Source organism: Lacerta agilis, chromosome 4, assembly GCF_009819535.1.
Source record: "Lacerta agilis isolate rLacAgi1 chromosome 4, rLacAgi1.pri, whole genome shotgun sequence".
In the NCBI taxonomy this organism is placed as follows: Eukaryota; Metazoa; Chordata; class Lepidosauria; order Squamata; family Lacertidae; genus Lacerta; species Lacerta agilis.
The window spans coordinates 25,121,177-25,182,124 of NC_046315.1; the positions used below are offsets into that span (position 1 = coordinate 25,121,177).

General features: G+C 42.9%; 3 protein-coding genes and 2 non-coding genes across 11 annotated transcripts; 1 reads left to right on the plus strand and 4 right to left on the minus strand.

The window, feature by feature from the left end:
- Nucleotides 1–7,805: 7,805 nt before the first annotated feature.
- HMGB1 (high mobility group box 1) lies at nucleotides 7,806–18,229 on the minus strand. The gene is made up of 5 exons (XM_033146435.1): nucleotides 18,073–18,229; nucleotides 12,031–12,192; nucleotides 11,710–11,855; nucleotides 11,324–11,498; nucleotides 7,806–9,707 (listed from the first exon to the last, which is right to left on the minus strand). The coding sequence occupies exons 2-5, from the start codon at nucleotides 12,178–12,180 to the stop codon at nucleotides 9,525–9,527; spliced, it is 654 nt and encodes a 217-aa protein (XP_033002326.1). The 5' UTR covers nucleotides 12,181–12,192; nucleotides 18,073–18,229; the 3' UTR covers nucleotides 7,806–9,524.
- Nucleotides 18,230–24,811: 6,582 nt separating this feature from the next.
- Nucleotides 24,812–35,457, minus strand: LOC117045423 (ras-related protein Rab-9B-like). Of its 4 annotated transcripts, XM_033146441.1 has the most exons (3): nucleotides 35,166–35,253; nucleotides 26,494–26,569; nucleotides 24,812–25,477 (listed from the first exon to the last, which is right to left on the minus strand). In XM_033146441.1, the coding sequence occupies exon 3, from the start codon at nucleotides 25,458–25,460 to the stop codon at nucleotides 24,855–24,857; it is 606 nt and encodes a 201-aa protein (XP_033002332.1). In that variant the 5' UTR covers nucleotides 25,461–25,477; nucleotides 26,494–26,569; nucleotides 35,166–35,253; the 3' UTR covers nucleotides 24,812–24,854. The 4 variants fall into 4 exon arrangements, 3 of the variants coding, with proteins under 3 accessions (XP_033002332.1, XP_033002333.1, XP_033002331.1); XM_033146442.1 differs by lacking the exon at nucleotides 26,494–26,569 and having other exon boundaries at nucleotides 35,166–35,240; XM_033146440.1 differs by lacking the exon at nucleotides 35,166–35,253 and having other exon boundaries at nucleotides 26,494–26,641.
- USPL1 (ubiquitin specific peptidase like 1) lies at nucleotides 34,814–54,662 on the plus strand. 4 transcript variants are annotated; one of them, XM_033146438.1, is made up of 9 exons: nucleotides 34,814–35,033; nucleotides 44,112–44,271; nucleotides 44,739–44,867; nucleotides 45,616–46,243; nucleotides 47,996–48,109; nucleotides 49,504–49,633; nucleotides 50,466–50,591; nucleotides 50,996–51,156; nucleotides 52,626–54,662. In XM_033146438.1, the coding sequence occupies exons 2-9, from the start codon at nucleotides 44,185–44,187 to the stop codon at nucleotides 54,482–54,484; spliced, it is 3,234 nt and encodes a 1,077-aa protein (XP_033002329.1). In that variant the 5' UTR covers nucleotides 34,814–35,033; nucleotides 44,112–44,184; the 3' UTR covers nucleotides 54,485–54,662. The 4 variants fall into 4 exon arrangements, with proteins under 4 accessions (XP_033002329.1, XP_033002330.1, XP_033002328.1 ...); XM_033146439.1 differs by lacking the exon at nucleotides 44,112–44,271 and having other exon boundaries at nucleotides 34,944–35,033; XM_033146437.1 differs by lacking the exon at nucleotides 34,814–35,033 and having other exon boundaries at nucleotides 44,019–44,271.
- Nucleotides 54,663–58,416: 3,754 nt separating this feature from the next.
- On the minus strand, nucleotides 58,417–58,489 carry TRNAV-AAC. The gene has a single exon. It is a non-coding gene; the product is annotated as a tRNA-Val (tRNA).
- A 622-nt stretch (nucleotides 58,490–59,111) lies between these two features.
- Nucleotides 59,112–59,185, minus strand: TRNAN-GUU. Its single transcript has one exon. It is a non-coding gene; the product is annotated as a tRNA-Asn (tRNA).
- Between the last annotated feature and the right edge of the window lie 1,763 nt (nucleotides 59,186–60,948).

A 60,948-nucleotide genomic window follows, 5' to 3' on the forward strand; every position in this document is an offset into this window, starting at 1 on the left:
GGACACCGGTTCTACCCGTAGGCTTTAACCGAAAAACCTGGCACCCGTAGGCTTTAGCCAGAAAACCTCCGCCCCCACCCGTGGGCTTCTACTAGGGGCTACCGGCCCTACCCGTAGGCTTTGACCGAAAAACCTGGCACCCGTAGGCTTTAGCCAGAAAACCTTTCCCTCCCACCCGTAGGCTTTTTCGGGAGACACCGGCCCTACCCGTAGGCTTTGACCGAAAACCCTGGCACCCGTAGGCTTTTGCCAGACCCTGGCACCCGTAGGCTTTTGCCAGAACCCTTCCCACCCGTAGGCTTTAGGGAAGACCTTACTCTGCCCGTAGGCTTACACTAAACTCCTTGCCGCTCTACCCGGGGACCCCTTGGGGCAAAATACACGCGCGCGACTTCTATTTACACTACTTTGGGCGAGCGGTGGATTCGCGCTACTGCAGCGAAATCCTGGATAAACCGGGCCGTTATACCTCACCTCTCAATGTCTGTTTCCGAGCCACTTCCGATATGTTGCCTTTAACCGGAGTCTTCGTGGAAGCGATTTTTGACTACGCTTTGCCTCAGAGAGGGCACCACTTGTCGGGGTTTGGTTGCTGGAGCTCCTCGTGCACGGCCTTAGACTGGTTATGCACGAGGTACCAGTTGCGGGGAAAGTGGCCAGCGTTCCGCGTGCTTTTGAGCACGGTCGCCGGCCAAGCCTCACAGTCTGAAGGATGATGAGTAAGCCAATTGAAGACTCTGGTGGAGTGTGAATTCCTAATTGCCTTCTTTAATGAACAGTTGCCTCGTGAAAATAAATATATACCCTGACTCTGAATATGCGGACCAAATTAAAGAAATTAAAATTTTTACTTTACTCCCCCCTTTAACCCCAAAGGAAGACAGACACCGGTTGTATCTTTAGTGGCCTCGGCAGAACCCGCATAGGCTCGTCCCCTAAGCTAAGTTCCCCTAAGCTTAAAGACCCTGCGCGCCTAATCTTCCGCGAGGCTATCTAAATAAACTGAAACCGAAATATCTTCCGCGGGCCTAACCCTAGGCTAACCTAAAAGAAAACCTAACTAAAACTAAAACCGAATGATCTTCCGCGATCTAACTCTAACTAAAGAAAAACCCATCCAACCCGTCCAGCCCGCTCCTAGTCCCTTAAACTAAACTTGACTTCAACTAAAACCCAACTAAAAGAACATAAGAAGAACGTGCGGTCTCGTGCTACTCCTCCTGCCTAAGCGGGGTGCCTCTGCCTTTTATTAGGGAACAAACGTGACATCATCATTAGTACTTTAACCAATAAAATCACTGTTGCTGCCCTCCAAAAAGGCGGGAAGCAAGTTTAACGCTCATTAACAACTTTGAACATGACCGGATCTACAAAATAAAGGCGGATTAATCTCATAAGTGAACCACACTATTCATTCATGCTTTCACTTTCGCTTTTACGCGCAATTATACCAAAAGTAGACCTCGAAAAACTTATAAAATAACCAAATAATTATGAATCCATGGCGGATCCGTGAAACGTATTCCGACACAAAATAAATAGCAAAAACAGACAGACCTCAGCATAACACTCAAAACGGAAGTGTAGCACTCAAATCAGAAGTGTAACAGTCAAAATGGACCACGTTCAGCTTCCGAAAAAAGTTCACAAACCGGAACACTTACTTCCAGGTTTGCACTGTTTGGGTTCCAAGTTGTTTGAGTACCAAAGCAATTGAGAACCAAGGTACCACTGTATAGGGAAGTTTTTTTAAAAAATATTTAATGTTTTGTTATGTTTTTATATATGTTGGGTGGGATATGTGGGTGGGATATAATAGTAAGCAACAGCAACAGGTAGGACGTCCCTATTTTCAACAGAGAAAAGTTGGATGGTATGTGATTCAGAGTAAGAACATGAAAAAGAATACATACTTCTTCACACTGCTTGTCTCTGGCTGTTAGTTTAAAATTAAAGGGACTATTTATGATGACTGAGCAGATGTAGAAGCCCAGCTGTGCCAAATTATTATTTTTTTAATGGTGTCTTTTCATTCCAGATTTTATTTCTGCTGAAATAAGTGGCATGGCAGCACAGACGCTCAAACAATGATGTGCTCTCCCAAGCTCACATTCCGAACATGTTCACAATCCTGTCTCAGCGAAGTCTGCATTGGTTTGTTCATGTCCAAAAGAATGGAAGAGATGGCAGGATCCCCAAGGATGTGCTCTACAGGGAGCTACCTAGCTTCAGGCACCAGGCCCATTGGCAGACCAACTTTGAGTTACAAAGATGTTGGCATGCATAACATGAAGGCTGGCAACATCTACCCTGCCGTGTGGGAATCCCTTGTGGATGACTGCAGTGCCTGGAGACTGTCAAGTCAGGTCGTGCATCCATAGCAGTGACCAGAGGAGGAATGGCCGCTGGGAGGAGCACAGAGAGAAGAAACACCACAGTGCACTTGCATCAGCCTTCCTCTGTCCTTTGTTGTTGTTGTTCAGTTGTTCAGTCGTGTCCGACTCTTCGTGACCCCATGGACCAGAGCACGCCAGGCACGCCTATCCTTTACTGCCTCCCGTAGTTTGGCCAAACTCATGTTAGTAGCTTCGAGAACACTGTCCAACCATCTCATCCTCTGTCATCCCCTTCTCCTTGTGCCCTCCATCTTTCCCAACATCAGGGTCTTTTCTAGGGAGTCTTCTCTTCTCATGAGGTGGCCAAAGTACTGGAGCCTCAACTACAGGATCTGTCCTTCTAGTGAGCACTCAGGGCCGATTTCCTTAAGAATGGATAGGTTTGATCTTCTTGCAGTCCATGGGACTTCTTGCAGTCCTCTGTCCTAGCTGCAACAAAACATGCCTCCCCTATATTGGTTTCTACAGCCACAGCAGGTGCTGTAACATTCCAACAGTTTGACTTCACCCCTAAAGGCACACTCCTCCACTATCTCGCAAGAGCTTGCTTTAGAAGAAACTGGAGTAAAGCATAAACTTAAAGTAGATTTCTTTGTTTTTACCCTTAACCCACTGTGACTATCTGGTGGCTGGAGGTTAGTTGATTTTACTCTATGTTTACCTGTCTCCACAGAAAATGTAATACTCAACTGAGTATGAAAGTTATTGCCTGATGATTTAATGATTGTGACACCTGATTGATTTAATGATTTAATGATTGTGACACCGGGAGCAGCAATACATCAAGAACTTAACAACTTTGCAACACTATCATGACTCCCATCATCCCTGACCCACTGGCCATGCTGGGCAGCACTGATGAGAGTTGGAATCAAACAACATCTAGAGGACCACGTTTTTCCCAGCCCTGGCTTATTGGGAGAATACAGGCAGCCCCCCATCTACGTGTGGGTTACGTTACAAGGCACCCTGTGCGCCAGTGAAATTGTGTAGACATTTGTACCTTAGATCCCGAATGCCTTGCTACTCAAACGCTTTGGCTCCTGAATGCCACAAACCCGGAAGTGAGTGTTCCGGTTTGCGAACGTTATTTGGAACATTAACGTCCAACAGGGCATCTGATTGGCTGCAGGACCTTCCTGCAGCCAATCAGAAGCCGCACTTTGGTTTCCGAACGTTTTGGAAGTTGAATGGACTTCCAGAATGGATTCCGTTCGACTTCCAAGGTACAACTGTAATTGAAAGCTTACTGGAAAAACCTGCAAACACCCCCGTTCTGCCCTCTCTGTGACGTCTTTATACATTTCTTGGGTTAGGCACAATGCACGTATACACAGCCATGCACATATTGAATATACGTAAACATAAACCACCCAGAACCCTTCCGAGGAAAGGGGTTCATCTTCCCACTGATCCCCAGTAATCTTGCAAGTGAACCACTCATGCTTTCAAAATGCCTAATTAAGTAATATTTGAAGCAATGAGATACATGGTCTGGGTTGACATTTTGCAGGTAAGCAGGGGTGCATATCACATTCATCCTAATCACTTGGCAGCCAAATTCAGAATGCACCTCCCATCTTGCAATCTTCCCTGCTTCTGCAAAAGGAAATAACAAAACTTTTTCAAGGATGAAGTAGCGTGGGGATTTTCTGTTGCATATTTGTGCACTGTTTACCCTTAGATTTTGTTCACTGTGCACGCAAATCGTTATCGTTTTATGTTGCCTTGCTTTTGGTAAAGGAAGTGACAGGAAGTTCAAACACGAGTAGGAGAATATACTTTCAAATCCATTCAATGCATTCAGGTGGCACAAGGTCACTATGCTTTGCTACTATTTCCTTGTGCCCTTTTCCTGGACAGCTTCCTGCAATTTATCTCTGCATCCTCCGTGACAACATTTTCCAGCATGGAACGCTCCTTTTGTGTGTGTGTGTGTGTGTGTGTGTGTGTGTGTGTGTGTGTGTGTGGCTTGGTGGTCAACCACATAATAACCACTTTTCCATTTTGAAAACAAGTTCATCCTCCCAAATCCCAGCAAAGAGACGATTGCAGCTGTTTAGCTATGGGTTTCAGCTGTTGTAAATGAAGTAATTATAATGGGAAGAACTTCTGCTTACTTGTGAAACTGTGCTAGTGAATATCATGATTTGATCAAAGATGGACAGTTGCTCCCAGGAATCCTGACAGTATCTAGCTCACAGCTCTTTCCTTGAAAACCCGGCCAGATTTTAATTTCTTACACGGAAAACTCTACCTTAGAATAGGCCTGGAATAGAATAATAATACCCTGCCCATCTGACTGGGTTGCCCCAGCCACTATGGGAGGCTATAAAAACATAAAACATTAAACTTTTTTTAAAAACTTCCCTATACAGGGCTGCCTTCAGGTGTCTTCTAAAGGTTGTATAGTTACTCAAATCCTTGACTCAGGGGTAACACAACTCCATACCCTCCAACACTTCTCTGGTGAAAATAGGAATGTCCTAAGGAAAAGCAGGAAATTCCGGGATAAAATCATAAACCAGGACGGCTTCTGTAAATCCAGGACTGTCCCTGCAAAATGGGGACACTGTGAGGGTCTGCTAGGCCCAAGCATCATGGGGCGTGGCAGCAGGTAACACAAATGTGAAATATAGTCTCTCTCAAAAAGAACCTAAGAGCCCTGCTGGATCAAGCCAAAGGCCCATCAAAGCCTACAAGCGGAATTTGGGTGTGAGAAACACTCCCCTCACTTGCGATTCCCAGAAACTGGCCTCAAGAGGCATACTGCTTCTGACCGTGGAGAAGGGAGCATAGCCAGTGTCTAGATAAGTCTTATTCTTCATGAATTATGGCCAGGGATGATGGGAGTTGTAGTCCTGTAACCTCTGAAGGCCACCAGGTTGGGGAAGGCTGCTGTAGATGGATCATGAAATAGAAGTGTTGACTTTAATAATGCTAAATTACACATTTCTGAAATTAAATCATTGACCACACAGACTTTGTTTCTGTCAGGGCCCCAGGATGAGGCCCGTTTCCCCACTCATGGTAATGGGGTTGCAGACGTCACCAGAATAGTGGTACTTCGGGTTACAGGCGCTTTAGGTTACAGACTCCGCTAACCCAGAAATATTACCTCAGGTTAAGAACTTTGCTTCAGGATGAGAACAGAAATCACGCAGCGGCGGCAGGAGGCCCCATTAGCTAAAGTGATGCTTCAGGTTAAGAACAGTTTCAGGTTAAGAACGAACCTCCAGAACGAATTAAGTTCTTAACCCGAGGTAAGCCTCACTAAAACTTACCCTTGTTCTTCGCCTTGCTTGGCACTGCATTTACTGGGAGTATCACCTTCTAGTCAATGGGGCTTACTTCATGATGGTCAACTGATGTCAACACGATGCCTGGTCACTCCATTTAAAAGAAAGGTTTGAAGTCGAATTCCCAATTCTTCCTTCGCTTGGCATTTGCTCTGGATTTTACCTTTTGGTCAATACTTGGAAGTTTCCCACACTCAAATGTCATCAGACCATGGAAAGGTTGGTGTGGTTTGCCCAAGAGAGCCTGAAAAATCATCTTTTAAGTCCCACAGGTTAGAAGTTCCCTGCTACTGCCATGTACGTGCATGTCGCCTGTTCTCTGTAGGCAATAAGCAAAAATTAAATTTGGGAGATGGATTAGGAGCTTGGGAAATATGAAGTCTGAGGCATTTCATAAATCTTGTGGTCCTCAAATTTTCGCTGGACACAGCAACAGACTTTGAGAGTCTTTTATAATGGGGCACCGTGAGAGGCCAAAATTTGGCGCCTCCAGAGGGATCTTTTCAATTATGGATCTTCTTAAAAACAAACACTGCTCTTTCCACTTTGTTAAGAATTACCTAAATCGGGCTACTGCTTGAAAGGGTATCTGCATGGAGTGCCTGTCTCACACATTACATTAGGTGTGTGGCATGGAGGACCGAGCACCTACCCCTCAATCAAGCAGATTATCGCTACTCAGGTGTCTGGGACTAAGGTTTCAGATAGCACACCTTACAGTTCTGAAACATTAAACAAATAAATCCATTATAAATGGGAGCATGTCATCATAAAATACTTGTACACTATTTTGATGCTTCTTAAGAAAAACAGCTGTTTTTGCTAGGTTGCCTTTGTAATCCCCATTTTTAAATGCCTAAAATCTCCAATTTTTTTCAAAACTTGGCCTCAAAATACTTTGGCAAGCAGGTCTGAATACCAGTTATAAAGGCTTGCTTTAGCATACACCAGGCCTGTCCAACAGGTCGATCGCGAGATCCTGATCCCTCCCCCCCCCAAAAGCTCAACAACTTTGGCTCATCCTCCCCACCAAAAGTTCAACAACTCTGGTCAATCCAATGGGTAGATCACTGCCATTTTTTTTATAGTGGGAGTAGATCACAGTCTCTTGGAAGTTGGACTGCCCTGGCATGCACAATGCAAGTCCTGAAGCAAACTAAGATGTGCAAACATTTCCAAGAGCAGTATCTGGCCTGAAGCATTTCAAAGTTATTTGGAGCTAAGCAACTCAGTAAATTCCAGAAGGTGGAAGTCCATCTTCAAAAACAGAGGACACCAGTATTTATCCTCGCCCTAAAAGTACTGTACTGTATTTGTCTTACCAGGATGCAGTTCTTGCTCCCTATCCTGTTGAGGAATAAAACTTTACTGCATGGACCTGTGCAGACATCAGCTATTCCCTCCTTTCATTTCAAGGATTTGTGGTATGAACTTTCGTGTGCACGCACACTTCTTCAGATACCAGGAATCTGAAGAAGTGTGCATGCACACGAAAGCTCATACCAAGAACAAACTTAGTTGGTTTCTAAGGTGCTACTGGAAGGAATTCTTTTATTTTTTATTTTATCACATTTACAGAAAGTCTAGATTTACCACTCATTTACACTGCTTTGCAGATTATGGGCCGTATCCAACCAAGTTGTCGCATTGGCACAATAACTTGGAACTGTCTCTTTTCTCCCCTGCACACTCCCTAAATCTGTTCTGGATATGGTTTGGAGGTCACGCAGAGGAAAAGGGAGGGCTGGTTGTACAGGTGAAAACATAGCTTTGCTGGAGAAAACCCCAGGTCTGCATTTGGCAAGCAAAACTGCTGCTAGTTACTGTGGCTTCAATTCTAATGTAAAGGAAGTTACAGTTCCTCACCTCTTGCTATCCCCAGCACTTCCCAAAAAGCCCCTGGAGTCTTGGGGAGGGGAGCATCCAAAACAATGTAGGATGGGGACAATGCCTAAAATTTGGCAAGGATCCTAAGTTAGCTTTGTATTTCAGCCCATATCCAATTACCTCCAAGTGCAATTTACTGAATTGCCATTACTTAACAACATATTTGAAGCATTTAACTGTAAAGAGAAATAATATTTAAAGTAAACTCATTTAACTAAATATATAAAACCTCTGTAATTATTATTTTATTAGTATCAACCAGGAAATCAGATGTTCAGTATTCTCCTGAGGTTATACATAAACAAATGCAAAATTGAAGAATCGTAAAAGTCAAAATCGTATAACAAAACAATACTCCATCAAAAAAGTGTGTAAAGTTACAAGAATGCTATCTTTAAACACTGGCACATGAGAATCATAATTTTTAACTACAGAATTGCCAATCAGTTCCCAAATTAGTCCGCAGGTAAATGTGAAGAGAGTTAATAATTGCCAGCACTTTTACTGAATGTGCACAAACTTTTAACTTTGGTTTTCAAAGCAACCTATACTTTATCAAATCAGAGGTCACTGGAATACCATGTTACATCTCACACCTATATGGGGAAAAAGTAATTTCCCTATACAGCTAATTTTAACTTACAAAATGGGCAAATATCAAGAATGCATTATAAAAAGACTAACAGAAAAAGATACATCTCATCTGACTTTTGAGACAATATAAAATTTTGAAAATGGGATAGTCTAGGACTACTATGATATGAAAGCATGAATTCATACAGATTGAACAATGGTACCACTTATAGAAAACATTAGCAAAGTAAAATATTTTCCTGTGGGATATTTACTACCAGGAGAGGTCATTGTATAAAGCCCACAACTATTACTTGACATGGTATCCTAAAAGGATTACAGTAATTTTAGCATTTGACATTACCTGCTTAGGTAGGGTACACTCACCTCTGTATTCAGGTATTTGCAAATACAACTCTCATTATGGCCAATGGAGTCACATATGTAAATTCCTCACAGCTCAAAATGAGAATATACTCTCAGTGGTCCTCCAAGGACACAAATTTGAAGTTATTTTCCCCTGAAATTAATCCATGCTACTGAATTCTATATTCCTCAGCCCTCAGAAACTGGTAAATTTACACAAATCAGTAGAATATTGTATGTAAGCAAAAGCTGAGCAAATACAGATTGGCTAAGAACAGGGTTCTCAAAAAAAAAGTGGCCTCTTATATGAAGGGAAAAAAACACACAATGCTTTGCATATGCTTGTATATATTTCCTACCCTATCATGATTATCTAGGGCGTAGATCAAAGCTCTTGTATCAGCTTATAGGAATGAAGAAACAAAAATGCCATTTTTATGTGATCCCCAAAGGGCATAACAGAGAATATGCTTTCCAGAAAGAAAGACTTTACAAGGGCATCTATTAAAAGGACAACAATACTAATTTAAAAAAAAATGTATTTACTTAGAAGCAATCAGAATGTCAACAGCTACATATTATTATTTTTTGCAATTACAGAGTGGTATTTAAGTTAACAGATCAACTATTATTTTTTTTGATGCAGACAACTGATGAAAATGAGTAACCAACTACATCTGCAAGTATAACTAATTTGTGCTGTGCACCAACAAGGAACCTGCTTTAAACTTTCATGCCAATTTACAACCCCCTCACTGTACTAGGCAAGGTTAGCGGCCACTGAGATACCACTGAAGGACAGGGCTACCCAAAGACACGTCCGGTAGTGTGTTAACTATACAAAAAAAGAGAGAGAGAAAGAAAGAAAAAAGAAGAGAGACACTGTACATTTTAAAAACAAATCTTACACAGTTTTATGTTTAATTTTTTTCTCTTTAAAAGGAGTGAGTTGTGTACAGGGGGGTTAAATGCTTTTATAGACAAGAACTGATCTAAAAGAGGGTTATTCATCATCATCCTCTTCTTCCTCATCCTCCTCCTCGTCCTCATCTTCATCCTCTTCATCATCATCCTCGTCGTCGTCATCGTCTTCCTCTTCCTTCTTTTTCTTGCTTTTCTCAGGCTTAGGTGGAGCTAGCTTTTTGGCTACCTCAGGCTTCCCCTTAGCTCTGTATGCAGCAACATCCTTAGGAGAAGCAGAGAAAGTTTTTAGCTACCTGACACAGAGGGAAGGGAATACCACTTAAATGAAAATGCACAGGAATCTATATTTGACAGAATTGTAATTCATAACATAGAACCTGCTCAGATGACTAAGATTTGTACTACTGCAGTTCAGTACAACAGTACACTCAGTCAAGAATTCTAATACTTTATTGATAAATTTCACGCACTTCAATTAATGAGTAGACAGTGCCACCTTCAGCATGCAATAAGTTTATCTTTTTAACTTGCACATAACACTTAATAAAGCAAGCCTCAATAAACTCAATGTCAAACCTACATTTAAAAAAATTAAGTACAGTATAGGGTTTCAAACAAATTTTTGTTCTCATTTCCCTAACTGTCCAAAATGATCAGGTTTTTTTTTTTACCCATCTTGCTGCTGTAAATCCATGGCTCATAGAGTTGTGCCATTAGCTAGATCTTCCTTAGTACCACACTGACAGAGTATCTACACCATGGCTTAATTAATTCTCTCAATTATGAGTGGCTTAATATATTATTATACTATGCTCTGTTACAAAGAACACCACAGCACAAAATGCAAACGATCAAGTGTAAAGGCTGTGCAAATTCAGTGGGTGCTCTTTTCAAAATCAGAAGCAGCAGCCTGATTTTGACTTGGTCACTATTTCTAAATATTTTATTAGATTAGCACCTGCAGAATCTTGCAGGCGTGTCCCCTTCACATTTGGTTTTGCAAGCTGGGTATCTTTCTTGTACATGGTCATCACTCTTCCAAGGCAAAGTAAGTATATGAAAGTGACCTGAGAGTCTGACCATCTTATTTCGTTCACAAGCTATGCTGAATTTGTCAAAAAACAAACAAACCACTTGTCTATTAATATTCCTCAACCATTAAAAATAAAGAAAGCAATGTACTGGCTACAATATTAGCCACTATTAGAAGTGATACACATTTCCCCCCCCAAACTATAGTAATTAATATACATGTTCCAAATAAAAGCATATTATTAGTGATTACTTTTAGTTCACATGGCTACAAGTTTATTTTCTTTTTAAATTAAGCAACACTTTCATCAGATCTTTTTAGTATTTTAGCTCCGAAAAACAGTTACTTGGAAATACAGTGGTACCTCGGGTTACATACGCTTCAGGTTACATACTCCGCTAACCAAGAAATAACGCTTCAGGTTAAGAACTTTGCTTCAGGATAAGAACAGAAATCGTGCTCTGGTGGCGCAGCGGCAGGTCCCATTAGCTAAAGTGGTGCTTCAGGTTAAGAACAGTTTCAGGTTAAGAACGGACCTCCAGAACGAATTAAGTTCATAACCAGAGGTACCACTGTATATTCCACAGATGGATGTTTTTGTTTACAATACCCAATATTCTTAGTTTCAATAGAGATTGCTGGTACCACTTAACATTCCAGAGAAAATGCAAGCATGCATATGGCTCCATCCCTTTTAACATTAATTTCCTGAGTGACACCCAATTTTAACCATACTCGAGTTCACTCAAATTTCAATGAGTCTACTATGACCAACAGTGTACATCACCCAATATATTTAATGACAACAAATATTTGAATGGCAAAATGGGCTATCTGGAGTTTACCTTTTCATACTTTTCCTTCAGTTTAGATGCCTTCTTTTCAAAGGGTTGCTTATCATTTGCGGAAGTATTATTCCACATCTCTCCGAGTTTCTTTGCAACATCCCCAATAGAGAGGCCAGGGTGTTCTCCTTTGATTTTTGGACGATACTCAGAGCAGAACAAGAAAAATGCTGAGCTGAAAATTAAATTATAAACATTTGAAACATAAAGGTTTCTGAACTATGTACAGCAAGGTGAGAACCTTTACTATAAATTGCAAAGCGATGTAACAGAACAGACCTATCCATATTTATAAAAAAAGTGAAATTTCTGCCTCCCCACCATTCATCTATCACTCTTCTGGATGTCTATCAGCGCAATGCATGTTAGCCATAAAAGCTACTCACGGAGGCCTCTTTGGTGCATTTGGGTCCTTGAATTTCTTTTTCGTCTCTCCTTTAGGTGGTATGTAACTTTCCATTTCTCTTTCATAACGAACTTTGTCAGCTCGTGCCATATCTTCAAACTTTCCTTTCTCTTTAGCAGACATAGTCTATAAAAATAATTCAGTATGCATCCTCAGCTCAAGATTATACCCAATTCCATTCTAAATTTGTAGACTTTATTAGTGAGTATGTTTTCTATTCCTAAGAAATAACTACATGCAAATTGCATTTATTTGGGTATTTAGAGTACTACTATTAACACAAAAAACAATAATAACTTACCTTCCACCGTTCTGAACATTTTTTTGAGAACTCTGAAAAGTTCACTGAAGCTTCTGGGTGTTTCTTCTTGTGCTCTTCTCGGCAAGTTTGCACAAAGTAGGCATATGAGGACATTTTACCTCTTGGCTTTTTAGGATCACCTTTGCCCATTTTGGATGATTTCTGAAAGACAAAGTAGAAACATTTGAGAACTATTGGGGCTTCCATACTGTACAGTGGACTAAGAAAAAGAAGACGATTAAAAACTGCTTAAACTACCATTTCTGCTACATTAAACTACCATAACTGCTACATTCTTGGACATCTAGGCAACCAAATAGTTGCACATCAGTGTCCCAGATAGCATGTCACTTTAAACCATTGCTTGCTCTTGACTTACCATTCATGATTTGCTAGGGGGAAATGAACCACAAACACTGATTTGCAAGGTTTATTTTTGGCTTACCACTCGTGGTTACTTTGGCTGTTTGTTCACTTTCAAGTTTAAAGGGATTTGCAAACCAGGCGACTGGTTACAAACCTGTATAATATGCAGAACGTGTTGTTATAAGATGACTTTTGATTATTATGCAGCCCTCCATCTCAACATCAGGCAAACTCCTGATGGAACTCCTGATCTAAGAAAAGGTATACTAGTACATCCCCTGAACATGCAATTTACCTTTACCCAACTGCTAGTCTTCCATACAAGCAACTATAAATTCTATGAAGTTCTGCTAGAATTGCAGAAAACTGAATTATAGGCAAAAATGTTTTCAATTACTGTTTTGAGAGAAAAGCACTAAATATTGTGAATCCTCTCAATTTGAATTACCTTTTTAAGCTATTTTTCAAAGCACAATTTGTTTAGTCTATAACCTCAATTAAAAAATTCTTGTATTCAGCAGTGGCTTATTTACGGCTACCTAAACTTAATGGTAGGCACAGTCTGCTTTGACAAGAACAACAACCTGTTTGGCAATGATAAAGAGACTTGATAACTAGTCTTCCCTAAGACAGAAGAGATCACTCCACTTGTGCATCAGGTACTACATCTGGGGTTCCAAACTTTGATTCGCCTGGCAGCTTTTTCTTTTTCTGTGGGGCTGCCTAGTCTCATAGTGGGGCGACAATATTTTTTAAAAGGCGCCTAGACATTTTGTTTTGGCACCCACAACATAGGTCCCAGGAGCCACATGGCTCCTAGCATTCCTATCCCAGTTTCCAGCACTGTGTACATGGGACGCAGTACCGAAAAGGAGATCTACGCACATTAAGCACTACACTAAGGTTATGCTTGCTAGACTGGGGTATTTAGCTACAAATACCAATATAGAGAGTACAAAAAAATTAAGGGAGTCTGCTTTATTATAGGACTAGCTGGCCCGGCCACACGTTGCTGTGGCTATGTGTGTGAAATTAGGAAGAAAGGATTAAGGTAGTTGATGTTTCAAAGTTTAATAATTTTCCAATACTTTGTAATCATCAGTAGTGTTGTAATGAAATGCAAGGAGAGTGTAATTGGGTAGTTGATGAGTAGGTTGTTGTTGCGGAATTAAGTCTCCTATTTGTTTTTGTCGTGTGACAGAGTTTCTATGTTTGGAACGTCATAGTTGTGAAGCTTGAAAACGCATTTGTTGTTTTCGCAACCTTTCATTTTCACGTCTGGCTGTACGTTGTTCTTCTGTAGAGCCTGGGCGAAGGCTGCCTCTCACGGCCTTGGCCTTTGACGGCGGGTGGGTCGGGCTGCCTGACAGCGTCGTCATCAGTGGCTGTGGTAAGCCCGGGCCTGCCATTCACGGCAGTGGCGGTGGCTAAGGGACCTGGGCAGCGGTTGGGCCTGTGGCGTGTGCGGCAGGGTTTGGCAAGAGTGTTGAGATTCGGCCTGTAGGAGGAGGAGGAATTGGTGGGGGCGACGGCGGAGTTCGGCAGGGGGAGCTTTTGTAGCTGCAGTACCAGTATAGCTGTCTCGAGGGCGATATTTCGTTACCTCTCCTGTTGGTTCTTTTCCCAGCATGCCCGGCAGGGTCTGCTGGCTGAGTTTTGAGGTCCAAAAAAGGGGGGTTTACCTTGCGTAGGTGTGACATTTGTATACCCCATGTAGCTAGGAACACTCCCATAGTGGCATGTGGCGTTTTGTCCAAATTTCATTGCTGTTGCTCAAGCGGTTTTGGTGAAAAGTGGAAGCCAACGGACATGGACAGTTAACATTTATATATATATAGATGAGCTTTCATGCACACTAGCTGCCTCATCATCTGATGTGGCTTGTGCCTTCAAAAGCACATATTGCAAAAGGGCATGAGTTTTGCAGAAGATGCTATGAGAACCAGCCATGGCCCAGTGACTTTTAGAACTGTGGACAGATTTGGTGGACACTGTATACTTCGGCTGCCAAAAAGCTTTTAACAAACTGCCTCATTAAAGGTTCCTGAGTAAACCTAGCCTTGGCATGAGAAGGGAGGTCCCTTTATGGATCAATAATTGGCTAACAAACCAGGAAGCAAAAAACTGGACATTTCCCACAATAGAGGGATGCAAAAAAGAGATCCCTCAAGAATCTGTACGGGAACCAGATACTTTTTAATTTGTTCAAAAATTATCTGGAATTAGCAAACTTGGCCATCACCCCTAACAGCACAAAATTATTGAGAGTGGAAAACCAAAATGGAACTGTGAAGATCTCAAAAAGACTCTCTCCAAATTGAGGAATGGGCAATGAAATAGCAAACGTGGTTCAGTGTAAGCATATGTAAAATGATGTACATTGGTGCATGTTATAATCATTAGGAAAAGGATTGAAAATAAAACTGCTACTATTGTAACGTCTTTTATGCAAATCTATGGTAAAACCACAATTGGAATGCTGTGTATGGTTGATCTCCATGGGGAAAGGTTACAACCTTTAGGGTTTTTTATTTAGGAAAAAAGCAACTAAGGGAGGCATGACAGAGGATCATGAAAATATGCAGTGTGGAGGAAGTGGAGACCAAAGTTTATAATACGGGTGGCAACCATTTTGTGCATATCCAATTGACACACGACTGATGCATGGGTCCTTTTGGACCCAGAAGAGGGCAGAATGGGGACGGGCTTATACATGCTCCATCTGGGGGGGCATGCAAAATGGTTGCCACCTGTACTACAAACTGGCGTCATTCAATACAGTCAAATGGTGGGTGATTTGGTGAAATAAAAGTACTTCTTCACAAAGCATATTGCTCAATTACGGAATCTGTGTCCACAAGATGTGCTGATGGCCCCCAATTCTGACAGCTTGACGAATGGAATTAGACGAATTCATGAAGGGTAAGACTATCAAGAGCTACTAATTATAACAGCTATTTATCTCACAGCAATAGAATCATATAATTGTAGAGTTGGAAGGGGCACTGAGGACCATCTAGTCCAACCCTCTACAATACAGGAATAAATATGCAGCTGTCCCATATGGGGATCAAACCTGCTTGCTGGCTCCAGAATGAGACGCAGCATGCCTCTGAATACCAGTTGCAGGAGAGGGCTACTGCCTTGATGTCCCACTTGTGGGCTGGCTACTGTGGGAAACAGTATGCTGAAGACAGGCCTTTGACCTGATCCAAAAGGGCTGTTCCCACGTTCTTACTTTTTCAGATTAAGTCCTAGTTTTCAGATATGTGCTGACACTTTCTTTCTGGGAAGTAACAATTCCTAGTACAGACCAGGCTTTTCTTGAAGTTCTTCATGACTGTCGAAGTACTTCTCTACTCCAGCTTGCACAACTTGACTGGGGAAATGTGCACAGCTAACTGGCATTGCCACAGAAAGGCATAATTTCCTATCAGTTTGGCATGCGGACAGAAAGAGATTTGTGTTCTCTGACTAAACATGTCCGGTCTAAAGTTTCTGTCAAGTAAACAACACTTAAAAGCCAAGAGTTGCTCATGTCTACAATGGAGGCAGAGTCTGAAAATGCACTCTCAGAATTAAGTAAAGACACGAGGCTGCTAGGGCTTAACTTAATAATTAAAACAGAAAAAGGAACTTGAGGGACTTATAGCTTTAAAGCGTGATATAAAATGTACCTTTGAATATCTAATTCACAAGTGTTACTTAAAATGCTCATTCCACTGCTGAACCCTTCCTGTCATTCCTACATTACAGGGTAATGTAAACAAACAAACAAACAAACTTAAACCTTAAGAATGGAATTTTATAAATATTTTAATTTACCCCCTTTCACATAGCTATGTATTAATTATGAAGGGGATAATTTGTGGAAGGGGAAAGAAAAGTTTTTCGTGAGGGGTAAAAAACAACCCCAAAACCTAAAGCGCACCCCACAGATATATAAAAAAAATGATCAAGGCGCAGCTTTTTCGAGCTCGCCGCGTTAAATTGCATTCCCCTCTTAGAAACTACAGTACGCTGCCACGAGCTTCGATGTGCTTAGGCTCCAAGGACGGCGCCCGGAAATAAATATAGCTGCAGCTGTAGAGCTTTGGGATTCTTCTCGGTGCGCCTTAATCTACACGAACGAGCCGGGAAAGCGAGAGAGAGATGGAGAGGGAGGGAAGTAGGGAGGGCTCATAAATGGCGCAGGCTGCTGCCTAAGAAGGTCACCACCGGCAGCAGCAGCGGCGGCAGATCTCCTTCCATTTTGTGCGAACGCCTTGCTGATGAGAGAAAGTCCCCTCGAAATGCGCGTGGCGGGCGCTCAGCCGAGGCGGGGAGGTCGCGCTTTCGTCGGGCGCGCGGGACCCGGGGTCTCCTCTCGCCCGCGCAGCGGCAATGGCAAGCAGCAAGCGCTCCTTTTGCAATGGGCTCCCACGGCAGCCGAGCAGGAAGCGAAGCCGCTTCTCGGAATGGCCGCTGTTCATAGAGAATATGGCTCCTTCCTTCCCTTTGTGTGTGTGTGTGGTGTGTGTGCGTGTGCCTGGTGCGCTCTGTACTCTGGCGCACACACTCAGCCATTACAGGCAATGAGGCGGCGGGGGGGGGAGCGTCTCGTTTCCACTGAGAGCTGCCAGAGGGCCCCCCTCCCGTTTTATTTTTCCAAAACCTCCCCCCCTTATTTTTTAAAAATATATATATATATATATTGAACCCGCGGCCAGCCGGACTCGGGCTTTTAAACGGTCGCCTGCGGAGCTCTCCCCTCTTCGTCGCCCAGGGATAAAAGGCGCCTTGGAAAAAGTTCCCCTGAACTGCGCCCCCGCCCGCCCGTGCGCGCCTCCCCCTGCCTGCCTTGTTTCCTCCCCCCTCCTCCTCCTCCTCCTCTCTCCCTCTGCCTCCACTTACACACGGCTCTCGTCAGCCATGTTACAGCAAGCGCAGCTCCCGAGGTGATTTATCGCCCCGAGGCCAACAACGCCCAGAGACACTCCCGGGGATTCGCGGGGCTCCCCACAATGAGGAAAAGGGGGTGGGGGGGAGCCAGGCAGAGAAAGAATGACACGACACCCCCGTTTCCCCCCCCCACACCCTTTCACACACACACACTCGAGCCCAGCCCCGCGATGCGAAGTCCGTCTCCCCACACGGCTCTCTCACACATTACATAGAGAAACGGCTCTGCTGCAATGGCTCTATCGCCGTGCTATGTAAGCAGCTTATTAGCACTCAGACCGCTTCCCTCCGCCGCCGCCGCCGCCCCCCCGCCTCAGCCGAGACCCCCGCCCCATTTCCACGGGTTTAAAGAGACGAGCCCGGCCGCGATTATCGCATGGCTTTCCGAGCAGGAGAGGAAAGGCGCTTTCCCGGCGTTTGTGGGTCCCCTTCAACCACTTCTCAAAACTCCCCACTTTGGTTGTGGATCTGGGGCTTTTTTTTCCCCGACCCCCCCCCCGCCTTTAAAAAAGCAGCTCGGTGTTTTCCTGCCCCCCCTCCTCCCCAGTGCTGAGGGAAGTGTGGTTTCCCAGCCTAAATCCCCCCTTTGTGTGTCTCGTGAGGGCTAATCCTGTCCCCCTCGCACCCCAAAAAGACTACGCCGTCCACCCCCCCAACCCCCACAGAGGCTCGGGAGTTTCGGCCTCCCCACCAGCCAGCCGGCGACCCCCCCCCCACCCCCCGCAGGATACTCACCCCGTGACAAGGATCTCAGTTCACACACGCCACAAACACACGCGCGCCGGCCACCGAGGCTGCCTGGATCTCGTATGTAGTCCAATTCACTGCAATGGCAGAGAGCTGGATCGATACGCAGCCTCCTCACTCTCTCAGCGCTGGTAACATTACTCTCAACACAGGGCTGTTTCTATTGGCTGCCGCCGAGGCAGGAGCTGCGCTGGTTGGAGGAACGCCTTCCATTGTCCTGACCAGAGGAGGCTGCCGGTTGGTCGCGGCGGGGTACACGTCACCGGGGATTGAAAGGGCGCGCAAATATAAAACTGGCTGAGAGGGAGAAGGCTGAGGCGGGATGTACAGCTCTGAAGCTGAAACTAGTGCTGTACTGCGGTGTATGAAGAGAGCAGCTCATAGGCAATAGCGTAAGTCTCAGCAGAGGCAAAAGGAGCTTCGTTCCCTTAGGTACACGGTCATCCCCATCCCCAAATAAGCACCCCCACAGCCTGTATAAAGGGTCCTAAAACTTCACCATACACCTACCTAGTCCCTGCTGTTTAAGGCAGGAAAAAAGCAAGCACTTCTTAAAGGTACTTCCCTTATATTCACTGTAATTAATTGGCCTGTAGATCTGAAACACACACGTGCCAGCTATATATACATTCCATAGTATATGGCAGCAGGTAAAAAATGCAGCACAATAGACCTATAAGAAATAGTCCCATTTTCTATATGAATAAACTGAGGTCCAAGGAGATTAATGCACTCATCAGAAAGAGACTTCTATAAATTTAATACACATTATTCCTCTAAATACATTTTCTTCATTCTTTTTACACACTTATTTTACAAGAATACCCCACAACAAGCTTTTACAATGAAGTGAACTGTAAGTATGATGTGAACACACAGGAAACATTGTCTGAATTTTATAGGGCATTCATAATCGAATCCTGCTTGTCCGGTATCACGAATCAGCGATTTGTGATAATGTTCATAGTTAGACTACAGAATTTCCATGGTAATATATTGTAAGTCAATATTTTTAATCAAGATTAACACTACTGCCCAGCAGTAGAACTGCATCTACAGCTTATTCCACATTCACTTGCTAGTCTTTCCACTATCTTTCAAAAAAGACATACACAAGTCTGTGCCTTTCACAGACATGAGAGAACGTGAGTAGGTAGCATTCTATCCAATTCTTCAGTAAGAAGCAAAATAGCAGGCATTAAAATCATGTTATTACATTTTGCTGTATTAAAATACAAGCCATATTTTGGTGTTGCCATTTTTCACTATTATTGAAGGGTTTCAATACACCTAGAAGGACAGCCCACCTCAAGTTACTGTCTATGGAGCTATACTCAAGACGTTACTTCCAATTATCCAAAGCTCTAAATACTAGTCAACAGTTTAACATTTTACTTTTAACTATACTACCATTGGTTCACCCTGGCTCCTATGTGAAAAAACAACAACATAACATTTCAAAGCTAACCACTATGTATAACATCCTAACTGTATGCAGAATTTTTATGCTAGCACCCCACATTCTTAGGAAGTAGTAGTGATATTAGGGACTTTCTATGCAATTGGGGCAATATAAAACATTACAATCCCTGTATGGAATGGGTTTAGCAAATCCAATATTGACAACTTGTCCTTCAGCTAGTTAGTGATAGAGATAACAAGTATTTTTAAATTTAATTTAATTTATGCTTGTTTGTTTTTTAGTTGTTTAGTTGTGTCTGACTCTTCGTGACCCCATGGACCAGAGCACGCCAGGCACTCCTGTTTTCCACTGCCTGCCGCAGTTTGGTCAGACTCATGTTGGTAGCTTCGAGAACACTGTTCAACCATCTCGTCCTCTGTCCTCCCCTTCTCCTTGTGCCCTTCATCTTTCCCAGCACCAGGGTCTTTTCCAGGGAGTCTTCTCATGAGGTGGCCAAAGTATTGGAGCCTCAGCTTCAGGATCTGTCCTTCCAGTGAGCACTCAGGGCTGATTTCCTTCAGAATGAATAGGTTTGATCTTATTGCAGTCCATGGGACTCCCTGCACGGCATAGCGCATAGCTTCTCTGAGTTATTCAAGCCCCTTCGCCACGACAAGGTAGTGATCCATGAAGGAAAATTTAATTTATACTTCTAGCTTATTTTTTTACCAAAGGGTCCTAGGGCAGGTTATAAAAACATTGCAATTAAAACAAGTACAGTTTACATTATTAGTCACTATTATTTATTATTATATTTATTAAACCACCATGTAACAGAAAGTTTTTTGTGCAATAAACATGCTTTTGAATGCCAAAGCTGAATCTGAGGTTGCTTTTATCAACAGCAGTCCCATACCTTTAAAAACAGGACTGGCAGAAATCCACCAGGTGCAGCATCACCATCTTCATTGAAAGTAAAGTTTTGTGCTTCTTAGTATCTGTGGCCCTGTGCTCAAATTCTGCTTGGCAGTTTCTCACAGGCATCTATCTGGTTGGCCACTGTGAGAATAGGATGCTGGATGAGATGGGCCACTGGCCTGATCCATGAGGCTCTTCCTATGTTCTTATGTAATGCTTAGGTTTACTACAACACTTTCATAACCTACATGTACCTGTTGCATTGTGAAGTGAGCTCTTTTCAATAATAAGTCAGGGCTGGATATGCTGGGCCTTCCAGCATGGTCTTTCAGTAACCTGCTGCAGTAGCTTCAAATTAAATGTGGTTTACTTCCATGTACAGAAACGGCAGTCAAAACTGTTCAACTCAGAAAGTATCAGGACTGAGTCTAGTAGTATAACACTAGCTCATGCTCAGAAAGCCCCAACATGTGCTCTTAGCTCTTTGGCCCTATTTTATGGCAAGCCTGAGGAATTTCTATAATTTATCAGAAATCTTTTTTAAAAATGTCTAAGATCACATACTATTTCCATTTGTTGTGGAGATTGCTCTCATTCTAACCTTCTGCTCTCTCATTAAATGGAATTCTAGATAAGGAATACCTCCTATACATTTTAAGTCCATAGGCGATGATGCTAGACTTTATGGAAATCCAGGTGCCGGGAAATGAGTCAGTAGCAGAACAGAGTGCTGGTACTGCTTTTAATCTGAAAGAATGTTACTTTGTAAACCAAATTGGATTATACAATCTGCACGATTTAAACTAAACTAAAGCCTGCAAACTGGCATGTCCACATAGATGCAGGAACAGTGTGGAACAGTGTTACAGCTAGCATTTTATTTAGAGGTTTTAATTTAATTTAGTAATAATTATATCCTCCTTTCTACTATATCCAGAACATTTAAAACAGAGAAGGGAATACAAGCAAGCAATAGTTCACACCAATAAAATACCCTTCAGCAAATAAATAGTAAGCAGTGTTGATTGCTTGGGCAAACTGACTTTTGCCCAGAGTCCAAAAGAGAATAATGGTGATGCTGGGTAATGTGGTTTAGTGGTTACAGTACTGGATGGGGACCTGGGAAGGGTTTGACTCCCCTCTCAGCCATGAAACTCACTGGGTGACCTTGAGCCACTCACTGCCTCTCAGCCTAACCTGCCTCACAGGGTTGTTGTGGGGATTAAATAAGGGCGAGAACCATGTACACTACCTTGAGCTTGAAAAAGATGGGATATAAATCCAATTAAATGAATTAATAACATTCCTTGGGTGGGAGTTCTACAACTCCCAATGAAAGACAAGACCTTCTTTCTGGCGCCACCAGCCAACCCTATGGCCAGAAGTATACCTAGGCTCCCTTGGGCAGTTGGCAGGCACCAGTATTGGTGCCCCCATCCCTTGCTTGACCGGATTCCTCTGCCCAGGCACCCAGAGGAGTCTGTGCACCTTGCCCAGGCACCCAGAGCATTCAAAGAGTGGCCTGGGAAGCATGCATGGAGAGGCACAAGTTTTACACCCACCCACACCAGACTAGTGGACGCCAAGCTGGCCAACCCCATGGTATGCCATTGCCTACGGCAGCACCTAAAAAATGGCTTTTGATGCACATCTCAGTCACTAGGCTGGCATGCATGCACACGCACACACACACACACGGGAAACTGCTTTTCATATATTACAGAGTAGTGGGGAGGGGGAACTGTCATCAAGTCAAATCCCAGGCAGCATCTGGGCTGCTGTGTTTTGAACCAAGTAAAGTTTGAAAAAGATCATGTAAAGGCAGCCCTGCAGATAATCCGTTAGTTAAAACGTGGAGCCAATGTGGTTCTCTCCAGATGTTGTTGCACACCAACTACCATCAGACCCATCTCCAAATAGCAAGTGGAGTTAAGCCTTCATTCTCCAGACATGCCCTCAAAAAAAAGGTCCCCCTTGAAACAGCACTCCTCCCAGGAAATATCTAAAATAGAATGCTCCCCCCCACAAGCCTAATTGCAGCAGGAGAGTCTGTGTGTGGAGGGGACATCCATTGAACGGCCCTAGGGTGCAGCAGGGTTGATTTACCCTGAACGTCTCACCCATCCTGACTTGCTATTGGTGACCTACCGTAAACCTCCGTCTGCCTCATGAGGCAATGGAGGCTGACGACCTTCTGTCTCAGGAGACAACGGAGTATACCTTTGGGGATGAACCATTGGAGAGTTACATTGGCTGTAGAGGCCGATATGAGCGAGATGTTTTGTTGCAGCTGAGGAAGGTGAAGGCATCAGGTTGTGCTGCTGCAAATGCATCATGGTGTTTCTTCTCTTGGTGCTCATCCCAGCAGTCACTCCTCCTCTGGTCACTGCTGTGGATGCACGAGCCGTTTGCCTGTCTCCAGGCACTGTGGTCTGTAAGAGATTCCCACATGGCGGGATTGATGTTGCCAGCCTTCATGTCATGTTTGCAGACATCTTTGCAGCACAGAGTTGGTCTCATTTCGATCGTCTGAGTTCTGCTTTGCCCAGTTTCCCCTAGGCGACACTGTCTTTCTGACATATTCACTGCAGGACGAATGACACTCCCCATTTTGAGCACTGTGCACATTAGAGAAACACTTGACTCTTCTAATTCCTCCCACATGTGAGACCCCATGCTTTCTTGCCCAGCAAAGAGTCTTGTGTTGAGTTAGGATTCACAAAGGACAAATACACATATCTATCTACAGTGGTGCCCCGCTAGACGAAAATAATTCGTGACAGCCGCGCTTTCGCTGGACGAAAAAAAAAAGACGAAAAATTTTCGTCTTGCGAGGCAACCCCATAGACGTTTTCGTCTTGCGGGGCAGCCTCCCGCTAGACGAATGCCTTCGTCTAGCGAGTTTTTCGTCTTGCGAGGCATTCGTCTAGCGAGGCACCACTGTATTTAAAATATATTAAAAAATAAATAAAATTAAATATTTCTGTCTATCACAATCCTCAGAAACGACACATTCTAGAAAGGCAGCCATGTTGGTATATTATAGCACCTTAAAAACTAACTTATGTATGCATTGTGTCATAAGCTTGCATTGATAAGAACCAACAACAGCAGCATTCAGAAGCCAGTGGGAGAATGTTCAGCTTTCCAGCACACTCTGTTTCTGACTCTAAGTCACTTTACTTCAGCCATAATAAGGCAGTAGGAGTCTCAACTGGGTGAACTAGAATTAATCAGCAAATTTGATTCCCATCTATTAAATTTGGACTTAATCAGAACTGTGGATGAATAAAACCCACAGTTCTGATTAAGTCTGAATTAAGCAGCATGCTACTATGGGCATTAAATTAGCATATCAAATTAGGATTATGTAGATAGAAAGCTGGCAATATCACCAATGACGGCTATTGGAATGGGCTACTGTTTTTATGTTTTATAAATTTGGGCCTTGAACAGAAATGCCACAGGCTGACTGCAACTGCATCTCTTAGTAGTGGTGGTGGGCAGCAAGGGACAGTCCAAATGGAGCAGGCCCTGATGCTGTTTTGCCTGCCTCACAGGTGTCCCTCGGCCCTATGGGAGAGAGGGGGCAGTTCAACTGGAGCAGGCCCAGATTTTATCCCTGCTCCCCCCACTCTCCCTGTCACTCCCACAGGGAATATGGTGTGTATTCGCCCTGTGGAGGAGAGGGTGCGGTTCAATTGTCCCTCCCTATCTCCCTCCCTCCCTCTTTCTGCCTCACATACAGCATGTAGTGTCTGGCTGCCCAGGGGGGAGGGTGGCAGAGGAGACGGTCTGAGTAGAGCAGCCCTTCTTGTTGTCCTTGCCTCCATTTCCTTCCTAGATGACAAACAGGGTAATTATAGGTGGGGCACTATGTATAGGTTTACCTCTTGGGTCCTCACTCTGCACTCAGCTCTCGCCAGTGGCTCCTAGAAGCTGTCAGCATGTGACAGCGGCAACATCCCAGGAACAGCTTCAACTGGCCAGCTAAAGCAGGTAAAGGTAGCCAGTGGGTCTCAAACAGTGTTATAAACTCAGATAGATAAGCTAATTGCTAAACGGCAACTTAAATCTAAGTTACGGTTGCCTAACAGAATGTCTAGGCACCATTTCTTTTAAAAATGAAATTATTATTATTATTTTCATTTCTGTACCACTTTACATTTTAAAGAAAACATCCTAAGGTGTTCAACAACGCATTAAAACATCCAATAAAACTATCCAGAATAAAACAAATTCAAGCTCCCAAGAAAATATTTCAGATCCTTCTCTAAGGGACATTCTGCTTTCCCCATAGAGTATGTGATGTAGTGGTGCATGGGGATTCTGAACACTTATCTAAGCCCCCTGCCCCTACTCTGACTACAGCCTGAGGGCCCCCCACCCAACCCCCCACAGGCCTTTACCATTCCAGGACGTGCCCTTCCCACCCCACCCCCTTGGCTGTTCAGCAACAGGAAGAGCCTGCCTTGCTGCTGGCATGCAAGTTGATGGAACTGCCCAGCACACAGCGCTCCAGCTGTTCCTCCACGGCCAGCACCTGCCGCACACCTTCCTCAAAGGCCACAGCCACATTGGTGTCGTCTTTGGCGCTTGTCTCCAGGTAGGGGTAGTTGCCGTGCTCCATGCACCAGGCCCGGGCCTCTTCGGGCATCACCTGCCTCTCCAGCTTGTCCACCTTGTTGCCCAGCACCACAAAGGGGAAGTGCTCGGGGTCCTTCACGTTGGCGTAGCAGAGGAACTCCTTCTGCCAGTGGCCCAGGTTGTTGAAGCTCCGCTGGTCGTCCACGCTGAAGGTCAGCAGGCAGCAGTCGGCCCCCCGGTAGAAGGGGGTCCGCAGGCTCTTGAAGCGCTCCTGCCCGGCCGTGTCCCAAATCTGGAGGGTCACCAAGCGCCCGTCCACCTCCAGGTCCCGGTTGAGGAACTCCACTCCGATGGTGTGGAAAGCCTGCGAGTCAAACTTGTTGGTGACGTAGCGGTTCATGAGAGAGCTCTTCCCAACGCCCCCGTCACCCAGGAGGATGACCTTCAGCAGCAGCGACTTCCCACTCATGACGGCAGTGGCAACGTCTAGAGGAAAAAGGCAGACTCCGTTAGTGGTGTTGGGATAGTAATAATTTTATTATTTGTATCCTGCCCATCCGAATGGGTTGCCACAGCCACTCTGGTTGGCTTACAGCATATATAAAACATAGTAAAATATCAAACATTTAAAACTTCCCTATGCAGGACAGCCTTCAGATGTCTTCTGAAAGTTACATAGTTCTTTATCTCCTTGACAGGGAGAGAGCAAGGCGGCTTTCTGCCTTGTTCCCTGCAACTTCGCTTCTCGCAGTGAGGGAACTGCCTGAAGACCCTCAGAGGAGGACCTTGGTGTCTGGGCTGAATGGGAGTGGAGATGCTCTTTCAAGTATAGTGGGCCAAGGCTGTTTAGGGCTTGAAAGGTGATCACCAGCGCTTTGAATTGTGTTCAGAAATGAACTGGGAGGCAGTGAATATTCTTTAGGACAGGTGTTATATGCTCCTGGCAGCCATATAACACCAAACATTAAAAACTTCCCTATACTTGCCTTCAGATGTCTTCTAAAAGTCACAGTGGTTGATCTGTTTTACATCTGGCTGGATGGCTATCTGTCATGGATGCTTTAGCTGAGATTCCTGCATTGCAGGGGGTTAGACTAGAGGACCCTTAGTGTCCCTTCCAACTCTTTATGTTTCTATGACCTCGGCCCCTAGGAATTGGCTCCTATGCTCAGGGTAGCTAAAGCGTGGCAAATAGCATGGGTTTCTCTGAACCATACTCCTTCAGTGTAGGCTTGTGGTTTACTGTTTCAACTTTGGAAACCGGGAAAGGGCAGCTATGCTAGGTGGACATTGGTAGTGTCCAAGTAAGCCAGTTGCCCCTATGTCATAGAATCATAGAATGGTAGAGCTGAAAGGGGCCACAAGGGTCACCTAGCCCAACCCCTTGCACTCCAGGAATCTTTTGCCCAACGTGGGGCTTGAACCCATGGCCCTAAGATTAAGAGTCTCATATTCTATTGGGAACACAGCAGCAAGGGCAGAGAGCTGGTTAAACTGCCCACCTGTTCTGTGGAGAGGAGTCCTCCTGCCTCCGGGAGAGCCTGGCCGATGTCACACACACACACATCACCAGCGTCCCTGAAAGGCAAGGCATGTCACTCAGCTTGTTGCACATCACACACACACACACACACACACACACACACACACACACACTCTCTCTCTCTCTCTCTCTCTCTCACACACACACACACACACACAGTGTTCCTATCGCTCTCCACATCGCCTCTAGCTCAGTTGCCTCATCTCCAGGTGTGGCTAGAATAGATTCCCTGCCTGAAACCCTTAGACGGCTGCCAGTCAGTGCAGACAATAGTTGCTTTGGGGAATGACAGCTTCCAGCATAATTATTATTATATTTATTTATATCTCGTCTTTTTCTCCGATTCCAGGCAGTGTTAGAAACTCATATATATAAGCTAACTGCCAAATGGCACCTTAAACCTAGGTTCATAGAATCAGAGTTGAAGGGTTGTCTAGTCCAAACCCCTGGAATGCAGGAATCATTGCAGGGGGTTGGACTAGTCCAGGGATCAGCAACCTAAGGCCCATGGGCCGGAAGCGGCCCGCGGAGGTCGTTTGACCAACCCATGAACACCCCCCGAACCGAGCTGCCCGCTCACACGCTGCGCTAAACCGGCACAGTGCAGCGCGGGGACTCGCTTCTGCAGTGCTGAAAATCACATCTGTGCATGCGCAGATGCCAAAAATTGTGGGCATGCGTGCAATCCGGCCCACGGAAGGATCTCTTCGGGACTGATCCATCCCAGGCAAGATAAAGCTTGCTGACTCCTGGACTAGACCGTTAGGTTACAGTTGCCTAACAGAATGTCTAGGTGCTATTTTTTTTACCATACAATTTATTATTATTAATTTAATATTATTATTATTCATTTCATTTCATTTCATTTCATTACCGCTTTATATTTTAAAGAAAACATCTCAAAGACAACACATTAAAACATCCAATCTAACCATCCAGAATAAAATAAATTCAACCTCCCAGGAAAATATTTCAGATCCTTCTCTAAGGGCATTCTGCTTTCCCCATATTTATTTACCAACTTAATTTACAAAGCTGCCCCACAGCAAAAAGAACTCTAGGAAGCCAGTGTGGTGTAGTGATTAGAGTATCAGACTAGGACTGGGGAGGTCTGGGTTCAAATCCCCACTCAGTCTTGAAGCTCACTGGGTGACCTTTGAGTCAAACCTCTTCACCTACCTCACAGGGTTGTTGTAGGGATTAGCTGAGGAGGGGGGGTTAACCATGTACTCCTTGGAGAAAAAGGTGGGATATAAATGCAACACACACTTCCCACGCTGGTAACACAGTGGTTTGACTTTACCCCCGGAGGTGCACTCCACTATATAGACCCCACAGAAGGTTCAACGATCTATCATCCCCTCCCCACCCCGCTGGCTCAAAAATGTTCAATTCCCTTTGTCAGATCATTTTCATAGTTTCAAAATCCCGTGAAGCACACAAAAACTGTACAAAACCACCCAAAAGTCACAGCACTGTAATACCTTTATTAGAACACAAAATATCACAAAGTTGAAGTGCAGGAGAAATTTGTGTCTTAAGCTTGTTATACATGTCCAGCGTCTTCAAACAGCCCTCCCCTATCTAGTTTGCTCAACAGCTAACCTGATGAAAAGTTATGAAGAACTTGAAATATGGCTTTGTGACATTTTGACTTGCCCTAACCAAGGTATGGCTGGTCAAGGTATGACCACACTACCAGCAGCTTTTGGATTCTTTCCTTCTGGAAGTTACTCTAGAGAAATATACTTTGTCCGTAGGACTATTTTCAAGCAATTACTTGGGGGGGGGGGGATGTGTGACTGCAATCTTTGTACAGCCTTCAGGGGTAAGTAATCAATCATGAAGTCTAGAAAGGTTAAAGAGGCATGAATAATTATTGTTCTGCCTTTGATCCTTACTATAGATTCAGTCTTATCAGCTTGTAACCTATACCACTTCCGGAAAGTCTGTGTACAATAATGGATGCAAGAAGCACCCCAAACTGCAAACCTACATAACTAAATGGGTATTACCACAAACTTCTATTCCAGTATTGTCTGGATTGACACCAGGTTTTCCAGATCCTGTCCCTGATACAGACACTAAGAAAGAGAGGTGAACTGCTGAATGCAGTAGATGAGTAGAACATTACTGGGAAGGTTTTCAAGAGATGACAACAGTTTCTCATCATCACTTCCACGAGTTACCTACCAGAAAATAGCAAGCCACTGAAAACACAAACCTGGAACATTTGTCAGGTTCTGCACTTTCACCAATACCTTGTTATAAATTCAATTATTGGTCAGTGATGAAATGCACAGCAATGTAGCAATATCATAAACCAGTCTGGAAACTGTATTGGTACATACTAAGTAGAAACAAAATAAAAAAAAAATCCTTCCAGTAGCACCTTAGAGACCAACTAAGTTTGTTACTGGTATGAGCTTTTGTGTACATGTGTTTCTACTGCAGCAGACCAACATGGCTACCTACCTGTAACTAAGAAGTCAAGTGTCGTTCAGGTTCACTAGTTGTTGCTGGCATCTGGCTGTCTCTGTGAAAAACACCCCAAATCACAAAAGAAGTAAAGACTGGCTTGGCAGTAGAGATTAATCTAAGAATTGTCAAAGCCTCCATTCAGCAAGCCTGTCACTCAGCTGCTTTGGGACATGTTAGGAACTCAAGCAAACCAGTTTCCTCTTACCATTTCCACATCCCCAACTGACACTTTAAAAATTCCATGAAACCTGAAAGCCAATGAGCATACAGCCTGGTTGGACCATTGCCAAATTTATAGGCCCCAGATCATGAAAGTTTGACACTGGAAATAATAATATGTACCTGAACTTGACCAAAGGTTGTTTTGCTGTCTATTTCCTGGTGAAAACGGTTATGTACAAATGCCTTGAATTTTGCAACTCTTCACTATGACATGCACAACTCCAAATGGCATAATGAGCAATTATTGGCAAAATTGTTCCTCACATATATAGATAAGCAGAAGAAACAAAAAATTCCAAGGATCCTTTTTGCTGTGCAAATCAATATTAAAGCTGATTATACTATATTTATAGTAAGTTGGGTAAGCAATGTCAAGCCTTGGTTTAATTGTTCAGCAATATTTGTATGTAATGCAACATCTTTTTTTAGTGTTGTGGTTAGACTTGGGCCTGGGAGACCTGGGTTCAAATCACTCAGCTATGAAGCTCAACTTGTGCTATTCACCTTCACTCAGCCTAACCTACATTACATGGTTGTTTTGAGGAGAGAATGGGGAGAGAACCATGTGTGCCAGGTTGAGAAAGATAAGAAATGTAATGTAGTTGTTTTTTTTAAAAAAATGAAACTTGCTATGCACATTCAAACATATATTTCAAGTTCTGAAACAGAATAAATACACCCACTCAGAGGAAACTTATGTTAAATACCTTCTTGCCGATAAAGATCAAGCCTGTTGCGAAATTCTGTTTTATAGCAACGAGGACAAGACAGGCTGTGGTGACAGTGATGGCCGGAGAATCAGTACCAATTTTAATCTAGATTGCAGATTTTAGCTGAAGGAGTATTATTTTTAATGTAAATAAATTTATAGGGATTTTTAAATTGCATCCGCTTTTTCATGCAGATGTGGCATATGTTGTTGTTGTTAACTTTGCTGTCTGGTCTTTGTTTTTGAGAGAAGAAAAAATATTTAAAACAGATAAACTGTAGTCAATAATAGTTTCACTTAAAAAAGAAGCCTGTGTGGTAGATAATTTGATTCAATGTGTAGTCTCTTGAATCATACCGATTACTAGTTATAGTTTGCACACATTGAGATCATACACATGAAACAATCGCCTTCAGAATACAGTATTACTTTCTTAAATAGAGGCATACTTTATTACCTGTCCTCCTCTGCTTTTTCTTTGCTATGGTCTTTGTGTGATCAAGATGGAAAAAGCATCCTGTCAATACTTACCACAGAGTCATCACTGTCTATCAAAAGATTTTTGCTAATCCTATGCTAGAAACTCTTACAAGGAAACAAGAGTGTCTCCAATTAATTATGTTTATTAATAAAACATAATATGTACTTCACTTTTTAGCTGTTGTTTTTTAACCACACAAGACAGTCATCTAGGCAGTTTGTATACTAGGACTACTGAGGCAGACAGTAATAAATCTTCTGATTGGAATACTTCCAGTTCAACAAAATGTGTTAGTGAACTACATTGGGTCTGCAACAGAATGTTGCACTATTGAGTGCTTTTGTTCAATATTTCAGACCATTCCATCACTGTTTTGTTTTGTGTGGCCTCCACCCCCCATCAGATAGCGTTCTGCTGCCACTGAGCACGCTCAGTTCTTATTGAACTCTTTATAGAGTGGGGCACCCATTTACTCCCCCCTTAATGTTTTTTGTTTTCTGCTTCTGTAACCCTCAGGGTTTTCCCACAAACATGCTAGTAACTCTTCATTGTACTTGGATTTTATTGTTTTGGCTATGCAAGGACCAGCACTCAGAACCAAGATAACTATTGCCAGGAAAATGGCTTCCGTACTTTGGCCTGCGTAAAAGCTGGTCTCTGCAAGAGTTTCCCCCCATTAACTGGAATTGTTTCATCAAGTTGGAGCACCTATGCTAGTTTGTGCTACTGTGCTTCAAGGCCAAAGCCGCAACAGGCTAACCGGGAAGTGATTTCAGCTGTGAGAATGCACACAGGCCAGCGCCAGAAGTTTTTAGCTACCAAGCCTTTTGACTGGTCCTGGGGATCCATTGTAGCTGTTATGTTTTGTACTACTGCTATTTTTACTTCATTTTTACCCTATCCCTTTTAAATAAACGCACCTCATTTAAAACTGGTGTCTGTCTGTTTAGGTAAAGTCTTGGTACTGTATCTGGCCCTAGCCTCTTGGTTATATGATACTGAGTAAGCTGGTAACCTTTGGCTTAGGAAGCAGAATCTGGTTTTTAACTTTTGCTTCTCTGGAATCTTAGAGGTGTCTGGTAAGCTATGGGAGTCTCCTGGCCCAAGTTGGTTGGACTTAAGGAGTGGTGGAAGTGTACTATCTGGCAGGGTTGGCTTTAGACACCATTTGTACCAATAAGAGCTGATTCCTGGGATTTGGGGTCTAGGTTTTGACAACTATTAGTATATACAAGCATGCAACATAGTGTTGAAGTGTAACACTTCTGTTCAGGATTCCAGCCACTCCATTCCATTTCCCCCCCCCCCTCTGGTTTTTAATTCCCCCAGGCCCAAAAGTTCAGTCAGCAGTCTGTGCCAACTGAGCACACACAGTTCTCAGTGGATTGTTTTGGGCAGCTCTCACTTCCATCCCTGGCAATATTTATAGCTTCTCAGTGTGAAACATGAAATGACCTATCTAGACATTGTGTGGGTTCCTTCTACTCCTTCCATATTGTGCATTTCTTCCTTGCACTGTTGTGTTCTGGTGCTGCTCGCAGGCTTCTGGTTGGCCACTATGAGAAAAGGATGCTGGAGTAGGCAGGCCACTGGCCTCACCCAGCAGGGCTATTCTTAGGTTCCGTCATCCTTCTTTTCCAGGCACTTTATTCCATCCCCCCCCCACATACAACTGTCAGGTCCCCCCCCCCACAACAATCAGTCAGCATTTCATGGGTACCAGCCATGCTCACCCTTCACTGAGCTATTATTGGAATATTCTCCCCACCATAGGATTTTCCTCCCCACATATTTTCTGTACTTCTGCAAACTGCAGGGTTACCCCATGTCTGCTTATACCACCCTCTTGTGCAGAGGTGGTGTGGTTCTGGTTGGTTTAGATTCATTTAGATTTCCTGCTGACAGATGAGCAGAGATGGTGGTACTGTATAGAATCCAGGCAATATTTTTTTTTACATTGGTATGCCCTCCACCTCCATGCCTTTATTTATTCCCACCTATTTATTTATTCCCACCTATTTCTTTAAGGAGCCTAAGGTGGTGGACATGGTTCTCCCACTCCCCATGTAATCCCCACAACAAATCTACGAGGTACATTAGGTTGAGACTGGGCCACTGAGTGACCAAAAGTCACCTGGTGAGCTTCATGGCCAAGTGGGGATTTGAACCCTGGTCTCCTAGTCCACCACTCTAACCGCTCAACCACACTGACTCTCTGTTACAAAGATGCACACACACCCATCATCGCTGGCAGGTATTCTCAAAAGAGTCCCTCAAATGCATCATATCCTTTCCCCAAGAAAAATCTGCCTATACAAATATTTCAGAGTAGTTAGAAGTGTTGATATGGAAAAGTGGGGACCTGGAATCTAAAAATCAACTACTGCCAAGTAGTAACATATAACAGGAATCCATTTACATATTATCATGCATGCACCTGAGTGGTCAAACATCATGCTAGAATGGTCCCCTTTTCTCTGATAGGCACTAAGTGCCCACAACTGCACAATAGGAACTGCTTCCCCCTCATTTTATCTCCACACCAGGGGAAGCTAGAAGAAAGCTGCATCTGTTGTATTCAAACTAGAATGCACTCAAGAAAAAGGATCCACCTTAGGGTACAGTGTGGAGGTCATGTAAAAGTAAGGGTCAGGTCTTTATACAGTAAATGCGTTCATGCACATATACAGATTCTTCATCAACAGCTTGACTGGTTTTAGGTATGGGCCACATGAAGACAGTCTTGTGGAGAATCAGGAAAAGCAATAACATTTGCAGACCATGACATAGAAACAAAGTCACAACTGACTTTGGTAACTCCATTGGTATATCTATTAAGATAAAACATATCCCTGAAATGTTACAGCTATGTACATCCTTAAAATAAAACCCCTGGCCAATTTGCACCCAATCTAATAATGAGCTTATGAAATGGAAAAATGTTCTGCCTCATTTCGCTGGGAAAGAGATTTGTCCAGTATTTTTAAAACAGGATACCAGAATCTTTGTCACATTTTACACCACAAAACTTACAATCTCTCTTTATGGCAGAACTCTTATAAATGACTTAACCTCCAACCTTCTAATGAGAATTATTTCCTGGGTGAGACTATAAATTGTTTGCATCTGCTTAGGTCTGTGGTTAATCTGGAAACAAAGGAATTCATAGTTAAACCATGTGTCTCAAGTTAGCTAGCATATATACGGAATTACATAAATGTGCACATAAAAATGATATAAAAACAAGAAGTCTTGTAACACCTTAAAAGACTGAGGCTGCATTCGCATGGCAGTTTATTCTATTTTCATGCCTTTTCCCTTTTAAGCTCCACATTACATGTGAGCTTTCACATGACATAAAAGTCACTTCTAGAACTATAGTGGAATATAGGACAAGATTCGTGCTCATTTCCACATTATTTGCTTCCAGAAAAAATCCATTTGCAAATACAGTAATATGGAAATAAGTGCTAAATCTGCACCATTTTCCACTACAGTCCTACAGTTTTTGTTGCGCTTGCTGCTACAGACTAGATTGACCATCCTTCTATAAAGTACAAGTCAGAGATAATAACCAGCAAACAGCATATGGTTTGGTGGCAGAATCACCTCCACTCTATACTAGCCTATTGAGACCGCTAAGAACATAAGAACAGTCTGCTGGTTCAGGCGGATGGTCCATCTAGTCTTAACCTCCTGTTCTCACTGTGGCCCAACCAATGCCTGTGGGAAACCAGCAAGCAGGATTCTTGAAGCACAGGAGCCCTCTCCCCCCCCCCCTGCGATTTCCAGCAACTGTTATTCAGAAGCACTGTCAAGGAGGCAGAGCTAATAGCCATCCATAGCACACACACACTCTCCTCTATAAATCTGTCTCATCTTCTTTTAAAGCCATCTAGGTTGTTGGCCATCGCTGCCTCCTGTGGGAGAGAGTTCCATAGTTTAACCCTAGCTTTTGCATGAAGAAGCACTTCCTTTTATCCGTCCTGAATCTCCTAACGCTCAGCTTCACCGGCTGCCCGCGGTGCCACGAGGGAAGCAAACGTTTCTCTATTCCCTTTCTCCACGCCTTCATACCCTTTTCCCACCAAGCTGCCTTCTCGCTCGCTTTTCTTCTTAAACGGCTAAATCCTGGGCGCGGCTGCCTCAGTCAAGCGGAATTTTGTCCCGCTTTTCCCCCTGGCAAGCTGCTGTCACGGCAAGGGCGGGAACCGTTCCCGCCATGAGGCGAAGTAAGGAAAGGTCGACTTTCCTCATTTCATCTCCTCAGCGCTTCCCCACAACGAGGCTCCTGCCTCAGTCCTTCTCCAAGCAAAAGAGGCCCTTTTCCACGCGCGAGCCGAGAGCAAAGAGAAGAAGGCTCCCGACAGCGCCCCCTCGGCTGCCATTTTCCCCACACGAACCCGGCAGGCCCCGCCTCAGTGCGGTTGTGCGGCGAGGGAAAAGGAGGAGCGACGCAAAGCCGCTTCAAGAGGACGGCGCCGGAAGCTGCACTACAAGGCCTCAGCCGGCCTGAAGAACGCACGAGCGGCGTCGCCGTCGCCTGAGGAGCCGGTCGGCCGCCGCGGCTCTTCCCCTGGCGCCTGCCCCGCTGGGGGGTCCTGCGGTGAGTTAACGGCTTCACGGGGCTCCCTTGCTCGGGCGGGTAAGGGGAAAGGGGAGCAGCCGGCCCTCTGCTCCTCCTCCTCGTGGCAACCCGCGTTGCGAGCATCCCGGCGTTACTGTTCCCTTGCGTTACCTTTTGCTTACACGGATGTCTAGGCCGCTTCTCACGTGACGACGGTGCGCTCGGCTCGTCCCCCCTGAGCCATCCCCCCCTCGAGCCTGAGAGGGTTGCTTTCACGTCTGGCTTGCTTGCCCGCACGTGGGGAACCTTCTCCAGCTGCCTTGTTTTGTATGGGGAGTGGCTTCGCACGTGACGGCGATTCGCTTTTTCCCGTATGCGCAGCTCCCTCCATGTTGGGTGCTTAGACGCACTTGAACGTGGAAGTAAATCCCGGTCCTGGTGGGTATGTTCCCGTGGGAGCGGGCGAGTGGCGCATCCGCGGAGCGACGAGTGACCCGGGGTCTAAGGTTGATGATCTTGAGAGGGATCTTGGAACCATGTGCTGGGGTTTAGCCCTGTTGGATTCCAGAAGCCTCAGACATTATGCACAGAAGGCGGAATTTTGCCAGGCCTGCTTTTCCTCCTGGCACGCTAGTAAGGTTGTTTAAACACAAACACACACATAACCCCCTACAAGTGGTGAAATCATTCTTTTCACGCAACTCTTTAAGGGGTGCGTATGCAATCTCGAGCTGGACGCAGCAACTTCCATTAGTTCAAACTCTTAAGCACTACAGTGGAAAAGCAGCCTAAACATTCTCTGTTATAATGGTATTATTTAACAAAAAATTACTATCTTATTAATGTGCTTTATCATCCAATTGTACTTTCAGCCAGAGTTGTTAAAGAATGAAAATCAGGTGCCTTTTGCCATATTATCTGTGCAAATCATCATACAAAGGTGATACAGTATCCGTTCAGTCGTTGGCTGGGAATACTGAACCAGATGGTGACAGCAAGGCAATTTAACAAGGAGTGCAGGCATGCGGTACTGGGAGCAGGGGTGTTGCTAGGGGGGCAGGCCACCCCAGGTTCCAGGGGATGACTCTCAGCATGCCCACCCCACAACTTGTAAGTTGCTCAGTGCAGCTACTGGCTTACACAGCATAAACTTTGCTTTTTCCTTCCTGCTGGGAAGAGCCACAGAAACACAGCTCTGCCTAGTCAGGGCTCCACCCAGCAGCCTGACACATTTCACCAGGGCACTGCCCTCTCAAGGAGCACAAAGGTGCCATCTTCAAGGGGTGAAATTTGGCACCTCCACCTAGAGCCTCAAGCACAAGCCAGAGCAAGTTCAGTGGCTTTGGGCTTAGGACTCATCACAGCGCTACAAAAGCATTAGCTGTGCTTGCTTTACTCAGTCCACCTGGACCTGGGGTACCATCCGCCCACAACCCTTCAAGTCACAGTGAGCGTTTTGCGTCCCCCCCCCCCATTGCTTTGCAGCACCTCATGGGGGGGTGACCAAAAAAGATCCACAGCGGGTACCACTTGGGTTTGCTACGCCTCTGACTGGGAGCACTCACACAAACTATCTTCCAGTCTTAGTTACAGGTAGGTAGCCATGTTGGTCTGCCATAGTCAAAACAAAATAAAATTAAAAAATCCTTCCAGTAGCACCTTAGAGACCAACTAAGTTTGTTCTTGGTATGAGAATGCACACGAAAGCTCATACCAAGAACAAACTTAGTTGTTCTCTAAGGTGCTACTGGAAGGAATTTTTAATTTTCTTTTGTTTTATCTTTTAGTCTGAAAACATGTGCAAGGGAATCACGAGCTAGTCCAACCTTCTGCCTTCTGCTGCCTACATGTGCATCAAAACAAAATACAGTTAAAAAAAATCCTTCCAGTAGCACCTTAGAGACCAACTAAGTTTGTTCTTGGTATGAGCTTTCGTGTGCATGCTCAGGATTGGCTCAGGATTCCCGCTCAGTCTAATGCAGGGGTCCCCAAACTAGGGCCCGGGGGCTGGATGCGGCTCAAATCGCCTTCTAAATCTGGCCCACAGACTGTCCGGGAATCAGCATGTTTTTACATGAGTAGAATGTGTGCTTTTATTTAAAATGGGTTATTTGTGGGGCATAGGAATTCGTTCATATCTTTTTTCAAAATATAGTCCGCCCCCCCACAAGGTCTGAGGGACAGTGGACCGGCCCCCTGCTGAAAAAGTTTGCTGACCCCTGGTCTAATACATGCTTGTACACACATAGAGTCCCATCCCACAGCCAGCATGTGTCAGCAGTTGGAATGGTGCGTAGGGTTAGTAAGTAACCTTTATTTTTAACGTGCTGAGTTTGACTCCCATCAGGTTCCAGTTCATAGCTATTGGGCTATTATTTGTTATACTGACAGATAGTATGACTGCTGCTCTGTATTTCTAGACAGCATGCACTTTTCAAGTGTTAGTTACCAGCATTCATTTGGAACTGTAAAGACTTTCTAAAAGAAATATAGCATTTAGTGCATTTCATAGCTGTTGGTGCCTTTTTACTGTAAATTATTGCTATATTTTATATTCTGTTGTTTTTTTCAGCGTTAACAGTTGTATATACCAGGCATGGCCAAACTTGGCCCTCCAGCTGTTTTGGGACTACAACTCCCATCATGCCTAGCTAACAGGACCGGTGTTCAGGGATGATGGGAATTGTAGTCCCAAAACAGCTGAAGGGTCAAGTTTGGCCATGCCTGGTATATACAAAGCATTAATTTGTACTTTTGTACAACATTATATAATGAAAAACCTAGCCTTCTCAGTCTTACTAACCTTAATTAAAATATATTCAAAACTTTAGAACAATTCTGTTATGTATGGAAAAGCATATCTCTTATTCTACATTCCTGTAACTTTAACCAGTTTCAGTTTTGGATATATGCAAAGTTTTATTGGAGCAAACTGCCTTTTTCCTTTTTAAATGTTTAAAAGCTGGCTTTCTGGACCAAGTCCACCCATGGTACCTAGTGGGGTAGAATTCTATGCAGACTTTAAAAACAACATCATTATACAGTGGTACCTCTGGTCACGTACTTAATTCATTCCAGAGGTTCGTTCTTAACCTGAAACTGTTCTTAACCTGAAGCACCACTTTAGCTAATGGGATCTCCCACTGCCGCTGCGTATGTAACCCGAGGTACCACTGTAGTATACATATATTGTAGTTCAGTTCTTAAGACAATGAACATGCCACAGCAGAGTGCTTGTATCAATATTCAATATTATTAATACTATACTAATTAGTATTTCTGCTGCGTATTTCTGTTGATATTAATCAACATAGGCCAAAGCAGTACTGTGCATGCACACGAAAGCTCATACCAAGAACTAACTTAGTTGGTCTCTAAGGTGCTACTGGAAGGAATTTTTTATTTTATTTTGTTTTGACTATGGCAGACCAACACGGCTACCTACCTATAATTGCAAGGTTATGGTTTTTTAATTCCAGTTTGGCATTGACCACTTCAGTCTTAATATATATTTGTTTGTTCAACCATAATTGATTGCATTGTTTGGCACCCTCTTTACTGAATGCATGTAAAATCCTTGTGGCCAGAACATTTCAAGTGTCTTTAGGAGGCCAAGCCCAGCAGCAATAGTGGCATGATTTGCTTTGCTTATGACAAATATACAGATGTGTGGAAATGCTGAAAGACGTGGTTTACTTGTTCAGTTTGCAATACTCATTACTACTTTTCCATTACTTTCTTACTAATTTGCAGCAATCCACAGTGCACTTAAACAATTTGTCTGCAGTCTTTTGCCTAACATGTTTTGTTTCTTAGGTCAGTTGACCACACACATGAAGTAAGAGCACCTATCTTTGTGCTATTGATAGTTCATTTGTACCTACAACTACTTCAGTGGCTTTCTCCAAAATCTGTGAATAACTGTTTGTGTTCAGATTCCTACATTATAAAGAAACCTCTAAACATCAGATTCCCAATTCTCCATAATGTTAAGGAAGCATAAGGAGCAGTTCACCTCATTTCAGTATTCTGCTGCAAAATAGGTAGGGCAGCATTGCTTATAACAGGGGTGCCCAAACTTTTTTCAAAGAGGGTCGGATTTGGTGAAGTGAACATGCGTGAGGGTTGGCCAAAGTTGTCTGCTGAGCTTTTTTTTAAGATTTTACTTCAGGACATGTACTGACATATACTTAAATTGACCGGCGGGCCGGATTAGGCCCCCAAAACGGACTTTGGACATGCCTGGTTTATAACCTTCGAGGTTACTGAACTTCATTCAAGTTCTGCACATAGAAACATCAGAGAAAGTGATATTTAGTGTTGCGTGAGCAGAATTCAGGCTTGAACAACAAGTCATTCCCTCTCTCAAAGTATCCAGTATTTACTGGAAAGCCTCTCCAGAGTGTCACAGGGGGCTTCTCTGTGGGCTGAGTTGTACCAGGCACCAATAGAAAAGAGGAATCTCTGAAAATTGAGCAGAGGATTCTTGTGTGTCACTAGTGTAGGATTATTGTGGCTAATTTCAACCAGCATTGTAACGATTGAGCCCACAGTGTTGATGAGTTCTTCAGGCACTCTGGAAAGGCTTTGGGGAGGAGAGAAAGATTCCTTGCATGAGCTTGTCCTGGATATTGCCCATGGGGATTAGCCTTGGTAAAGCAGTACAGTGGTACCTCTGAATCTGTTGCGGAGCCCTGCTCACAACCTGAAAGGTCCGCAACCTGAAGCGCCGCACCTGCACATGTGTGAGGTGCGATTCGGCGCTTCGGCGCATGTGCGTAACGTCATTTTGCGCTTCTGCGCTTGCGCCGAAACCTGGAAGTAACCCATTCCGGTACTTCTGGGTTCAGCGCGTTCATAACCTGTAGCGAATGCAACCCGAGGTATGACTGTATTCTGATTGGTGTTCTCTTTAGCCAACCCTCCCAAATGCAAAAGTAAGTTTTCAGAGTCACATGTACTCTCCATCATGCATCAAAGGTGAGAACATGTTACTCCTGTCCCTAACACTGTGTGAAAACCTGCAGTGCACTGTAGTTCAGGTAGTCCCCAAAGCATCTTGAAGCCTGAAGATTACATTGATTGTCTCACAGCAGTCCTAACAAAGATCATAACCATATGCACATTGCCCAAAATGTAATACAGCTGCAGGTCTGAAATGAATACTGGACATTTTTCTTCTTTGTGTTTTTATTAGGTAAATGTTTTCCTTTTTAAAAGTACACCAAAGCAAGATTCGTTTTGAAATATCTTTATTTTTAAAAAGTTAATAAAGTGTACAGTATAATATTTTTTTCCTTCCAAAGGAGCACATACATAAGAATAAACCACTGGATAATAGATTTATTAATATCATACTGCATGAGTTGTGAGCAGCACCTCATGAGTTTATACTCAATGTGTCAAAACATAAGGAATCAACAAAAAGCCTTGCTTGTACCAGTTTTTCACATATTTCTCCCTTAATACTAGAGAAACCCTAGTATTTTGAGTATTCCTAAAATATCTGATAGGGCTTTATAATAATATACTGTTTCTGGATTTGAGAAATTTGCAGTGAAATAGCTTCTTTATACAGAGTTTCTGGAGTGGGGGTCTGGTTGCAAGATTAGTATCATTTGACCATGAGATTTCCTGCAACCTCCTGGTTTTATATAAAATTGCAGGTGATTTCTTAAAACCTGGCTTCTTAAAGCTAGAAGAGGTGAGGTGAAAGAACAATAACTGTGTTAATATTTGTGTATTATGCAAATGAATACATTTTCCAGTGGGCAGGATACCTGTATTTCTGCCAGTATTGCTATCCACATATCCCCTGGCTGCTAAGTTCTAAATAAATGCTTTTGGCTATGGACTTAGAAGCCAACACTTACAATATCTGTCAGCTTGGAGTGTCAGTAAGCATGTAGATGAAGGCAAAGAACAGAAAAATATCACTCAATCACTCATGGAAATGGTGATTGAAACCATGTGGATGAATCCGTCAACAGTTGAGTCCATAACTACAGGTACTTGAATTACAAATACGGTAATCTTATCTGATCAAAGGTATTAACTGCATCTTCACAAAAGAAATGGGCCCTCTTTGCCCACTAAAGTTTATTATGTAGTGTGTTTGTTAGTCTTTAAGGTGCTGCAAGTGTTCTTTTTTGCAAATCAACATTTCTGTCAGGTATTGACATGGGTGTGCATTATTTGTTTGTGTCTCACCTAGTTTAGTCTACTAGTTTAGTTTGTGCTGCCTTAAATTTCTTGGAGGGAAAAATTCATTATCAGTTAAATAAACGAATTACAATATTAAGAGCAATAAAGTTTCTTAATTGCCATTTAATGTTACTGATCCTGAACATAAACATGGACTCTTGCTACAGAGATAGAATATATTTATTATTATTATTATTATGCATTAAATGTGTTAGTCACTTTATATTGCCCAGGGCAACCCAAAGCAACCTACAACCAAACATACAATAAACTGCATAGGTACATTAAAACCATGGGGAAAGAGAAATACATTTTTCAAATCCCACTCACTTCTGAAAGGCCACAGATAGTTAAAGGCCAAAGTATTCAGTATGGCTGCTAAATCTGGAGATCAGCCAGAAATCAAGGTTGTAGGGCACTGGTTTAATTGAAACAGTTTCTGAGCAGTCATTTTCATAGGTAGTGCTGAAGCAAAAGCATGTATTTGTTATTAGACTGTTACAAAATAGTTTGTGCTGTTGTCTATTGCTTTAGCTATTTCACAACAATAGTTCAGTGACGGTACTATCATTGACTGCACCATTTTTAGGACAGTGATTCACAATTGGTTTGAAAGCTAGTGTGAGGTTATGGACTATGTTCTATGCCTGTTTTAGAACACTGATTTTAATAATGAGATACACATAAAGATGGGAGAAAGTGTTGCTGTTTCAGTGCTTGCTCTGTTTCTGTCAGTGGTCTTACGTGGGCAAGCTGACTGGAGAAGAATCCAAGCAAGGCTGTTCTAACAATGGCTAGCAGGCTTGTACTCTTTGTAGGAGGGGTAAAGGGTAATTGGGGGGGAGGGGTTATCTCCACTAGGCACCCAAATTTACGGTCTTGGGCTGCTGTTGGGTCTTTTAAGCATTTGAAGATTAGGGGAAGTCAGAAAATTGCACACCAGCTAGCCTAGCTTCTGTCCAGATGAATTGATGGAAACCATTATTAAAGATATAAGCAATCCTTGTGAAGTCCTACTTCACCAATATTTGCTGTTCTTTGCCTTCATCTACATTCTTACTGACACTCCAAGTTGATAGATACTGTAAGTGTTGGCTTCTAAAAAGCTTTTAACAAAGTCCATAGCCAAAAGCATTTATTTAGAATTTAGCAGCCAGGGGATATGTGGATAGATCCTCTTACGGATTAGAAACTGGTTAAAGAACAAGAAAGTAGTTCTGATAATAGAGGGAAGTAAGAAAGTGAGGTATCCCAATAATCTTCATTGTGATCAATGCTATTTAACACATTCCTAAATTGTTAGGAGGAGAGCAATGAGCTGGTCAAGTTTGTAGATGGCACCAGATTATTCAGGGTGGTGGTAAAACCCATGGGCTGTGAAGCGCTCCAGAAGGCTCCAAACTGAGTAAGTGGGCAATAGAATGGCAAGTGAGGTTCACCGTAAGTAAAACATACAGTAAATTGATATTTGGGCAAAATTTTTGAACTTCACTGATGGAATCTGAACTGGCGAGTAAAGAAACTTTGGCATTTTCATGAAGGTTCTCTGAAAACATCAACTCAGAACATAGCTGTCATGGGAAAGACAAATTTCATGGTAGGGATTTTGCTCACCATTTGTGACTGATTTTGACATTGGTTTTAAAAGCTGAAGAATATGTTCACGTACTATTTCAGAATGAAATGGGTTTTAGTTTAGCACAAGCTAGCTCTGAACTAACTAGCTTTTGTGCATTGCTTGTATGCAGATCCTTTCAGAATTACTGTGTTTTTGTTATTTTTTCTCTTCTCTGCTGTTGATGCTGTGAAAGTATATCTGCCCTCCCATTAAAATATTGAACGGCAAAGTACAAGAGCATTTCTTGTATTTCATGGTCATATTTAAATCCACATCACAGCAACCCATATATGTTTAATGTGAGCTAACATGGTAGTGGCATTCATATGCCCATGCTGTTGACTGTCGGAATGCTATTGGCACATACACATGATCTGGTGGATGTTTATTTTAACATGAGAGAAATGAATTGCATAATCAAATGAGCTTTCTGCCCAACCCAAAATGGCCCAGGTCAGACATAAATTGGGCACAGCTGAGATCTGGCTTGCACCTAATGCTGGCTGATCACTAACTAGAGAATGGGAGAAGGGAAGGAGGGGATGCACACATGATCATGTCTACAGGAGCTCCCAGTCTGTATAGTTAAGTGATTGGGCATCATTGTACCTGCAAGACTTTCTGCCTAACTTTGGTGGCACTGTATCAGGCAATGTTATTTGCTTGTGCTGAAATGTGAAACCTCAGTTGTTTTCGTAGCACACCCAGCGTAGAGCACCTAGGATGACACGATGCAGTTTTTGTTATCTTCCCTAGCTTCTACCACAAGTCGTTTAATTGCTTTGCAGGTGGAACAGCAACAATATTTTCAAGAGCTGTTGGGGCTATTGATTCATCTGTTTATATTACAGTGGAACCTCTACTCATGACCACAATCCATTCCGGAGGCCCGTCCTTAAGGTGAAACGGGTCGTAGGGAGAGGCGTCGTTGTGTGCAGGTGCGGGCGGCAATTGCCCACTTCTGCGCATGCACGAGCAGCAGCAAACCCACCGGTTACTTCCGGGTTTGCCATGGTCGCAACTTGGAACGTCCGCGAGTGGAAGCGGTTGTAAATAGAGGTTCTACTGTACAAATATGAACTTCAAGTTGAGTTAGTTGCTTTACATGCTTGTAGGTTTTTGTGTGTGCCCCCCCTCTCTCACACAATTTCTTTACTTGCTTTCCTTGACTTAAGGAAATCCATTTACTTCTAACCCACACACACAAAATCTTTCTTCTTTAATGTGCTTTCTGAAAACTGCTATTGGGAAAAAAAAGCTTATTTAACTTTTCTTGTTCACTTCTTATTTTTCAGAGTATATGGGGAAAAAATCCTTAGGACTGTTGAAAAATTGCAAGTGACATGATAATTTGGCCAGTGCCTCAGAATGATGGATTGCCAGAAGATTGGAAATGGTTTGCAAGTGACTGGTATAGGGGCATCTGCACTCCACATGGTGGGGTATTTGGGAAAAGTCAGTTCAGTTCTCTTTCACATTGTGCAAAGTTCTCTTTTTTCATTCCTCCTCAAATTTGAGAGAGTTTTTAATTTCTATTGGCCTAATTTATATGACCTTTCACAAAAAAATTGTAAAATTCATTTTTCCACGGAAATCTTACTGAAATGGCGAAAGATTTACTTTCAAATGTTGTTACCTATTCCCCAAAAGTTTATGAACACATTTGAGCTATTGCTGGTTATATTTTCACGGTCAGACTGATGGTAAAGGCTATTTTGTTCACTGCATATAGCCCGAACAGTCAGTATAAAAGCCAAGTTATGTATAGTATTGTTTGCTCTCATCTGTATTTGATTTGTTATGTTTCACTGCTGTCAGATTTAACTCTGAAACACATAAATGCTATGAAAGTCATTTTACCATGTTTTAATATTTGGCCTCTCAAGAATAACACTTTTGTTGTTTGTTTTACATCACTTCAGGGCTGCAATTCTGCAGAAGTAACTCCCGGTGGAAGTTGCCCAGCTTGCAAAAAGAAGGGTCTCATACGAGGTCTAAGAATATATCGCATCAGTTTTGAAGAATCCATTTTCTTGTGTGAAAATCCACAGGTGCATCACTCTTTCTTGTTGAGTTGGGATTGGTCCAATTTTCCTATAATCCGTGATTCTTAATCTGAGCACTTGTGCTAATTTCCTAAGTAGTTGCCATAACATTTTATAATTGGGTATCCCTTTGGCATACAAAATAATGGTTTCATTAAACTACCAGCACATTATGTTTGAATAGATAGACAGATTATGGCTTGTGCTTCGGGATGAACAGGGAGAGAAAAGTGGTGGTTGTGGGAGGAAGAAAGGCTAAATCAGTAAGAGAATTTGGGAGGGGGGGTGATCTAAGGGTGCATAGCCTAAGTGCTGATTAATCCAACCCTAATTCAGAAAAACTAGAAATTTCATTCCTTTATGTAAAAGTTAAAAAAAGACAACAGCAGCAATAAGCACATCAAATGTCCAGAAAAACATTTCAGAAATATCCTTTCAAAAAATAGTGAGAGAAAAACCAAATATTACTCTGCAGATACCCTCTTTCAAGCCAATTTTTATGTTTCTAAAAATGTTTCCAATTTTGATGAACCAATTTATAGTGTCATTGACTGTGAAGCGTTCTGGAATTCTAAAGAGAACTTAATATCTCAGAGAAGTGCTATTTAAAACACATTTGGATTTTATTTGTTTTTAATTAGGTGTTGCATAGCTGTTGTTTTTGTATACATCCCTCTATTGCATCTCTAAGACCCGCGTTGCATGTTATTAATTTACTCAGATATCTTTGTGTTCCCCTCCTGCTCTTTTTCAGTGCATCTTCCCTCTGGGATTTGAACCACTAAGCAGCATTATAATTCCTACTGATAAAAAGGATTCTCCATCTCAGGGCACTTGTAGGAAAAGAAAGTCACCTGACACAAGCCTGGTAACCTCTGCTGTTCCCCAGCACTTAAAATTGACGAGGACTGATAACTTGATAGAAAATGAGAAGGCATTCAAACCTGATCTTGCTCCCAAGTGCAATGGAGATAATCTGTATGGGACTCGGTCAGGGCAGCCTGACTTTCCAGAAGCCATTCAGCCGAACTTTAATAGTGCAGCAGAATCCATGGAGCAGCAAATGGGCATGAAAATGGCAGCTCAAGGAAGTTCACCGGAAATTTTCAGTGTTCAGGCACAGTTTTCGTCAGATCCTGAAATTGGTTCATCATTGTCTCAAATTCTGCATCAAGACAAACCATCTCGGCCAGAGCCATTGTGGCTTCAGTGGAGGAATGTGTACGCTCTCTGCTGGTTAGATTGCATTCTGTCAGTCCTAGTGCATTTAGAAACACTAAAAATGATTCTGAGTGGATCAGTCTTGGAAAATGTATCTGTAATCCAGAGCCTATTTGCAAAATATAACGAAGCAACTGCACTTGTGAATACTTGCCAACGGGGTAAGCCAAACACAAGTCCCCCTTTTCCCTTTGCTGTCAAAATAATTTTTTAAGAAGAGAAATCAGTGGGGTGTATAGAACTCTGAGCCTTGGACAGTGAAGCTGTTTCTTTTATAGTCGGCATAGCGGTTTAAAATCCATGCAGGCCTTACAGCCTCCTTTTTTCCTTACTTTCTCAAATAAGTTTGTGTCTCTAGTATGTGCACCAGCCTTCAGCTTTGGAAAATGAACCAGCTTTAAGTAAAAAAAAAATCAGTCTTTTAGAAGCAGTGGTGTAGTTTTTCTGCTTTATATTTCTACTTTCATAAACTAAACTTGCACAACACCCCCCACATTTGCTCAGATAACTCAAAAGAGCAATAGCAACTACTGCCTTTCACAGAATATTTTCCCAGTGACATAAGAGATGGGGGTGTGATTAAAAAAAAAAAATCCCTTCCCACTTTAGCCTCCCACAACTCCTTCCATGCTGTTTTGGAGGGTCCCCCAGCCCTCTGTAACAGATTTGGGGAGGGGAGGCAAGGGGCTGCAACCAGAAGGAGGGATCAGCAACAATTCCCTCCTCTTTTACATGAGTGAACACCTCTTATTAAATCAAAACCTGTTCCACCAATAGAACAGCAGCATGGGCTGTTGCTCATCCTTCTTTTCCCTCATCCATGAATGGCATCAAAATTGCCCAGTGTGATTAGATACATCAGATGATACAATGCTTGATTCGTGAAGGCTAAAATATTCCTATCATGCTGTATATTGACATCAAATACTTGCATGAAGTTTATAGAGTTTGTGCAATGCATTTTTGAATGTTGCTTTTTGGTTATGATTTCCACATCAGCTTGTCTGTTACGGAACCTCTAAATTGTTTTCTTCAGGCCTTCATTGCACTGCAGATTATTCCAGGGCACGTTCCAGCTCACATGCTTGGTTTAGATAGAGTACCAGGTAGACTCAGAGCCTCACTGTAGCTCTGCTGGGAGCAACAGTACACCCTAGAACACACTCATCTCCTCTTGCTTTATGTTCCAGGGAAAGATCAGTAGTGGTGGCAAGCTGTCTTCCATTGACATTTGACATTTCTCTTTAATGGGTGTCTGATAAGCTTCTAAAGACACCATGGTTCTCCAGGAAGCAATTTGAAAGCCGCTTCATGAGAGGCAAGGCAGAGGTTTAGCTTTGGCAGATGTGCTAGTTGATTTAAGTGCTTCACACCACTTGCCATTAGCTTTGGATAGTTTATAGAGATGGTTGCATTAATCTGATTTCGCAGCATTAGCAGATATTAGTGAGCATTTGAAGTCTGGTTACTTGTACAGTGGTACCTTGGTCTATCTAAGAACAGTCCTGTTAATGAACAATTCGGGCAATGCACTCCGCAAAACTGGAAGTAGGTGTTCCGGCTAGCGAACTTTGCCCCGGAATATAAACGGAAGCCGAATGGTGGAAGGGCACCAGCGGCGGGAGGCCTAATTAGGGAAAGCACACCTCGGGTTAAGAACGCTTTCGGTGTAAGAATGGACTTCCGGAACGAATTAAGTTCGTAAACAGAGGTACCACTGTATAGCCATAACAGCTACAAAACAAATAGCATAATTACATCTATTTAATAGTGTTACCAGCTCAAGGACAATGTTAAAGCAGTATATAGACATACATTAATAAGTGGAATAAATACTCAGTTATTGTTGGTACAGAATAAAAAAAGGCAGTTCCTGGAGACAAAATGTTGATGGATCATTCTGTTTTGTGCAGGTGAATGTGTTTCGGAAGTTCCTTTGGATGTTCTTTCAAGAGCTGAATCACACTTGAATGAAATCAGAAATACAATTTTTGTCCAGCTTCAGCCACAGCTTAAATGTAAATTAGGTAAGTAATTGCTGAAGGGTTTTTCATTATTGCCGTTGTTATTATTTTACATATAATGGTACTAAGTTTCCAAACGTGACAGTAAACTAGTGCCAAACCTACTTTCTTATTTTCTGTCTTGTAAATTTCCGTTATCTTTATTTTTTTATGGATCCAGAGGGAGTCATTCCTCAAGAGTTCTGTGTTAATATATTACAATGCTAGTACTTCATAGAATCATAGAGTTGGAAGAGACCACAAGGGCCATCCAGTCCAACCCCCTGCCAAGCAGGAAACTTCCTTTCTGTCCATCAGCTGCAAACTACTTTTCATTGTCATTAGCTTCAGATAGGATTCCGGTTTCAATGATACGATTCCTTTGTGTGTTCTAGCTGTTTTCTGGGCCATTGATTCCTCAGTTAGGCATAAGGAGAATACTATTGAATCAGATCAAAGGTCCATCTACTGTACTCCAGTATTTGGCTTCCCACAGTGGTCAACCAGATGCCTTGGGCGAGTTATGAAACTGAGTGTGAAGGCCGTGACTTTTTCAACTAATATTTAAGGGTATATTGCCTCTGAACATGCAGATTCCATTTAAGACATGGGAAGCTGCCTTATACGGAGTCAGACCATTGGTTCACCTCAGTGTTGTTTACACTGACAGGTAGCAGCTCTCTGGATTTCAGGCAGGGTTCTCTTCCATCCTCACCTGGAGATACCAGAGATTGAACCTGGGACATTCTGCATGCAAAGCAGATGCTCTGCCACTGATTTATGGCCCTAACTTAACATAGGGTTCCTTGTTAAGATACCTTCACCATATTTTCTAGCCTCTTCCTGCTAAGTAGGAAGTGCTCAAAGTCTCTCATCATGTATATCCCAATCCTATGTGTCAGAAGAAAATTGCACTCGAACTGTATTCTCTGTTTATTTAATATAGGAAGCAAAATGTATAATTCTCAGATATTTCAATGACTTAAAAAGTATATAATTAAATGCAAAACCTTCAGGTATCTTTATACCTTCATGCTTTCATTGTTTGAACGGAAACCAAAACACGCTTTATGAGCCTGTGCACCAACCTTTGTAAGAATTGGCCCTTGTAAATGTTTTCTGAAATATGTGAAACGTCTTTTGAAGAGTCACTAGATTTTGGCCATGTTCAGCAAGGTATCTTACATTATTTAAAAAGGACCTGGATAGCTCAGTTGGTTAGAGTATGGTGTTTACAATGCGAAGGTTGCAGGTTCAATCCCCATATGGGACAGCTGCATATTCCTGCACCGCAGGGGGTTGGACTGGATGATCCTCACGGTCCCTTCCAACTCTGTGATTCTATGAAACATAGTAAAATGTTTTCACTGTCCTGTAGGGCACTTTCATGTATCTTACCCCATTTCTTTTCTTCAAAGGTAACAAGGAGAGTCCGGTGTTTGCATTTCCTCTACTTTTAAAGAATGATCCTCAAATTGAAAAACTGTTCCTCCACTCTTATTCATGGAAGTTCAAATGCTCACAGTGTGGCTACCAAGTCAGTGACAGGTTAGTTTCTGCTGAAGTTCTTTCTTGTCTTCCTCATGTTAATCTTCAAATCACATGTTAATCTTCAAATCAGCGTAGATGTCTTGATATTTTTCTCTGCAAACAGAACATGTGCATGATTGATGGGGCGTTATGAGCATGCCATACTTCTTCTTTCACAGCGTAGCATAAAATGTTGTGTTTGCTGTCAGAAAATAAGCTAGCTCTGCAGTACTTGATAATTCCTTAGTTTTTCTTGCTGTTGGTCAGAATTGATCCTGCCAGTCAAAGTGTGCATTCAAGAGCTGAACACTGCAATATATAACATTAACCCAAACATTATGTTTAGCCTCAAACTAGGTTCCCAGATAAATCCCATTCTACTTGATTCTGTTCCCTGATAAAGACACCAAGCCCTGGAGCATAATATCTCACCCCATATTGACAGACATTCCCTCCAAGGCTATGTTCACATGCAGGGCAGAATCGTGTACACATCCACAGATAACTTTTCTGTTTCTGTTGCAGACAAGCCACTGCTTACAGTCAAGCTTACTTTAAACTGGAAAATTAATTGATTATTGAATTTCAGTCACCTGTTAGCAGCAGGTGTATGTTCCTGTAGCTTTTAAAAACAGTTGCATGGGGTAAATGTTCCCAGTCTAGGACAATCCCTGAAATTTGCCAGTATTTACTTCTTTAACTTGGAACTTAAAATTACATTTAACCATTTGGTTGCAGCAGATTCACAGCAATTTTGAATGTGGATCATTTATATGAATGACTCTTCTGGGTGTCCCAGGTTTAGCTTGACAAGAATTCTCTCACAGCACTGGATCGTTTCTTACTTCAGGTGTCGGAAGACGTTGACAACATTTACAAATATCATCCCAGAATGGCACCCGCTGAAAGCTGTTCATACTGGTCCCTGTAATAACTGTCATCACACATCTCAAAGAAGAGAAATGGTTTTAGAAAAGTAAGTGTGAACTATATTAAGATGCTGATGTGAGTAAAACTATATCGCAGATGGACAATGTGCTGCTGCTAGTGTTGTATGAAAATGCAGTTCTGGCATAATATTAGTAGCCTTGCTGGGTCCCATCATGTAACTATGAATTTGCCAGCTAGAAATCTGTGCCTACCTCCAAGGTTCTGCTATTTGAATACCATGGTTTATGGAATCTCATTCTATAAGCTCTCAAATAGTCTTATTTGGGTGGTTGTTTTATAAAAAGCTTTTGAGACACTTAAGAAACTTTCATAAATTGAGTTTCCCAAGCAGCTAGTTGCCAATTCTGCTGTGTGTGGATGATGTGTCCGATATTCATAATGCTATAAGTTACATAGTTCTAAAGCTACAAATTGTTGTTTCTTTGGTAGTGTTTCCTCGGTACTTATGATGCACTTTGTGGAAGGCTTGCCACGTAATGATCTGGAGACCTACTCATTTCAGTTTCAAGGCGATTCCTACCAAGTAACAGCTCTTGTTCAGTATCAGGAGGAGGCAAAACACTTCATAACATGGATCTCGGATTCAGATGGTAAGTACAGTGCACTCCCATCACCTGTCCTTCAATAGGTGTCTGTCTGCACAGGCTGGTAGAAAGAAAGCAGGAAACACATGTAAAAGAAAAGGCTTACTGTGCAGAGTGTTCCAGCCCTCTCAGGTCCTTCATCAGGAAATTTCAAAGGCAGAAGTTCAATCTTGTTTTGTTATGCCTTCTCCTCTTTCCTTTTAGCTCCCCTGCAATTTGCCTGGGACTTTCTCTTTTTGCTGCAAGTCCTGGTTGGTAGCCTCAGATGATTCTGGGAACTAAAAGCAAGGGATTAGGAACCCATAACTCAGTTGAGGCTCCAGTACTTTGGCCACCTCATGAGAAGAGAAGACTCCCTGGAAAAGACCCTGATGTTGGGAAAGATGGAGGGCACAAGGAGAAGGGGACGACAGAGGATGAGATGGTTGGACAGTGTTCTCGAAGCTACTAACATGAGTTTGGCCAAACTGCGAGAGGCAGTGAAGGATAGGCGTGCCTGGCGTGCTCTGGTCCATGGGGTCACGAAGAGTCGGACACGACTGAACGACTGAACAACAACAACAACAACAACTCAGCCCTCCAGATGTTTTGGGACTACAACTCCCATCATCCCTAGCTAACAGGACCAGTGGTCAGGGATGATGGGAGTTGTAGTCCCAAAACATCCGGAGGGCCGAGTTTGCCTATGCCTGCCATAAGTAGTAGACCAATTAAGCAGTATGTGTGCTGTTCTGTTGTAAGTTTTTCTAACCTAGTATACATAACCTATCACTGTTTCATAATAAGTAGTTCCAGCACACTCATGTCCTTTATCCCCTTGCCAGTCCTGTCCCAAAAGGCACCTGGGAGCCTCCCACAGTAATGGGGAGGGCTTTCCCTCAAAACCCTTCTCAGGGAGGACCAACCATCATGTTTTCACTGTCTTCTACTGTGTGGTGATCCTAGGTTAAGATAAGAGAGAGCTCCAAAACTGTTCCTATATCAGTCCTATATCCAGTCATCCAGATAGCTCAGTTGGTTAGAGGCTGCAGGTTCAATTCCCTGCAAGGGACAACTGCATATTCCTGCATTGCAGGGGGTTGGACTAGATGATACTCAGGGTCCCTTCCAACTCTGTGATTCTATGAAAATAAGTAGTACTCATACCCATTATCAGGAACACTTTCTGGTGAGGTGAAATAAATGCTCACATCAGACTTGCAAATACCTGTTCTTGATCTCTGGTGGTCAGTAAAAATTACATCCAGGCAGGGAAGCCATTGTAAAGTGTAGAGAATTGGAGACCGTTTGTGACTTACATAGGTATGTGTGGGCAGGCAGGCTAGTTGCTGTTTATTTTTGTGGATATATTTCAAAGCTGATTTATCCAGTAAAGTGCTGAAAGACTTTGAAATGAATAGAACAGTGATTTCCAGAGATCTGTGATGAGGGATTATGCACCCTAAAATTCTGAACTGTCCATTTCTCATTTTCAGAAACATGGCTTGAGTGTGATGACTTAAAGGGTTCGTACTCTAGAAGACACAAGATCTTTGGCGTTCCCCCTTCAGAGATTCACATCGTCATCTGGGAAAGAAAACCGCCACGATTGACAAATGGTCTGGATTCACAGCTAGAAAGTGAAATGGCTACGAATGTTCCTTTGCTAAAAGCACAGCCAAATTCTCCATTTAAATATGCTGATGGCAAGGCTGCCAGCAACACACCTTTAATTCATCACACTGACGATAACTTGAATGCACACACAAATGAGACACAAAACTTGATTGCGAATAACAAAAGTGATTTGCTTTGCGGCTTGGAAAACCTGGCCAATGATGATGTTGTAACTTTGACTCTTGTACGAGTTCCACTTGACTCTGAAGGTAAACCACTGGGTGGAAGCCCTGCAGTGGAAAATAACATGACAGTCAGAACAGACACGTCGCAGCTGCATGATGCAGGTGAAGTTAAAGTTTCTCCAACTACTTCCGAAAGAGATGTTGCTGGGAAGGAGTGTAAGTTACTTGGAAATGCCAGTACTCCCTTGCATCAAGGGCAGCCAAACAATGCAAGTAACATGCTTATAACCCCAGTCGTTGCTCTGAGCAATAGCCATTATTCACCAGAAATGCTACCAGTTCAAGGGGCAGAACCTGAAGTTCCGATCAAAGATAGCAGCAGTTTGGACACAGCAAATCAAGAAAACAAAAGCAGCAGAACAAAAGCAGGGAATAATGTACAGATAACACATAATACTGTAGAACACTGGAGAGTAGCAACAGCAAATTCCCAGGCTAGTGCTGCATCTTCCCCAAGTAGTTCTTCTCACTCGGCCCCTAAAAACGGAACGAAGTCGTTCACAGGCAGTTGGGTAAAGGGCTTACTTGAAAGATGTCATCCTCTCATGCCCAAAAGTTTATCAACCTATAATAACACTGAGATCTGTAAAAAGCCCATTAAAAAAGAAACTCGCTGCACTTCACTTCGTAGGAAGGCAAGCCACTTTCATGGTTTCCAAGCAAAACATTCAAAAAGCCAAAGGGAGAAGATAACTGAGAGGGCATTAGATTCTTCTAATAAGGCTCCTCCTCAATCTTCACCTACTCTTTTTGCAAGACCCCCTATAGAAAAGCATCACATTGTTGGAAGCAAAAGAACTGTGGTGGAGAGGGCTGGCTCACTGGCTTTGGGTAACCAGATTGGGCCTAAACAGAGCCACAGTAAAACTAAAAGCTTTACATCGGCTGAGAATCTTGAAGAGTCAAGTGTTACAATAGCACACCGACTGCGCCTACAACTTCAACAGCAGCTGAAAGCTAAGAAGGAGAAACTGGCTTCGCTAGATAAGGCGGCGAAGGCTCAGGTGCGAAACAGGCGCTCTCCCAAGAAAAGGATGAAGGATCAGCCACAGCTTCAATCCCAGAAAGAAAGTGACTCCCTGCAGAGCTTGTTAAATGCCCTGCAGCACCAAATTGATGTTGAAGATAGTAAGTCTCTGAATTCTCTAAGCACCAGTACATCCCAGTGTAGCAGTTCAAGTTTTGATGACATTTTATCTGAGCTGTTGTCTCCCACTACATCTGTTGCTTCCTTGGAACTTCCACAAGAAGAAGAATGTGGATATGGTGCACAGGGAACAAACCATGACCATAATTATCATAGTCCAGTAAAGGAAAATGGATATGAGGACCATACAGACCTGTCACTTAAATCATCCCCCAAGAAACTCGACTTCAAAAGTCCAACAAAACAATTTAGTCTAGAAGAACTGTTGCCTAGTTCGATGCTGAATTCAATAATGGCTGACACTCAAGACTTGTATCACTTTGATGAAACTCTCTTAGCATGGTGAATTGTGTTTTAACAATTTCACATGTTTATGTTAGATGGCTTTAAAGCAAAGCATAACTTGTGTTTCAAGCTAATTTTGCACATGGAGGTTCTTTGGATTTTTTAAAATGTGAAAGTTTTTTTTACTATGAGGTTGGTTTATTATCACTATTAATAATAAATTAAGACAAGCTGGAAGAGATGAGACTCTGAATTTTGTATCTGAAACAGAGGTGATAACAGGTAGAGTTTTGACAAACAGTAAAAAGTTGCAGTTACAGGTGGGTAGCTGTGTTGGTCTGCCATAGTCAAAACAAAATAAAATAAAAAATTCTTTCCAGTAGCACCTTAGAGACTAACAAAGTTTGTTCTTGGTATGAGCTTTCGTGTGCATGCACACTTCTTCAGATAGTTGCTGATGTAGAATTACATTCACACAAAGGAAAATGCACAATTGCTGAGCCACAGAAATCTGGCAGTAGATCACGAAAAAGTATATATATTGCATCATGTTCATAAGTGTGGCAGCACAGTTGCTGACAGATGCTTGTCTCAAAACTCATTGGCATAGTCAGCTCTTTAAAAAGGAGCTGTTAGGTTGCTATTCTTTTGTACAATTATGTGTGTTAAATTATTTTGTTGTTTTTTACACTTGGAAGAAGATACCTAATGAAGCAAGTTTCATCTAAATCAATAATGAAGGAAATGTGACATAAACATAATCTTTTCAGCCTGATCTTTCTTATTAAATAACAGTCCTTTGTGATTGCTGTGTTTGCGCATATGCTAAACCATGGCTTGCTTTAACCCTGATTTGTTGGGGGGGGGGAACCTGAGTTGTCTCACCAATAAGCAAACAAGACATGGCTTATTTCTAGAAAGTTGGTTTGTTTTCAGCTGTTCTTGCTTTATGCCTCTGTAGCTTGCCCAAGTTCTGGAGATTGGGTGGCTAAACAAACCATGGTTAAGCAAAGTTGTTTGGTTTGGACAGACCATGGTTAGTCTGATTGTCTGGATTCATATGTTCACAAACACCAAATTTTGGCTAAACAGGTCATGCCTTAGTGTTAGTTATGTATGAAACCAGGCCACTCCCTCCTGTTCAGATGAGTTGTGAGGTTTAAGATTCATTTAGGAGGCACTTAGGTTTAATTACAGTCAAGTAGTATATAAATTTAGTTAAATAAAAAATACTACAGTGGTACCTCAGGTTACAGAGGCTTCAGGTTACAGACGCTTCAGGTTACAGAGTCCGCTAACCCAGAAATAATGCTTCAGGTTAAGAACTTTGCTTCAGGATAAGAACAGAAATCGTGTTCTGGCGGCGCAGCAGCAGCGGGAGGTCCCATTAGCTAAAGTGGTGCTTCAGGTTAAGAATAGTTTCAGGTTAAGAACGGACCTCCAGAACAAATTAATTCTTAACCCGAGGTACCACTGTATTTCTGTGACCATACTGAAGGGATATCAGCAAATCTACTAAAACTTGAATCAAGGCATTTTAAAACACACCCAGACTTCCAATCAAAATGAAAAGAAATTTGTTTTCAAAAGTGGAAGCAATCTAAAACTGACTTATATTTCTCATTGTGTTTTTAAGCACCCTTTGAGAAGCAAGAAAGCATGTTGTATTTTTCACATTCACTTCATTGTATTGATTATTCACATTCCAGAAAATGGATCACTGTTGAGCTACTTGGTTAGGGAATCTTGGAGTGCAAATACGGTACATTTATTTGTCAGCCTGTTGCCACCTCAACTAAATGCATCTGCTCCATAACTGATGTACTTATTGTTAGGTAATGCCAACTTAGAGCTAAACCTAGGAGGCTGCCAAAGGCTGTGTAGAAACTAGATCTTGCTCTGATCTTATATTTATTTGTTATATTTATATATGACCTTTATCTTCCAAGGATCTCAAGGTGGCAGGTATGGAGGACTCGCTGGTCCTGAATAGGGTAAGTGCCCCTGAAGGACCAGGTGTGCAGCCTGGGAGTAATTTTTGACTCACAGCTGTCCACGGAGGCGCAGGTCACTTCTGTGTCCAGGGCAGCTGTCTACCGGCTCCATCTGGTATGCAGACTGTCTCGCCAGAGTGGTGCATGCTCTAGATATCTCCCGCTTGGACTACTGCAATACGCTCTACATGATACTACAACTAATCCAGAATGCGGCAGCTAGATTGGTGACTGGAAGTGGCTGCCGAGACCATATAACACTGGTCCTGAGAGATCTACATTGGCTCCCAGTCCATTTCCAATCACAATTCAACGTGTTGGTGCTGACCTTTAAAGCCCTAAACGGCCTCGGCCCAGTATACCTTAAGGAGCGTCTCCACCCCCATCGTTCAGCCCAGACACTGAGGTCCAGCTCCGAGAGCCTTCTGGTGGTTCCCTCACTGCAAGAAGTGAGGTTACAGGGAACCAGGCAGAGGGCCTTCTGCCTGGTTCCCTGTAATGGCGCCCACCCTGTAGAATGCCCTCCCATCAGATGTCAAGGAAATAACTATATGACCTTTAGAAGACATCCGAAGGTGGCCCTGTTTAGGGAAGATTTTAATGTTTGATGGTTTGTCGTGTTTTTAATATTCTATTGGGAGCCGCCCAGAGTGGCTGGGTGAGGTATAAATAATAAATAAAATTATTATTATTATTATTAATTACATGGTTCTCCCCATTTCATCCTCACAACTACCCTGTGAGATAGGTTAAGCTAAGAGATGGTGCCTGGGCTAAGCTCACCCAGTGAGCTTCATGGCTGAGGGGGGATTCCAACCAAGGGATTCCAACACACCATTAGGCAGAGACTCGCAGAGGCTTTTTACAACTTAAAGGGAGGTGGGAGGAGGGGAGGAGGCTTGCAAAAGCCTCTGCGAGTCCCCTACCTCCGCTTTAAGATCAGAGCCAGAGCAGCTGATGTGCAGAGATTAAACCAGGATGCCTCGCATGCACAAATATGTTCCCTGCTAGGAACATGGTGGCACAGCTCATGCAAGATTGAAGCCTACCCTCCTGTCCATCCGTTGATGTCACTGGTGGGACATTGTCTGGGGGGGGGGGGAACAACCTGTTGGGCCGACATTGACACAAAGTATTCAGGATGCTGTAATTTAACACACACACACCTCGAGTAAAAATTTCCAACAGTCCTTGATAAACTACAGTGCGCAGAATTCGGGGGGGGGGGGTTGCCTCCAACGGTGAAGGGCAGAGCAATAGCCATTATAGCTAATATGCATCGCTAGTCCTCTCTTCACCTCACCCCAATGTATAATAATGCAGAGTCCCCCCTGGTATGTAGCACTCGCCACTTTTGATGCTTTTTTTCTTTTTTTGCAACTCAAAAGTTTGCCCAACCAGGCGCTCCCTCCGCGTAAATGCGGGGGGGGGGGGAACAGGCAGGAGACTCTCACGAAGCTGCAAAGGAAATTTCTCTGTGGCCGATGGCGCTAAATGCAAATTTTTAACTGCATTTTTTAAATAATCCGGATTAGAAATAATGGCACACTGTTGCAGAGGTGCGATCCATGGCTGCTCTGCAAACAGGCCCTTGCCCAGCTCCTTGCTTTTTGGGGTTCCCTTTCCCAAACACGGAGGAAACGATCCTCCTCCCATCATGGCTCCGCGCTAATAAAAATACAGACTTTAAAATGCACAATTAATGACTTGAAATAATGTAAGAGCTTTCAGTGAGAATATTTAGTCATCCAGATTTCTCCCCACCAACACGCACCCCATTTGGAAATACTGTAAGTCTACGTGAGCCTAGCAATGAAAGCAAAACGAAAAAAAGCAGAGCGGTTGGGTAAGTTTACTGAGTGACTGAACTTGCATGATTCACGGAGCGTTGAAACCACATTAATGATTATCATTTGGTACAAATGAACAAAAAGCCCGGCCGCTATCTCCTCTAAACGTGTTCTGATCGTAAAACGCCTCACAAACTATCGGGGAAAAATGTTTCCGCCCGGTTTCGAACCGGGGACCTTTCGCGTGTTAGGCGAACGTGATAACCACTACACTACGGAAACCCAGGTCGGCTAAAGGTTCTCCCACATGATCCTTATAGCAGAATTCGCATGTGCATTTCTTGTAGTTTTTTGAATTTTGCAAGCTTTAGCGTTTAGCTGCGTGCTGGGGTCAGGATGGGGAAGGGAAAACCGCTAGATTGCATGCATATAGATACATAGACATGGATAGGCATAGGCACACACACAAATAATATTCTGTTCTATAATACTAGTTTATTAATTTTGCAAAGTAAGGTGCCATCAAGTGTGGTTAAAAGTCACGCCTAAACTTGGCAGTCTCGATCCATCCATGTCCAACAGTTACTTTGCAACATTCGACAGACCTAACTTACGAAGTGTTAGTTCCTTTACTTGGTGCACTTTCTTGCAGAAGACACGGAGAAAAAGCGGCATGCCCGGTAGTTTCCCTGCACCTGCTTCGACTACACGAGTTTCCCGGTTAAAAGAAATAAAAAATAAAAATCAGCAGCTCAGAATGGTATCTATGAATTAAATGCAAGGTACTTCCTTCTTCCAAACCAGAGCTCCTTTGCAGAATTAAATTGCAGAGTGAGATAAATCCATTCTAACGATGCGACAAACTTTGCAGAGCAAGAAAGTGAATAAAAATATCCGCTATCCTCGTCCCTGGGTGGGCTCGAACCACCAACCTTTCGGTTAACAGCCGAACGCGCTAACCGATTGCGCCACAGAGACTCCGCTGGTTTCGAGTCTTTGCCAGGAAAGTACTAATGGTTTCAAGCCTTGCTGTTATTTCGACTGCTAACGCGCTTCCTTTAATTCATCCTTCCACCATCACTTCCACCTCCAAAATAGCTGTTGCAAAACCCCCGGAAACAAACCTCCTTCCTAATAAGCGAGACAGGAAGGCTGGACGAGGAAGGCTCTTGCAGCAGCAGCAGCAAATGAGATCAGTAAGATAAGAGCCCCAAACGGGGGAACTTGCAGAAAATGCCTGCCCTAAATTTCACCCTTTCTTGGGGGTCGTGATCGCCCATCCCAAACTAGTAAGATTCCTCCAGGGGGAGAAAAGGGCTGCTTTGACCTAGCCAGGCAGCAATTTCTGGGAAAGGCACGAGGGCACTCTGGTACCCGGCATTCATGAATCAATCGATCATAAGCTTCTCTGGATATCCTTATTGCAGTCTCTTAACAGATGCCGCTTGGCCCTTAATCCCACAATGAATAACTTCTCTTTTCACCTCCCCAACGCCCTTTCTGAAGCCACTTCTCTATTCTGTTCTGCAGCAGCACCACTTTGCACCCACATCCACCTTCACATTCATGTGCATGCCCCCCCCCCCGCCTTGCAAAACACACCCCCAGGCAGCTAACCTCCTGCAACTTCCTCCTATGCATATGCTGCATATGTTGCAACTGCCTCGCACCCTTTTCACCTTCTGCTCAACCCTGATTTAAGGTTAACGATGATGGTGGTGATGATGTTATTTATACCTGCCCATCTGGCTGGCTTGTGCATAAATAATAAATAAAAACAAGTGGTGACTGCAACATGGGCATTGCTCAGGATTTATTTTATTTTTAGGGGGCACAAAAAGTCGTTGAGCTTTTTTGTTTCGGGGAGATCACGGGTAACAATCCACCCCAAAGGGAGGACATTACAGAGGGCAGGCTTCTGCTAGGGGAGCAGAACCTCAGTTAATTCAGTATTTTTATTTTTATTTTTTTAAATTTTAAAATAGCTTTATTTAATTTCCAACTTATAAAATACAACCATATCAAATCAACCAATAGAAACAAATAAACAAAAAACAAAAACAAAAAGACATAGTAATCCACAAAAAATAATATATGAAAAAACAAAACACACAGAAAAAAGCAAAGAATTATAAATAACGATTAAAAATTGGCTCCCAATTGTCTGTATATCACTTCCCTTAATAATAAAACAAAACTTGCTATACCTTATACAATTGAAAAATAAATAACTAAATAAATAGCTCACATTTTAATATAAATCTCCCCACATATATCTCAATCTAAGCAAATCACCAAATCCGTTCTTATACCTTCTTTTTTCAGATAGTCTTCCACATATTTCCATTCAGTCTTAGATCTTTGTTTTGATATATTTCGAATTGCTGCCGTCATCTTAGCCAAATTCATGAATTCCACCAATTTAATCAACCATTCTTGAATTGTTGGTATTTTCTCCCCTTTCCAATTTTGGGCTATGAGTAACCTGGCTGCTGCGCACACATACAAAAGAATATTTTTCCTATCCTCCGGAATATTTTCAGGAGTTATACTTAATAAGAAGACCTCTGGTTTTTTCCCAAACGTACACTTAAGCATCTTCTTTAATCTTTCATATATTTCACTCCAAAAACCAAAAATCTTTGAACATTTCCACCAGCAGTGAAAATAACTGCCTATTTTTTCATGGCACTTCCAACAATCCATTGATTGTGTCTTAGAAATTTTTGCTATTTTCTCTG

What these genes read in the sequence shown, in the direction of transcription:
- HMGB1 (XM_033146435.1), bottom strand. Translation starts at nt 12,180, where the DNA reads ATGGGCAAAGGTGATCCTAAAAAGCCAAGAGGTAAAATGTCCTCATAT. An exon ending in AATGTTCAGAACGGTGGAAG is followed by an intron (nt 11,856 to 12,030) that starts GTAAGTTATTAT and finishes TTATTTTTATAG; the next exon opens with ACTATGTCTGCTAAAGAGAA. An exon ending in AATGCACCAAAGAGGCCTCC is followed by an intron (nt 11,499 to 11,709) that starts GTGAGTAGCTTT and finishes TTTAATTTTCAG; the next exon opens with CTCAGCATTTTTCTTGTTCT.
- LOC117045423 (XM_033146441.1), bottom strand. Translation starts at nt 25,460, where the DNA reads ATGAGTGGGAAGTCGCTGCTGCTGAAGGTCATCCTCCTGGGTGACGGG.
- USPL1 (XM_033146436.1), top strand. Translation starts at nt 44,517, where the DNA reads ATGGTAAAGGCTATTTTGTTCACTGCATATAGCCCGAACAGTCAGTAT. An exon ending in TCTTGTGTGAAAATCCACAG is followed by an intron (nt 44,868 to 45,615) that starts GTGCATCACTCT and finishes GCTCTTTTTCAG; the next exon opens with TGCATCTTCCCTCTGGGATT. An exon ending in AGAGAAATGGTTTTAGAAAA is followed by an intron (nt 50,592 to 50,995) that starts GTAAGTGTGAAC and finishes TTTCTTTGGTAG; the next exon opens with TGTTTCCTCGGTACTTATGA.